The sequence below is a fragment of the Somniosus microcephalus genome, chromosome 23, assembly GCF_052327205.1.
Source record: "Somniosus microcephalus isolate GS21.2 chromosome 23, FLI_Smic_1.0, whole genome shotgun sequence".
NCBI lineage: Eukaryota > Metazoa > Chordata > Chondrichthyes > Squaliformes > Somniosidae > Somniosus > Somniosus microcephalus.
In genome coordinates, this window is record NC_141009.1 from 65588296 (window position 1) to 65649243 (window position 60948).

The 60948-nt window shown below is 49.0% G+C and overlaps 1 protein-coding gene across 1 annotated transcript; it reads right to left on the minus strand.

Moving 5' to 3' along the window:
* Positions 1 to 28335: 28335 nt before the first annotated feature.
* Positions 28336 to 38641, minus strand: LOC147101926 (uncharacterized). The gene is made up of 2 exons (XM_085965951.1): positions 38519 to 38641; positions 28336 to 32347 (listed from the first exon to the last, which is right to left on the minus strand). The coding sequence occupies exon 2, from the start codon at positions 32296 to 32298 to the stop codon at positions 31114 to 31116; it is 1185 nt and encodes a 394-aa protein (XP_085822077.1). The 5' UTR covers positions 32299 to 32347; positions 38519 to 38641; the 3' UTR covers positions 28336 to 31113.
* Between the last annotated feature and the right edge of the window lie 22307 nt (positions 38642 to 60948).

Genomic DNA, 60948 nt, shown 5'->3' on the forward strand with positions numbered 1-60948 from the left:
TTAATTAATTACCTATTGAGCAGAGGGGAGATGGCCCCTCTCCCAATTTCAATCAATAAGTGGAGAGGTATGCCTTCAATCTAAACAGCTCCCTCTGCACAAATAGAAGACATACAAATAACTGAGGTCATTAACACCTTCAGGCCTGTGACTTGGGGTGAGTGTAGCCCTTTTTAGAAAACACCCCAAAATGGCGACTGCATCTTCACCGGTGGCGGGGCCAGCCAGGACGTATGCGGGAGTGGCAGCCACAGTCACAGCTGCTCCCGCTGCTTCTGCTGCCCCGTCACCATTCAGACTGATAACAAAAAAGCTTGGGGTGAAGAGCTACACTCACCCCACTATGACTATTGAGGCCTGTGTTAAAGCCATGGCTGGGGTTGTCGGCCCCTCAGCCATCGTAGCGGCCTCAAAAATGTACGGGAAGGCTGTGTTCTTCCTGGGGTCGGAGCGGGCGGTGTCCCTGGCCATCGCCAAGGGGCTCACCGTGGGCGGGACCTTCCTGCCGGTGGATCCTCTCGAGGCCACCGTGCAGAGAATTGTCATCTAGAACGTCCCGCGCTAAGTTCCTGGTGAGCTCCTCCTCCCACATTTGCGCCAACTTGGGGAGGTGAGGTCGGGGATCACGTCCATCCCGCTCGGCTTCTGGGAGGCCAGCCTTCGCCACGTCTTCTCCTTCCAGCGCCAGCTGTTTATCCAGCTGGCGCGGGAGGAGGACACCGACGGGGCATTCGTCGTCCTCCACGAGGGGACCACCTATCACGTCTTTTGGACGTTGGACGGTGTGTGGTGCCACGCCTGCAAGGAGGTGGGGCACATCAGGAAAAGCTGCCCCGCCTCCAAGGCCACCAGTTCAACTCGTGCGGCCGAGGCTAGCGCTGCTGCCGCGCCTCCCACCGGATCTGCCCGCGCGTCATGAACATCTGATGCGTGGTCGACGTCGGGGGCCGATGCCACCAAGGCCTCCGGCGGGGGGAAGGGAGCGCGTCCGGCCGGAAAGAAGGCGCGGCAAAAAAACTAAACACCTTAGGGCGGGTCCCCCCATGGAGGGCCAGCCCTTGCCCCTTGTGCCCCTTACACCCGTGCTCCTCGTGGAGTTGATCGGGGCAGACGAGGGCGGGAGGGGCCTCGTGCCCGAGCCTGTGGTCACAACCGCCGTAGCGGAAACACCAATACCTGCGGCCGGGATCAGGCCCGAGGAACCCGACAAACCTGCTCCGCCGGAGGGAGCAGAGGAGGAGGCCTCTGCAGACATGGAGGTCTCCCTCGCTCCCTCCGTGCTAAAAAGAAGGCGCGACCCCCTGGAAGAGGAGGAGGACCGGGAAGAGGAAGGTCCCTCTGAGCAGGGGGAGTCTTCACCCACCGCAGGTACTGCGCCCCCCCCCGCCCGCTGTCGTCATCACCGACGATCGGCAGGGGTCGCCTGTCCCTCGGGAGGCTGAGGCAGATGTGTCTGTCCGGCACGTGCCTCCCGGGGATGGGGACGAGACCCTGCCCATGGGGGGTGTCGCGGAACATCCCGCGGCGGTTACTGATATTTTATCTGTACTATTACGCCTCGCCGGGTCGGGCGGCCTGGGGTCTGGGTCGGGCGAGCTCGAGGAAAATGAGCTCGCCCAATGTGACCCGGACATCTCCCAGGGGCTGCTCGACCTGGTAGAGGTTTTAATTCAAAACGCCCCATCCGCTGGGTCGGAGGTTGGAGGCGGGGAGGACGATGGCCCCCTGGCTGCGTCTCTGGTGCCGGATGTACTGGAGGAGCAGAGAATTGTTTTCTTCCCGGTTTCTTCAATCGTTCTTGTTAGATCCATGGTTCAGTGGATAAATAATTACACAAATGCTGTACATAAACAAATAACAGGTCTTTACTGGAGGAGGGTAATCTCTAGACTGGGGTACAGAGGCATGCGCACAGCTTATATACCGGTGTGGTCACTGTATTGATTTCTTTGTGGGTTCAATGATGAGACATTTATGAAAGAGAATGTCTTTTAATCTAAAGTCTGTTCAACTCTTTATACAGCATTTTAGGAGACACCCTGCTAGTGATGCCTCTAAAGCAAAACTGAAACTAAACTCCTTTCTGCCTCTGTCACATGCCCTCTGCTGGTCAGGCATAAGTAATCAATCAAACAAACATGCTGGTAAGGCATGATAATCAAACAGGCAAATAACATCACTATTTGCTGATATCATTACATCTCCCTTTCTTAAAACAAAAGTATTTTACTTTTAACTAACAACATGTTTTCTTTGTATTAATCTGCATTTTAACTGTAACACTTAATGAACTTACATTAACATTATAATTATCAAGGTTTTTTAATCTTGCTTTGTGTGTTCACATGAAATATGTAAATACATTAGAACTTTAAGAAAGAATAAGATAACATTACTTCCTTCTATAACAAGAGTCCTTAAATTTGCTCAATGAGTCTCTCAGGAGGCTTCACATGTCTTGAGGATTTTCTGATTGATTGTCCTTGAATCTGAGTTGTTGCCTCAGATGATGGTTTCTCAGCTGTGTGATCAGGTTGTTCAACAGTATCAGTCTCTTGACCTGCTGTGTGATCAGGTTGTTCAACAGTATCAGTCATTTGACTTGCTGTGGCTGGTCCCATGAGAAGATCCTTACGATTTCTTCTCAGAACAGCACCCTCATCTGTCTGAATGGTGTATGATCTTGGTTGAACTTCACTCAGGACAGTACCCTTCTGAGTCCATGTGTTTGTTTTGTCATTGAACCTTACCTGATCACCAGTGTGGAGTTCAGGTAGGTTTTGTGTTCCTCTGTCATAGCAGTACTTTTGCTTTTCTTTCTGTTGTTCTTTGAACATCCTCACTTTCTCCCCCTCTTTTGTTTTCAGGAGGTTCACCGGGATGGGTAGGTTTGACCTTAGCCGACGTCCCATAAGGAGTTGGGCTGGTGACATACCACACTCGAGCGGCGTTGTGCGGTGTACAAGCATGCTCTGGTAGAAGTCAGTTCCACTGTCTTTTGCCTTGTAAATCAGTCTTTTCACTGTGTTTGCGGGCTCTCCTGGGTCAACAGCTCTGGACAACGTGTCTGCTGTATACATCAGCTTACCCGGTGTGTACGCAACATTCAGTTCATCATAGACTGTCTCTCCTTCGCTTTCCACAACGAGGACTCTCTTTACCAGGTTCAGTCTCTCACAGGCTTTTAAACCTAGTATGGCTTGCACATCCTTTGGCACCACGATTAATGCTAGCGTGTGCTCGCTGTCCTTGTGTGTTACTTTGACAATGCATCTTCCTTTCACTGGTATATCAGTACCTGAGTATCCTGTCACTTTCACTTTTATTCCATGTATCTTTGGTCTGGGTCTAATTTTCTTAAAATCAGTCTCTGATATCACATTAACTTGTGCTCCAGTATCCAATTTAAATGGAATGTGTATGTCATTCACTTTTAGTGTCAACATCCAGTCTCTTTCTTCTTTTTTGTTTTCAGACACAACATCTACATTGAACTCCTCTATCTCGCTTTCATCTACTGCATGGACCTTGCTTTGTGTAAGGAATGACTCTGCCTCACCTCGCCACCAGGGGGCTCCATGAACTCTCTTAATTGTGTTCTGCTTTATTCATTATTGTATTCACCTGTGCATTGTTAGATGCTTACTATTTAAGTGGTGTTCACCTTATGTTCTTTGCTCAGTCTTGAGTTGCACTGCCTGGAGATATCGCTTGCTGGTTTGCTTGCCTGTACTCTGTACTGTTTGTTATTTTGTTTATGTCAAGTAAAGTCTACCTTTATTGTGCAACCTTACCTCTGTCTCAGTTTGCCTTACTGCAGTTGGGTCCACCGAGTTCCGATCCTTACAGCAAGACTGAGCCAAAACATGGACCCAGCAGTGAAGGACCAATGGCCAAGACAAGTTTCTGAACAGCTACAACTTATTTTGAACGAACTGCAGTGTCTCGTCACGGCAGTATCCCGAAACCAGAATCTGCTGGAGGGCCTCGTCATCACTTTCCATCAGAGCCAGAGACAGAGTTAGGTGATCCAAGCCGCTCCTGCACCGTTACCCGCTCCTACGGTTTTGCCCTCTCCTCTGAGAGAACCTCGATTACCTGCACCTGAGCGCTACGACGGTAACCCAGGAGGATGTCGAGGTTTCCTAATCCAGTGTTCCCTGGTTTTCCAACTGCAGGGTTCATTATTTCCCAGTGACTGTTCCCGAGTGGCCTACATCATTTTGCTACTTACCGGCAAGGCGCTTACCTGGGCTACAGCCGTCTGGGAACAGCAAACGCCGGTATGTTCAAACTACCAACTTTTCTCGGAAGAAATGAGAAGGGTTTTTGATCACCCTGTCAGTGGGAGAGAGGCATCTAACAGACTACTTTGGCTTCGCCAGGGGGTTCGTAGCGTTGCGGACTACGCTATTGAGTTTCGCACTCTCGCTGTTGAAAGCCAATGGAATTCGGAGGCGCTCATCGCCACCTTTCGCCATGGTCTCACGGATGAGATTAAGGACGAACTGGCTTCCAGGGATCCGGTGAGTGATTTGGAGTCTCTTTTTGATATCTCCGTTCGTGTGGATAATCGTCTCCGGGAGAGGCGAAGAGAACGCCACTCCTTTTGCACTCCGTTTCCAAAGACCAGAGCTTTTCCTGCTTTGAAGCCATCTGAGAACCTCTGAGTCATCCCGAGTCCATCTTCGACCGATCCAGAGAAGCCCATGCGAGTGGGAGTAACCCGCCTCTCACAGCCCGACACCACTGTTTCTAGGGTTTTGCTGGCATCCTCCCTTTTCTGGGACAATCAACAATATGACCTTAAGGCCATGGTGGATTCGGGGTCTGATGGTAACTTCCTTAATCTGGGGTTAGCTAAACAGCTCAAGATTCCCCTGACTCATCCTGATCACCCCCTCACTGTTGTTGCCCTGGATGGAAGACCCCTGGGCTCTGGAACTGTTCATCATTATACTGCCCCTCTGTGTTTGGGCGTGGAAGGACAACATTTTGAGACCATCCAATTCTCCCTTATCCACTCTTCCCAGTTTCCATTAATTCTGGGTTACCCTTGGTTGGCCTGCCATAATCCTCGCTTAGATTGGGCCACCGGCCGGCTTACAGAATGGGGCTCCGCCTGCCATACTACCTGTCTTCGCGCAAAGTCTCCTTCCCAGCCCCAGGAGTTCCCATCACATTCTGAACTGTTCCGAGTGCCACCCGAGTATGAGGATCTAAAAGAGGTCTTCAGTAAGTTTCGAGCCACATCACTTCCCCCTCATAGGCCATATGACTGTGCCGTTGACCTCCTGCCTGGGACATGCCCACCTAGGGGTAGGATTTTTTCCCTTTCTGCTCCTGAGACCGCCGCCGTGGAGGAGTGCATCCATGATGCCCTCGCCGCTGGCTTCATCCGTCCGTCCACCTCTCCTGCTGGTGCCGGTTTTTTCTTCGTGAGTAAGAAAGATGGAGGTCTCCGTCCCTGCATCGACTACCGTGGCCTTAACCGGATTACCATAAAGAACCGTTATCCTCTTCCACTCATGTCTACGGCCTTCGAGCTACTTCAGGGAGCCATGATCTTCACTAAATTGGACCTCCGCAATGCCTACAACCTCATCCGCATCCGCGAAGGGGACGAGTGGAAGACGGCATTCAACACACCCACCGGGCACTATGAGTACCTGGTCATGCCTTTTGGATTGACCAACGCCCCTGCTGTGTTCCAGGCGCTCATCAACGACGTTCTCCGAGACATGCTGAATCGCTTTGTTTTTGTCTACCTGGATGACATTCTCATATTCTCCAAAACTCGTCGCGATCATGTCCAGCATGTAAGACAAGTCCTGCAACTTTTGTTTAACAACCTCTTGTTTGTCAAGGCGGAGAAGTGTGAATTTCACGTTTCCACAGTTTCATTTCTGGGCTTCATCATCTCCAGCGGCAACATCCAAATGGACCCTGGCAAGACCCAAGCCGTCCGAGATTGGCCACCACCCACCTCTCTCAAACAGGTGCAACGTTTCTTGGGGTTTGCTAACTTCTATCGAAGATTCATCAGAAACTTCGGCACCATTGCTGCCCCTCTTAACGCCCTCACCAGGATCGCCTCTACCCGGTTCACCTGGTCCGCTGAGGCTGCGCAGGCTTTCGAGGATCTCAAGCGGCGCTTCACGTCTGCTCCTGTCCTCGTTATTCCGGATCCCTCACTCCCCTTCATTGTTGAGGTGGATGCCTCGGATATAGGAGTGGGCGCCGTTTTATCCCAATGGTCTAACGACAACAAACTGCACCCTTGCGCCTTTTTCTCTCGCCGACTCACTCCCGCTGAACGAAACTACGATATTGGGAATAGGGAGTTACTGGCAGTCAAGTTGGCACTCGAGGAATGGAGACATTGGTTGGAGGGGTCTAAACACCCGTTCATTGTCTGGACTGACCATAAGAATCTGGCCTATATCCAGGGGGCCAAACGACTTAACTCTCGTCAAGCTCGCTGGGCACTGGTTTTTAATCGGTTTGACTTTGTCCTGTCATATCGTCCAGGTTCCAAGAATCTCAAGCCTGATGCTCTCTCCAGGCAATTTGATCCACCCGAGCGGGAGGGACAACCAGAACCTATTATTTCTACTTCCCAAATTGTAGCACCGGTTTGCTGGGGAATCGAGACGCTAGTCAGAAAGGCGCAACAGAGGGAGGCAGACCCTGGCAACGGCCCACCCGGTCGCCTTTTTGTCCCCAACACGACTCGCTCACAAGTCCTGCAGTGGGGGCATTCGTCGCGACTCACCGGTCATCCAGGCACATCCAGGACACTGGAGTTCCTTCGCAGAAGGTTCTGGTGGCCCACCATGGAGAAGGACGTAAAGGCGTTTGTGGCAGCTTGTGCCATTTGTGCTCGAAACAAGAACCCTCGATCTCGCCCCCAGGGTTTGCTGCATCCTCTCCCCATTCCCACTCGCCCCTGGTCCCACCTCTCGGTGGATTTCATCACAGGCCTTCCACCATCTCAAGGCAACACTGTCATCCTGGTCATCATAGATCGCTTCTCCAAAGCCTGTCGTTTTCTGCCCTTGCCCAAGCTTCCCTCAGCCCAAGAGACAGCCGAGCTCATGGTCCAGCATGTTTTCAGGTTATTCGGTTTGCCCCTTGATATCGTTTCTGACCATGGTCCACAATTCGCCTCCCGGTTTTGGAAAGCCTTCTACAAACTCATTGGAGCTACTGTCAGTCTTTCCTCGGGTTTCCACCCTCAGTCGAACGGTCAAACAGAAAGGATCAACCATGACCTGGAGACAACCCTGAAGTGTCTCGTGTCCGCTAACCCTGCAACCTGGAGTCGTCACATTGTCTGGGCGGAGTACGCTCACAACACGTTGCGCTGCTCCCCCACAGGACTGTCGCCGTTCGAGTGCCAGTTCGGGTTTCAACCTCCTCTATTCCAGGAGCAGGAACTCGAGGTGGGGGTTCCGTCCGTGGAGAAGTTTGTCCAACGTTGTCGGCGGACCTGGAGGAGAGCGCGTCAGGCCTTGCAACGAGCTTCTCGACAACGGCAGATCCAGGCCAACAAGCGGCGCAGACCGGCTCCTTCATTCCGTCCTGGTCAGAGGGTCTGGCTTTCTACGCAGGATCTTCCGCTGCGAGTGGAGTCCCGCAAGCTGGCACCCCGTTTCATCGGTCCCTTCATGGTGTTGAGGAAGGTCAACCCGGTGTCCTACCGTCTACAGCTACCCCGCTCCATGCGGATTCATCCTACCTTCCATGTCTCCCGGCTTCGACCAGTGGCCAGCAGTTCCCTGGTTCCCGCTACGAGGCCTCCTCCTGCTCCCCGCATCATCGACGGCCAGCCTGCTTACACGGTCCGTCGCCTGATGGACTCTCGCCGGGTTCGCGGGGGCCTCCAGTTCCTGGTGGACTGGGAGGGATATGGTCCGGAGGAACGCTCTTGGGTCCCGGACCGGGACATCCTAGATCGCGATTTAGTACGGAACATTTTTCGTCGTCACCATGGACCTTCTGGGGGAACGTCAGGGGCCGTTCCTAGCGGGGGGGGGGGGTCCTGTAAGGAATGACTCTGCCTCGCCTCGCCACCAGGGGGCTCCATGAACTCTCTTAATTGTGTTCTGCTTTATTCATTATTGTATTCACCTGTGCATTGTTAGATGCTTACTATTTAAGTGGTGTTCACCTTATGTTCTTTGCTCAGTCTTGAGTTGCACTGCCTGGAGATACCTCTTGCTGGTTTGCTTGCCTGTACTCTGTACTGTTTGTTATTTTGTTTATGTCAAGTAAAGTCTACCTTTATTGTGCAACCTTACCTCTGTCTCAGTTTGCCTTACTGCAGTTGGGTCCACCGAGTTCCGATCCTTACACTTTGTTGCACTTGGTTCTTACAGCAACGGGCATAATGGTTGTTTTTGTTGCAACTATTGCATGTTTTACCATATGCTGGACACTTTGTTGGTGGATGCTGTGTACCGCATCGACTACATGGCTTTCGATTGCCCCTTTCATTTTTGTTCGCTGGCCACGCCTCTTCCTTCACATTGGCGCTCTTTTTGTTAAATGGTTTGTGTCCGTTCTTTCTCACTGCATCCACGTTGCAGATATTGTCACTGAACAGCTCCTTTACCTGCAACTTCACAGTCTCTGTAGCCCTACACAGTGCTATGGCTTTTCCCAGGTCTAGATCTTGCTCTCTTAGCAGTCTTTCCCTTAGACCATTATCTGGAATACCACACACCAGTCTGTCTTTTATCAGCGAGTCTGTCAGTCCCCCAAATTCACATGTTTTGCTTCGGTTTCTCAGTTCAGTCACATACTGATCAATAGTCTCACCCATTTTCTGTACACATGTGAAAAATCTGTGCCTCTCAAATGTTACGTTTAGGTATGCAGTAGGCCTCAAACTGTTCCATTATTTTATCTAACTTCATTTTGTCTCCATCAGCAGCGAATGTGAAGTTATTATGCACCTCCAGCGCTTCATCACCCACGACATGTATGAACAGTGACGATTTCTTTTTATTACTTTTCTCGTCAGCTCCGATTGCTGATAAATACAACCCCAAACGTTGTTTGAACCTCCTCCAATTTTCAGCCACATTACCTGTCAACTGAAGCGTCGCCGGTGGGTGTAAACCTTCCATTTTTTCACTTCGTTAGCTATTCTCTAATGGTAAGTAACGATGTTCTCTTTTGGCTTGCTAATTTGTGGAGAGCTGATTTAACTTCAGATTTTTTCTCTTCATCTCTTTCAATCACTTCTGACACCATGTATTGATTTCTTTGTGGGTTCAATGACGAGACATTTATGAAAGAGAATGTCTTTTAATCTAAAGTCTGTTCAACTCTTTATACAGCATTTTAGGAGACACCGTGCTAGTGATGCCTCTAAAGCGAAACTGAAACTAAACTCCTTTCTGCCTCTGTCACATGCCCTCTGCTGGTCAGGCATAAGTAATCAATCAAACAAACATGCTGGTAAGGCATGATAATCAAACAGGCAAATAACATCACTATTTGCTGATATCATTACAGTCACTGCCGGCACTACAGTATACAGGAGCTGTAAAAAGTAATTCTGACTTAACGCACATACACTACAATTCCTCCCTTTTTAGATTAATAATACCCACTTAATATTCAAATAACAATTACATTTTTACATGTATATTCAATATCAAAAGTCCATTTATAGATTCAGTCTTTGGGGCGGCTTCCTGACCCTTTCGGGATAGTGCCTTTCCGGAGGTTCTTGTTCTTGGTGCAGAGGCAATTCTGACCCCCTTTCATCAGGTAGTTCATCGGGTTCCACTGCTACTGGGTCTGAAGTAGATGCTAACGGTATGTCTGGTTCATCCCCAGGTACTCGAGACATGGGGTTGATGCATTCCTGTGATGCTAAGATCTGATCGACGTGGCATCTCACAATGTTCTCCCCGACATCCACTGTGTACATTAATGGCCCCTGCCTTGTACATATCATTCCGGGTTGCCACGTCTCTGTTCGATAGTCCCGGGCCAAGACTGGTTGCCCTACATTGAAGCTCCTTGTCGGCTTCTCGTTGATGTGCTGGAATTGTTTGTCCTCAACATTTCTTCGCACATTTGGTCTGAGCAAGTGCAGACGAGATCTCAACCTTCGGTTAAAGAACATCATGGCCGGGGTCTGGTTGGTAACTGCATGTGTCGCATTTCAGTAGGCTAATAAGAAATTGTCCATCTTATGCTGTAGTGGAATTTCCTCGTCGCATATGGCCTTTATCACCTTCTTAAAGGTTTGTACGAACCTCTCAGCCAATCCATTGGTGGCTGGATGATACGGGGCGGATGTGTAATGCCTTACCCCATTCCTTTTCATGAATTTTTGGAACTCATCGGACACAAACTTTGGTCCATTATCAGAGCAGATCTGCTCTGGCAAACCGTTTCTGGCAAATATGGTCCGTAGGACTGCAATCATTTTCTCTGTAGTGGTTGAAGACATTTTTATCACCTCAGGCCACTTTGAATGAGCATCCACTGCTCTTAAGAACATTGAATCCATGAATGGACCAGCGAATTCAATGTGCACCCATTGCCATGGAGAGGAGGGCCACTCCCATAGGTGTAGAGGGGCATGTGGTGGTGCATTTTGGACCTTCTGGCATCCTAAGCAGCTCTTAGTTAGGTCTTCGATTTGTTGATCGATTCCCGGCCACCACACATAAGCCCTAGCTAGGCTTTTCATTTTCACTCCACCCAGATGACCTTCATGTAGCTCATTTAGCAATCTCTCCCTTAACTTGGGTGGAATCACCACTCTGGATCCACACATCACTGTCCCCTGGCATACTGACAGCTGTTCTCTTCTAGATGAGAATGCTGGCAACAGTGAGTCGCCATGTGTTGGCCATCCCCTCACCGTCAATTCATATACCCGTGACAGTGTCGGATCATTGCGGGTCTCCTTCTCTATATAAGAACATAAGAACATAAGAAATAGGAGCAGGAGTAGGCCAATCGGCCCCTCGAGCCTGCTCCACCATTCAATAAGATCATGGCTGATCTGATCCTAACCTCAAATCTTCTATCACTCTGCATCCACCCGAACCCATGTGATCTCCCGGGAGAGGCGAAAAACCAGATAAAGACCCAATGGCCAATTTGGGAGAAACAAATCTGGGAAATTCCTCTCCGACCCATCTAGGCGATCGAAATTCTTCCAGGAGATCACTCTGTCCCTATATTTTCTACAGTACTTACCTTCTGCAAAGGCGATCTCCACCCCAGCCAGGAACAGGAATAAAACCATCTGCTGAAATCTAACACAGAATTAGAACACAGTAGGAGCAGAACAAGGCTACACGGTTCCTGGGCCCACTCCGCTACCCACAGGGCCATGACCATTCCGAACCTAGACTCATGTCCAATTTCCTGCCCGCTCCCCATAACCCTTAATTCCCTTTACTTCTAGGAAACTATCTATTTCTGTTTTAAATTTATTTAATGATGTAGCTTCCACAGCTTTCTGGGGCAGCAAATTCCACAAACCTACCACCCTCTGAGTGAAGAAGTTTCTCCTCATCTCAGTTTTGAATGAGCAGCCCCTTATTTTAAGATTATGCCCCCTAGTTCTAGTTTCACCCATCATTGGGAACATCCTCACCGCATCCACCCGATCAAGCCCCTTCACAATCTTATATGTTTCAATAAGATCGCCTCTCATTCTTCTGAACTCCAATGAGTAGAGTCCCAATCTACTCAACCTCTCCTCATATGTCCATCCCCTCATCCCCGGGATTAACCGAGTGAACCTTCTTTGTACTGACTCGAGAGCAAGTATGTCTTTTCTTAAGTATGGACACCAAAACTGTATGCAGTATTCCAGGTGCGGTCTCACCAATACCTTGTACAACTGCAGCAATACCTCCCTGTTTTTATATTCCATCCCCCTAGCAATAAAAGCCAACATTCCATTGGCCTTCTTAATCACTTGCTGCACCTGCATACTAACTTTTTGGGTTTCGTGCACCAGGACCCCCAGATCCCTTTGTACTACAGTACTTTCCAGTTTCTTGCCATTAAGATAATAACTTGCTCTATGATTTTTCCTGCCAAAGTGCATAACCTCACACTTTCCAGTATTGTATTCCATCTGCCAAATCTCTGCCCACTTACTTAGCCTGTCTATATCCCTTTGCAGGTTTTTTATGTCCTCCTCACTCACTACTTTCCGTCCCATCTTTGTATCATCTGCAAACTTTGATATGTTAGACTCGGTCCCCTCCTCCAAATCGTTAATATAGATTGTAAAGAGTTGGGGACCCAGCACTGACCCCTGTGGAACACCACTAGTTACTGGTTGCCAATCTGAGAACGAACCATTTATCCCAACTCTCTGCTTTCTGTTAGAGAGCCAATCCTCCACCCACGCCAGAATATTACCCCCAATCCCGTGATTTTTTATCTTGAGCAATAATCTTTTGTGTGGCACCTTGTCAAATGCCTTCTGGAAGTCTAAATACACTACGTCCACTGGTTCCCCTTTATCCACCCTGTATGTTACTTCCTCAAAAAACTCAAGCAAATTTGTCAAACATGACTTCCCCTTCATGAAACCATGCTGAGTTTGTCCTATTAAATTATGTTTATCCAAATGTCCCGTTACTGTCTCCTTAATAATGGACTCTAACATTTTACCAACCACAGATGTTAGGCTAACAGGTCTATAGTTTCCAGCCTTCTGCCTACTACCCTTTTTAAATAAGGGTGTTACATTAGCAGTTTTCCAATCTGCTGGGACCTTTGCTGAGTCCAGTGAGTTTTGGAAAATTATTACCAATGCATCCACAATCCCTACTGCTACTTCCCTCAAGACCCTAGGATGCAAGCCATCAGGTCCAGGGGATTTATCCGGCTTAAGTCCCATTATTTTACCAAGTACCACTTCCTTAGTGATTTTAATCGTATTTAGTTCCTCCCCCCCTAGAACCCCCTGTTTGTCCAGTGTAAAGACTGATACAAAATAATTGTTCAGTGTTTTTGCCATCTCCATGTTTCCCACCATTAATTTCCCAGTCTCATCCTCTAAGGGACCAACATTTACTTTAGCCACCCTTTTTCTTTTTATATAACTATAGAAACTTTTACTGTCTGTTTTTATATTTTTTGCTAATTTACTTTCATAATCTATCTTCCCTTTCTTAATCAATCTTTTAGTTATTTTTTGCTGTCTTTTAAAGACTTCCCAATCTTCCATCCTCCCACTAGATTTGGCTACCTTATATGCCCTTGTTTTTAGTCGGATACTATCCTTAATTACTTTACTTAGCCACGGATAGCTATCTTTTCTTTTACACCCTTTTTTCCTCAGTGGAATATATTTTTTTTGGAAGTTGTAAAATAACTCCTTAAATGTACACCACTGGTCATGTACCGTCTTACCCTTTAATCTATTTTCCCAGTCCACTCTAATTAAATCCGCTCTCAGACCTTCATAGTCTCCTTTATTCAAGCTTAGCACGCTTGTTTGAGATCCAACCTTCTCACCCTCCAATTGAATATGGAATTCAACCATGTTATGGTCACTCATTCCAAGGGGATCCTTTACTAGGACATTTTTAATTAATCCTGTCTCATTACACAGGACCAAATCTAAGGTTGCTTGCCCCCTGGTCGGTTCAGTTACATACTGCTCAAGAAACCCATCCCTAATACACTCAATGAACTCATCCTCAAGGCTGCTCTGCCCAATATGATTTGTCCAGTTAATATGATAATTAAAATCCCCCATAATTATAGCTGTTCCCTTATTACAAGCCTCAACTATTTCCTGATTAATACTCCGTCCAACAGAGTTGCAACTGTTCGGAGGCCTATAGACTACACCCACTAGTGTTTTTTTCCCCTTATTATTCCTTATCTCCACCCAAACTGTTTCACTATCCTGCTCCTTTGACCCAATATCATTTCTCTGTATTATAGTGATTCCTTCCTTTATTAACATAGCCACCCCACCACCTCTCCCTTCCTGCCTGTCCTTCCTGATTGTTAAATAACCTGGTATGTTTAATTCCCAGTCATGGTCACCCTGCAGCCATGTTTCTGTAATGGCCACAAGATCATACCCATATGTCATTATTTGTGCCGTTAACTCATTCATTTTGTTACGAATGCTACGTGCATTCAGATAAAGAACTTTGAAATATGTTTTGTAACACTTAGTTCCTGTTTTTTCCCTTTTTAGTACTTTACTTTTTACTCCATACTTTCTGTCCCTTCCTGACACGTTCTGTTTTTTAATTCCCCCACTGCTACCTAAGTCTATGACCTTCTCTGTTGTCATTTCTATTATTTGCTCTCTTGAAACCTCCCCCCCACTGATAAGTTTAAAGCCCTCTCTACAGCCCTAGTTATATGATTCGCCAGGACTCTAGTCCCAGCACTGGCCAAGTGGAGTCCATCCCAACAGAACAGCTCCCTCCTGTCCCAGTACTGGTGCCAGTGTCCTAAGAAGCAAAACCCATTTCTCCCACACCAGTCTTTGAGCCACGCATTTAACTCTTTAATTTTATTTATCCTAGCCAAATTCGCTCGTGGCTCAGGTAATAACCCAGAGATTATTACCCTTGAGGTTCTGTTTTTTAATTTGACCCCTAGCTGCTCATACTCCTTTAACAGAACCGTCTTCCTTGTCCTATCTACGTCGTTTGTACCAACATGGACCACGACAACTGGAACCTCCCCCTCCCACTCCAATTTCTTTCCAGCCCAGAAGAGATGTCCTTAACCCTGGCACCAGGCAGGCAACACAGCCTTCGGGACTCCCGCTCTTGACTGCAGAGAACCCTATCTATCCCCCTAATGATACTATACCCTACCACTGCAACATTTCGTTTTACTCCCTCCACTTGAATGGCCCCCTGTACCACGGTGCTGTGGCCAGGTTGCTCATCCTCCCTGCAGTCCCCACTCCCGCCCTCACAGGGAGTAAGAACCTCGATCCTGCTGGACAAGAACAAGGGCTGCGTCTCCTTCAACACTACATCCTGGATCCCTGTACCTTCCTCACTCGTAGTCACACCGTCCTGTCCCTGACCACGGACTACATCTGCAGTAATTAACTTCATAGGTGTGACCATCTCCTGAAACATAGAGTCCAGGAACTTCTCCCCCTCCCTGATGTGTCGCAGTGTCTGAAGCTCGGTCTCAAGCTCCATAACATGGACCTTGAGTTCCTCTAGCAGCAAACACTTGTCGCAGATGTAATCACCGTGAGCCTCAATGGGGTTCAGCGGCTCCCACATCTCGCAACAGTAACACATCACCTGCCCCATTCTATATAATTAATTAAATTTCTTATTGCTAGTTATGAAGACCCTACCCAGATATATATGATAATATCACACCACTATTCAATAGGACTTACCAATTTAAAGGTATAAAAGAGAAGAGAAGGAAGAAAACCAACCAACCAGCTGATCACCAACCTCCTCCTTGAATACTGTCTGTGGGGCTTGTTGGTTGACTCGTCTCGCTGCTCTGCCTCCGCAGTGCTGTCTAAGCCTGGGAGTGGGGAACAAAACAGAGCAAAAAACACACCCTCACCTCCCACTTATCCGAACTCTCCCACTTAACAAAACTCCAACAGCACTCAATGCACAAATCACTCCGTGCACTGCACTAGCCCCTCCCCTTTTATACCCGGATTCTACTTCCTGTTTAAACTGCCCAAGAGTTTAAAAAACCCTTAAAAAATTAAACTTACTTCAAATAATTGACTTCTTAACACACTAAAATTCACAAAATACACTTAAATGATTTTTCTCCCACTTAGCAAAACTCCAACAGCACACAAATCACTCCGTGCACTGCACTAGCCCCTCCCCTTTTATACCCGGATTCTACTTCCTGTTTAAACTGCCCAAGAGTTTAAAAAACCCTTAAAAAATTAAACTTACTTCAAATAATTGACTTCTTAACACACTAAAATTCACAAAATACACTGAAATGATTTTTCTCCCACTTAGCAAAACTCCAACAGCACACAAATCTGCGCTTGTTACTGGCAATCGTTCAATTATCGACGAATAAAATATCTCGATAGGGTCCACTGCTGGTGCTTCCTCCACAGTAGGCAGTGGCAGGCGCGATAGCCCATCAGCATTCCCATGCTGTCTCATGCCTTTATATTCTATTTCATATTGATTCGCCCCTAGAAGCAGGGATCATCTTTGTAACCGCTGTGCAGTCATTAATGGCACGCCCTTCTTAGGATTAAAGATGGAGACATGTGGTTGGTGGTCAGTCAGCAAGGTGAACTTCTGTCCATGCAGATAGTGGTTGAATTTTTTACTCCCCATACTAGGCTCAGGGCCTCCCTGTCAATCTGGGCATAGTTGCGCTCGGCTGAGGTTAGTGACCGAGACGCAAAGGCTTCTGGCCTCTCCAACCCATCTGGGAATTTGTGCGACATCACCGCTCCAATGCCGTAGGGTGATGTATCACATGCCAAATGAATTGCTAGTGCTGGGTTGAAATGGGCCAACACCTCTTTTGATGTGATCAATTCTTTACACTTCTGGAAAGCTCATCTACGTTCGTCATCCCACTTCCAAGGTACCCCTGTTTGCAGTAGGAAGGTCAGTGGGTGTAATACCGTAGACAAATTTGGTAAGAACTTGTGGTAATAGTTTACCAGCCCGAGGAACGACCTCAGTTGTGATACATTTTCCGGTGCTGGAGCCTTGACTACTGCCTCAATCTTGTCAGGGTACTTATGTAACCCCTCTTCATCGATGACGTGGTCGCAATACGAGATCTATTTCTGGAAAAACTCGCACGTGTGGCGATTAGCTCGTAGCCCATATTCCTTTAATCTGGCGAGCACCTTCTCCAAGTTAGCGAGGTGATCACCGTCATTTTCGCCCGTGACCAAGATGTCGTCCAAATAACACTGGGTCCCTGGAATCCCTTGCAGGACCTGATCCATCGCACTTTGCCAGATAGCCGGAGCCGAGGCTACTCCAAATACCAGCCGGTTGTATTGATAGAGACCTTTACGGGTGTTGATCATAAGGTAATTTTTCGAAGCTTCTTCTACCTCCATTTGCAAGTACGCCTGGGCTAGATCAATTTTGGTGAAGCGTTTACCACCAGATAGCGAGGTGAAAATATCCTCAATTCGTGGAAGCGGATATTGCACCGTGTGAAGGACTGGGTTCACTGTCACCTTAAAATCCCCACAGATGCGGACCTTCTTTAGTTCCCCAGGCGTATTACTCAACGACCTCTTCATTACAGGAACGATGGGTGTAGCCCACTCACTCCAGTCCACTTTGGACAGTACTCCTGAACGTTCCAACCCTTCCAGCTCTGCTTCAACCGCTGGTCTGATCGCATAAGGCACTGGTCTGGCCTTCAGAAACTTTGGGCTTGCATTATCCTCTATTTTAATTGTTGCTGTTATTCCTTTTAGTGTTCCTAGTCCCTCCTGGAACACTTCTTTTGCTTCAGTTAACATTTTTGATGGTCATCCAGGTGTGACGTCGTCATCCTTTTTGGCCTCCACCTTCAGTGCCTGTATGGAATGCCAATCTAAATGTATCTTCCGGATCCATTCACATCCTAGCAGTGGTGGTCCTCCATTTGGCAATACATATATATCCATTTTAGGTATTTCCTGACCTTGATATGTCACCTTCGCCCTTATTTTCCCTTTGGGGTAGACTTTTTGCCCCGTATACGTCTTCAAGACAATCTCTGTAGCTTTCAAGGGTATGTGTGAAAATAGCCGCTTGTAGTGTCTTTGATTTATGACTGTTAGAGCTGACCCTGTGTCCAATTCCATTTCCACTTGGACTCCGTCTATCTTGAGTTTAACCCAGATAGTCTGGTGATCCTCCATTTCAGTTACATTATGTAGTTTCAGACAACCCAGCTCCTTGCTTTCGGAGTCTGTGTCACTTTTCTGTTCGTCTGAACCACTGTCCATCACCTGGTGTACCTTTTTGTACTTCTCCTGTGGAGATTTCTTACTGTTGGTTTTCTTCCCAGACCTGCAGACTCTTGCTATGTGTCCTGCTTTCCCACACTGTCTGCACACTTGGTCCTTGAACCAACAATCTTTCTGGTCATGTGTTGTTCTGCCGCAGCGATAGCACTTCCCTGTTCCATAGGTCATTTCGTTGGTGCCATATTCTTGCGGTCTCCGTTGTATCTCTGCAGCGCCCCTTGCGGTTGCTTCGTGTGATACTGCCATACTGAAAGCTTTGTCCAGCGTAAGGTCCTTTTCTGACAGAAGCTGTTTCTGGGTTCCTTCACTTTGTAGCCCATACACAATCTTGTCCCTTAACGTGTCTGCTAGTCCCGCTCCAAACTGACAGTATTTCGATAGCTTGTGCAGTTCCGTTAGGTACTCAGCATTGCTTTCGTCTTTGTGTTGGTTCCTTTTATAGAACTTAAATCGTTCTGCTATCAGCAGCGGTATGGGGTTTAAGTGGTCCTGTAGGATTTCTACTATGCTTTCAAAATTCTTGTTTACCGGCTTCTCTGGGGTTATTAGAATTTGCAGTAACCCATAAGTTTTTGCACCCATGGAATTTAACAGAACCAGTGCTTTATTAGCATCTGGCACTTCATTCGCCCTGCAGTACACCTCAATACGTTCCACATATGTCGCTAAATCTTCGACGTCATTGTCGAACGTAGAGATACTGCCACTCTTCTGCATCCTTGGTTGTGCATTAACTATCACCAATGGCGCCTCCCGCGCTTCCCCTTCTTCTCCGCTGGCACAAAATGGCGTCTCCCGCGCTTTCCTTCCTTCCCGCGCTAACCCGTCTTCTCCGCTGCGGCTTCGCAAAATGGCGTCTCCCGCGCTCTTCCTTCTTCTCCGTGGCTCAATGGCACCTCCCGCGCTCTCCCTGCTTCTCTGCGGCTCAATCGCATCTCACGTACTCTCCCTGCTTCTCCGCGGCTCAATGGCATCTCCCCTTGCTTCGCCCCACGGACCCTGATCAGCCCGTGATCCCTGCCTGTGCTCTGCGCATTCCTCTCTTGATATTTGTGGACGCCGCTCAGTCTAGAACCCGGCTGTTTCTTACCCTCTCTCTCTCCGGTTTGCAGTATTTTTCCTCGATGCCGCTCGGTGATCAACCCCCGGCTGCGCCCTGCGCTCTTCACCCTCTTTCTTACCCCATCGACGCTGCTCGGCTCTCTCTCTCTGCCGTCGGTCGGCTCCAGCCGCCGCTGCTCGGGAAGGGTCTACTCTGGACCTGTCGTCGGTCTCTTACTGCTCGTTGTGGCTGGGGAACCAAGCCTGGCTCTCCACAGCCTCCCCAGCGAAGTTGGATCTCTGCCTGACTGCTGGGTGGTTGCTCGCGGTCGACGCCCATGTTCCTGGACTCGACTTTTTTTTTATGTTGCAGGTAGATTTGCATCGACACTCGTCGCCACTGTCAGATCCGTGGTTCAGTGGATAAATAATTACACGGATGCTGTACATAAACAAATAACAGGTCTTTACTGGAGGAGGGTAATCTCTAGACTGGGGTACAGAGGCATGCGCACAGCTTATATACCGGTGTGGTCACTGCCGGTACTACAGTATACAGGAGCTGAAAAAGTAGTTCTGACTTAAAGCACATACACTACAGTTCTGGTGTCTGGGGCGGGTGGGGACTCCGAACCGCCGCCGTCTTCTGGCCCGGCGCCCCTAGCAGAGCCCAGGGAGGAATCCTCTGCCGCCGATCCTGGGGGTGGGATCTGGGCGGAGGCGGGGCCGGCTGGTGTGGCCGAGCCATTCGCTGCGCACTGCACGACGGACGGGTCGGTTGATGGTGACAACCCCCTGGAGGAGGATGGGGACTCGGTGATGGGCACGGAGGGCGATTTGGACTCCACCACCGATGAGGCACTGGATGACCTTGCGCCCCTCGCCGAGTCTCCCCTCATTCCCGTAAGGGAACTCCGGGACTTTATAGCCACGTGCCTGGGTCGGCACAATAAGATCCGGCTGGCCCTCGACAGGTGGTCGGAGCAGGCGCTGCTCGTCGTATCCGTCCGCGCCACCATTAAAATCATGGGCGCGGACGAGGGCGTGGACCCGTTCGAGCTGCGTCGGCTCAGAGCGTTCCTCACTGAGCTGCTGAGGGAGTGGCGGCTGACCAGCGGCTGCGCTCCCTCCCCCCGTTAGGTGTAGGTAGAGGTTGCACTATGCTTCTGACATGAAGATAACCATAGCCAGCCTCAACATCAACGGCAGCAGGGAGGCACGCCGCAGATTCAATGACTTCTCGGTCCGTCAGGACGGGAAGTATACGGTGTGCTTCCTGCAAGAAACCCACACCGTTCCGGGAGACAAAGCCACATGGCTCCTGGAGTGGCAAGGAGGGGTCAGCATGAGTCACCTCTCCAACAATTACAGCGGGGTGGCTATCTTGGTGGCCGCGCATTTTCAGCCGGAGTTCTTGGGGGTCAAGGAGCACGTGCCGGGCTGCTTGCTCCAGGTCACTGTTCGCCTGGGGGGTGTGCCGCTCCATCTAGTGAACGTGTACGCCCCTCAGACCGGTGCGCAGCAAGTGCGCTTCTTCGAAGAAGTGTCCGCTCTTTTTGGCTCCGTCGACGCGGGCGAGTGCGTCATCATCGGGGGGGATTTTAACTGCACCCTCGAGGTGAGGGAATGTTCAGGTCCCCCGCGAAGCCCGGCGGCGTTGGAGAAGTTGAGGGACCTGGTCGGGTCCTTCGACTTGGTTGGACGTCTGGCGAAATCTCCACCTCGACTCCAGCGCCTTCACTAGCGTGAGGTCTGGGGGAGGAAGGTCCAGAATTGACCGCCTCTCCATTTCCCGGGCGTACGTCTCCTGCATTCCGGCGGCTTCCATACGGCCGGTGCCGTGCACGGACCACCACCTGGTGTGGGCGGAGCTTGCTCCGCTGCGCGCGCGGGGGTGGTCCGCATACTGGCATTTTAACAACCTGCTGCTGGAGGATGCGTGGTACCGGGAGTCATTTCGTCGGTTCTGGGCCGACTGGAGTAGGAAGCGGGGGGGCTTCCCCTCCTTGAGGCTATGGTGGGATGTGGGCAAGGCTCACGTCCGTCTCTTCTGTCAGGAGTACGTGAAGGGGTCGACCAAGAGGCGGGAGGCCCGGGTCGGGCGGTTGGAGAAGGAGGTGTTCGACCAGGAGTCCCGTCTCGGTCAGGTCGTCGAGGTCCCGGCCCTGTGGAAGGTGTACGAAGAGAAGAAGGGTGCGCTGAAGGACCTGCAGCTCATCGGGTCCTGAGACGTGCACATGAGGTCGCGGATCCAGCTCCTGCGGGACCTGGACCGCGGCTCCCCCTTCTTCTACTCGCTGGAAAAAAGACGGGGGTCCGCAAGCAGCTCTTCTGGCTGTTGGCCGATGACGGATCTCTGGTCTCAGGTCCGGAGGGAATCAGCGCGGAGAACCGTGCCTATTACGGGGCTCTGTTCTCTCCGGATCCGTCCAGCGAGGATGCACGCAGAGTTTTGTGGGAGGGCCTGCCGAAGGTCAGCCCGGAGGGCACTGAAAAATTGGACGCTCCGCTAAGCCTGGCGGAGCTGACCGGCGCCCTCCGCCAGCTCTCCGGGGGATAGTCCCCGGGGCTGGACGGGCTGACCGTGGAGTTCCACAGGGCATTCTGGGATGTCTTGGGGGGCGACTATGCGCGGGTCGTGGGGGAATGTTTGGCGACCGGGGAGATGCCCCTCTCTTGGCGCAGGGCGGTCATTGTCCTGCTGCCTAAGAAGGGCGATCTCCGCCTCCTTAAGAACTGGCGCCCGGTCTCCCTCCTCAGCACGGACTACAAAATCTTTGCCAGGGCCATGGCTGCTCGCCTTGGCACCGTGCTGGCCCACATGATCCACCCCGACCAGTCCTACACGGTCCCGGGCCGGACAATCCACGATAACATCCATCTGGTCCGGGACCTTGTCCACCACTCCCAGAGGGCTGGTCTGTCGGTCGCCTTCCTTTCCCTGGATCGGGAGAAGGCGTTCGACAGGGTGGATCACGAGTATCTCTTCGGGACTCTGCGCGCATTCGGGTTCGGGACGCATTTCGTCGCCCGGATCCGACTTCTGTACACCGCCGCGGAGTGTCTGATTAAAGTTAACTGGTCCCTGACAGCACCCCTTCGCTTCGGGAGGGGGGTGCATCAGGGATGCCCCATATCCGGTCAGTTATACGCCGTTTGCGTGGAGCCTTTCCTGCGCCTCCTGCAGAAGAGGTTGACGGGACTGGCTCTGCAAGGGCCGGGCATGGAGGTGGTCCTCTCGGCTTACGCTGATGATGTGCTCCTCACGGTCATGGATCCCGCTGACTTGCGGACGATGCGGGAATGCCAGCAGATTTACTCGGACGCATCCTCCGCCAAGATCAACTGGGAGAAATGTTCCGGACTCCTGGTGGGTCAGTGGCGGGTGGACTCCCTGCCGGAGGAGTTCAGGGCCTTCGCCTGGAGCACCACGCACCTCCTCTATTTGGGAGTCTACCTTAGCCCTGCCGAGTCACCGCTCACCTAGGACGCTGGACAGGACTGCTCCGAGTGTTGTCCTACAGGGGTCGAGCGCTGGTCTTAAACCAGCTGGTGGCCGCCATGTTGTGGTACTGGTTGGTCACTTTGATCCCTCCCCCTGCGTTTGTCACCAAGATGCAGAAGAAGCTCATCGACTTCTTCTGGGTCAAAAGGAAGCACTGGGTCTCTGCCGCGTTTCTGAGTCTCCCGCTTAGGGAGGGCGGTCAGGCGCTGGTGTGCCTTCGCACACAGGCTGCGACTTTCCATCTTCAGACGCTGCAGAGATACCTGTACGTCGAGAATCCTCCGAGATGGTGTGCGCTGGCGACGTATTTCTTCCGCCAGCTGCACGGCCTCAATTACGACACGCAGCTCCTGTTTGTGAAAGTGAGTGGCAGGCATGCCGGCCTGCGGGAGCTGCCTGTCTTCTACCAGGAACTGCTATGGGTTTGGAACTACATCGCTTCCAGGCGGAGCTCTCCCCAGTCAGGAGCGGTGGCTCTCCTTCGGGAGCCGCTGCTCAGGAATCTGCACCTCTACGACCGCGGGTTTGGGCGGCTGGCGGAGGGCAGGGCCGTGCCTGGCAAGGTGACCAGAGTCGGGGACCTGCTTGATGGCGGAGGAGCGGGCTGGATGGCGCCGGAGGAGCTGGCGCGGCGCATGTCTAGGTCCAACGTCCAGCTCGCGGTCAATGCCATCGAGTCGATGAAAGCGACACTGGGCCCCGGCTCCACTCGGTGTATCGAGGTGACTCAAGCGCGTGGGGCGATCCCACCCGAGCTTTCCCCCGTTTGGAAGGAATTCCTCATAGACGCCTTGCCCCGAAACTCCCCTCGCAAGCTGGCACCTCACAACTTGAGCCGTCTCGGGGAAATACCCTCCGTGCCTTTTCATTCCGCACGGAGGTGTTTCCTGTACGGGCTGCTCCTGCACACTCTCCACTTTGCCATCTTCACCTGCCGTCCGGACACGCCTTGGCGTGCCGTCTTGCCTTCCGGCGGAGGTGGAGGTCCCCAATGGAGGGCTCTCTATGCGGAAGTCTTCCCTTGTTCTATTGGGGACTTGGCCTGGTGGGTGTTGCACGGAGCAGTCCCGTGCAATATATTTTTAAGTAGGTTCACGGACTCCCAGGCCACCTGTCTTTTCTGCGGCCTGGAGGAGTCCGTGGTTCATATATATACGGAGTGTGAGAGGTTGCAGCACCTCTTCCATTATTTGAAGGGGCTGCTCCTCGATTTTTGGTTGCACTTCAGTCCCACGCTCTTGATCTACAGTCACCCGGTGCGGAGGGGAGCGGGCAGGTTGGAGGACCTCCTTGTGTGTCTGCTCCTGGGCCTGGTTAAAAAAGCCATCAATTGGTCGAGGCAGCGGGCGGTCGAGGGGGTCGTCCAGCCAGATTGCCTCCCTCTCTTCCGCGGCCATGTCGCGCCCGGGTGGCCCTGGAGATGGAGCATGCAGTGTCCGCCGGCTCGCTCGAGTACTTCCGCGACCGGTGGGCGCCGCGGGGACTGGAGTGCATAATTGATTTGGACAACCAAATTTTAATTTGATTTGTTAAGGTTTACTTAATGTTTAATTAGTTACAGTCTATTTGTTTACGTTTGGTTGGTTCAACCAAAAGAGTGCCGTTGGAGAGGAGCTCCCTTAGTGTGTTAGGGACTTGTCTTGTTTCTTTACTCTACAGGTGCTGCTGGAGAGGAGAGAGAGAGAGAGAGTGAGAGCGAACATGCTCCTCATGGTCACGGATCCCGTCGACCTGCGGAGGATGCGAGAATGCCAGCAGATTTACTCGGACGCATCCTCCGCCAACTGGGAGAAAAGTTCTGGACTCCTGGTGGGCCAGTGGCAGGTGGACTCCCTGCCGGATGAGTTCAGGCCCTTCGCCTGGAGCACCACGCGCCTCCTCTACTTGGGAATCTGCCTCTGCCCCGCCGAGGATGCCTGGCCGGCGAACTGGCAAGAGCTGGAGGCCAAAGTCACCGCTCGCCTAGGATGCTGGACAGGATTGCTCCGAGTGTTGTCCTACAGGGGTCGAGCGCTGGTCATAAACCAGCTGGTGGCCGCCATGTTGTGGTACCGGTTGGTCACTTTGATCGCTCCCCCTGCGTTTGTCGCCAAGATGCAGAAGAAGCTCATCGACTTCTTCTGGGACAAAAGGAAGCACTGGGTCTCTGCCACGGTTCTGTGTCTCCCGCTTAGGGAGGGCGGTCAGGCGCTGGTGTGCCTTCGCACCCAGGCTGCAACTTTCCGTCTTCAGACGCTGCAGAGATACCTGTATGTTGAGAATCCTCCGAGATGGTGTGCGCTGGCGACGTATTTCTTCCGTCAGCTGCACGGCCTCAATTATGACATGCAGCTCCTGTTTGTGAAAGTGCGCGGCATGCATGCCAGCCTGCGGGAGCTGCCTGTCTTCTACCAGGAACTGCTATGGGTTTGGAACTATGTCGCTTCCAGGCGGAGCTCTCCCCCGTCAGGAGCGGTGGCTGTCCTTCGGGAGCCGCTGCTCAGGAATCCGCACTCCACGACCGCGGGATCGGGTGGCTGGCGGAGCGCAGGGCTGTGCCTGGCAAGGTGTCTAGAGTTGGGGACCTGCTCGATGGCGGAGGAGCGGGCTAGATGGCGCCGGAGGAGCTGGCACGGCGCCTGTCCTGGGCCAACGTCCGGCTCGCGGTCAAAGCCATCGAGTCGGTGAAAGTGGCACTGGGCCCCGGCTCCACTAGGTGTATCGAGGCGGCTCAAGCACGTGGGGAAATCCCGTCCGAGCTTACCCCTGTTCCGACGGAATTCCTCATCGGCGCCCGGCCCCAAAACTCCCGTTGGTCACAACTTGAGCCGTCTCGAGGAAATACCCTCCATGCCTTTTCATTCCGCGCGGAGGGGTTTCCTGTACGGGCTGCTCCTGCACACCCTCCACTTTGCCATCTTCGTCTGCTGTCTGGACACGCCTTGGCATGGCGTCTTGCCGACCGGCGGAGGCGGAGGTCCCCAATGGAGAGCTCTCTATGTGGGAGTCCTCCCTTGTTCTATCGGGGACTTGGCCTGGAGGGTGTTGCATAGAGCGGTCCCGTGCAATATGGTTTTAAATAGGTTCACGGACTCCCAGGCTGCCTGTATTTTCTGCAGCCTGGAGGACTCCGTGTTTCACGTATATATGGAGTGTGAGAGGTTGCAGCCCCTCTTTCATTACTTGAAGGGGCTGCTCCTCGATTTTTGGTTGCACTTCAGTCCCACGCTCTTTTGCTCTACGGTCACCCGGTGCGGAGGGGAGCAGGCAGGCTGGAGGACCTCCTTATAGGCCTGCTCCTGGGCCTGGCTAAAAAAGCCATCAATTGGTCCAGGCAGCGGGCGGTCGAGGGGGTCGTTCAGCCGGATTGCCTGCCTCTCTTCCGCGGCCATGTTCGCGCCCGGGTGGCCCTGGAGTTGGAGCACGCAGTGTCCACCGGCACGCTTGAGTATTTCCGCGACCAGTGGGCGCTGCGCGGACTGGAGTGCGTCATCAATTCGGAAAACACAATTTTAATTTGATTTGTTAAGGTTTATTTAAAATTTGATTAATTTACAGACAATTTGTTTTTGGTCCAATCAGAAGAGTACACGGAGATATTGGGGCCTGGAGGAGGCCGTGTTGGCTGTCCATCTCCTGGCTGCAGAGCTCTGGAGCAGTTGCCCTTGGAGAGGAGCTCCCTTAGTGTGTTAGGGACTTGTCTTGTTTCTTTACTCTACAGGTGCTGCTGGAGAGGAGAGAGAGAGAGAGAGTGAGAGCGAACATGCTCCTCATGGTCACGGATCCCATCGACCTGCGGAGGATGCGAGAATGCCAGCAGATTTACTCGGACGCATCCTCCGCCAACTGGGAGAAAAGTTCTGGACTCCTGGTGGGCCAGTGGTGGGTGGACTCCCTGCGGAGGAGTTCAGGCCCTTCGCCTGGACCACCACGCACCTCCTATACTTGGGATTCTACCTCAGCCCTGCCGAGGATGCCTGGCCGGCGAACTGGCAAGAGTTGGAGGCCAAAGTCACCGCTCGCCTCGGACGCTGGACAGGACTGCTCCGAGTGTTGTCCTACAGGGGTCGAGCGCTGGTCATAAACCAGCTGGTGGCCGCCATGTTGTGGTACCGGTTGGTCACTTTGATCCCACCCCCTGCGTTTGTCGCCAAGATGCAGAAGAAGTTCATCGACTTCTTCTGGGCCAAAGGGAAACACTGGGTCTCTGCCGCGGTTCTGAGTCTACCGCTTAGGGAGGGCGGTCAGGCGCTGGTGTGCCAATGCACCCGGGCAGCAACTTTCCATTTTCAGACCCTGCAGAGATACCTGTACGTGGAGAATCCTCCTCGATGGTGTGCGCTGGCGACGTATTTCTTCCGCCAGCTGCACGGCCTCAACTACGACGCGCAGCTCCCGTTTGTGAAATTGGGCCGTACGCATGCCTCCCTGCGGGAGCTGCCTGTCATCTACCACGAACTGCTATGGGTTTGGAACGACGTCGCTTCCAGGCAGAGCTCTCCTCCGTCAGGAGTGGTGGCTGTCCTTTGGGAGTCGCTGCTCAGGAATCCGTACCTCCGCGACCGCGGGTTCGGGTGGCTGACGGAGCACGGGGCTGTGCCTGGCAAGGTAACTAGAGTCGGGGACCTGCTCGATGGCGGAGGAGCGGGCTGGATGGTGCCTGTGGAGCTGGTGCGGCGCCTGTCTTGGGCCAACGTCCGGCTCGCAGTCAAAGCCATCGTGACGCTGAAAGCGGCACTGGGCCCCAACTCCACTAGGTGTATCGAGGAGGCTCAGTCACGTGGGGCGATCCCATCCGAACTGACCCCTGTTCGGACGGAAATCCTCATCAGCGCGCAGCCCCGAAACCCCTCTCGGGAACAGGCACCTCACAACTTGAGCCTTCTCGGGGAAATACCCTCCCTGCCTTTTCATTCCGCATGGAGGCGTTTCCTGTACGGGCTGCTCCTGCACACTCTCCACTTTGCCATCTTCGTCTGCCATCCGGACACGCCTTGGCGTGGCGTCTTTGCGACCGGCGGAGGCGGAGGTTCCCAATGGAGGGCTCTCTATGCGGGAGTCCTCCCTTGTTCCATCGGGGACTTGGCCTGGAGGGTGTTGCATGGAGCAGTCCCGTGCAATATGATTTTAAACAGGTTCACGGACTCCCAGGCCGCCTGCATTTTCTGCGGCCTGGAGGAGTCCGTTTTTCACATTTATACAGAGTGTGAGAGGTTGCAGCCCCTCTTTCATTACTTGAAGTGGCTGCTCCTCGATTTTTGGTTGCACTTCAGTCCCACGCTCTTGATCTATGGTCACCCGGTGCGGAGGGGAGCGGGCAGGTAGGAGGACCTCCTCGTAGGACTGCTCCTGGGTCTGGTAAAAAAAGCCATTAATTGGTCCAGGCAGCGGGTGGTCGAGGGGGTCGTCCAGCCAGATTGCCTGCCTCTATTCTGCGGCCATGTTCGCGCCCGGGTGGCCCTGGAGATGGAGCACGCGGTGTCCGCTGGCACGCTTGAGTATTTCCGCGACCGGTGGGCGCTGCGGGGACTGCAGTGCATCATCAATCCGGACAATATAATTTTAATTTGGTTTGTTTAAGTTCCATTTGAAGTTTGTTTAATTTACAGATAAATTGTTTTTGGTCCAATCAAAAGAGTACACTGGCTGCCATGTGACCGGGGTTACATTGACTGCCATGTGATTGGGGTTACATTGACTGCCATGTGACTCTGGATTTGTTGTGTCATGTGTTACCTACAGTGCCTCACCCTCAGTGTGTGAGTGAAGAGATGACTGCGGCAATGTAGACAATGGAGTTTAGTAATTAATCCATAGACAGGAGAAGTGTGTTATCTGACTGAGTTTATTCAGCACATTGCAGTGTACAGTCAGGACAAGCTTTGTTTCAACAATTCAAATCACACACTTTAAGCAAAAGCCAGTAATTATAATAATTAGACTCAAAGAGTGCAAGATATCAGAGTGGAATCAGTGAGTGTTCCTGTTACAGAGGGACCTTCAACATTACACACTGAGTGACAGAGATCAGATTATTACAGGTCTATTGATCAGAAATGAAAGCTCCATCATTGTATTAGTGAGTTATTGCAATACATGCTCATTGCTTACACAACCATGAGACACTGTATTGTATAATGTTCAGTTTTATCTGCAGTTAGGACAATCTCCTTTGTCCATTTTAATATCTTTATATCTTCCCTCAGCCACTCCACTCGTCATAAATTTCAGCAGGTTTGGAAAGTCTTTGAGATTGATGGGGTTAAAACACGTCAACTGGAGCAGTGCAAACGTGACCTGATCCAATTACTGTATCTAGTTATCTGGCAGAACACCATCCCGGAGAAGGAATCATCCAGGTTTAGAACAAACCCTGCAGCTCCAGACTAACCCAGACCGTGCTCCGAGCTTTATAAATCACCCGCAGACACGTTCTCCATCAGACTGTCCCACTGTGGGGTCAGACTAACCCAGACCGTGCTCCGAGCTTTATAACTCACCCGCAGACACGTTCTCCATCAAACTGTCCCACTGTGTGTCAGACCATCCCAGACTGTGCTCCGAGCTTTATAAACCACCCACAGACACATTCTCCATCAGACTGTCCCACTGTGGGGTCAGACTAACCCAGACTGTGCTCCGAGCTTTATAAACCACCCACAGATGTTATCCATCATCTATCTGTATCTCTTACTGTCTTTCTTAGAGTTTTTTGAGGTTGTAACTAGCAGGGTAGATAATGGAGAACCAGTGGATGTAGTATATTTGGATTTCAGAAGGCTTCCCAAAAGATGCCACACAGGAGGTTGTTACACAAGATTAGTGCTCAGGAAATTAGGGGTAATGGAGAGAGGATTGGTTAATGGACAGAAAACAGAATATGAATAAATGGGCCATTTGCGGGATGGCAGGCTGTAACTAATGGAGTGCCGCAAGGATCAGTGCTTGGGCCTCGGCTATTTACAATCTACATCAATGACTTTGATGAGGGGATCAAGTATAAAATATCCACGTTTGCTGACAATAAAAAATAGATGGGACAGTGAGCTGTGAGGAGGACACAAAGAGGCTGCAAAGGGATCTAGACCGGTTAAGTGATTGGGCAAGAAGGTAGCAGAGGGAGTATAATGTGGGGAAGTGTGAAATTATCCACTTTGGTAGGAAGAATGGAAGAGCAGAATATTTTTTAAAGGTGAGAGACTAGTAAATGGTGGTATTCAGAGGGACCTGGGTGACCTTGTACACAAATCACAGGAAGTCAGCCTGCAGGTACAGCAAGAAATTAGGAAGGCAAATGGCATGTTAGCTTTTATTGTCAGTGGGTTGCAGTATAAGAGTTAGGAAGTCTTGCTGCAATTATACAGGGCCCTGGTGAGACCACACCTGGAGTACTGGGCACAGTTTTGGTCTCCTTACCTAAGGAAGGATTTACTTGCCACAGAGGAGGTGCAACCAAGGTTCACTGGATTGATTCCTGGGATGAGAGGGATGATGTATAAGGGGAGATTGGGCCTATACTCTCTGGAGTTTAGAAGAATGAGAGGTGATCTCATTTAAACATATAAAATTCTTACAGGGCTTGAGAGGGTGGATGCTGAGAGGCTGTTTCCCCCGCTGGAGAGTCTAGAACGAGGGGCCTAGTCTCAGGATAAGGGGTGGGCCATTTTAAACCTGAGATGAGGAGGAATTCCTTCATTGAGTTGTGAATTTTTGGAATTCTCTGCCCCAGAGGGCTGTGGGGACTCAGTCATTGAGTATATTCAAGACTGAGATCGATGGAGTTCAGGGCACGAAGAGAATCAAGGGATGTGGGGATTGGGCGGGAAGGTGGAGTTGAGGTGAATGATCAGCCATGATCTTATTGAATAGCGGAGCAGGCTCGAGGGGCCGTATGACCTACTCCTGCTCCTATTTCGCATCTTATATTTTTATTTCAGTCCAATATTTAACAGGGAGGGAAGGTGCTGGGAAGGGATTGTGGATGAAATGTAAGATAGTGTGGGGCTTTCTAGTGGAGCTTTGTCATTTAGCAGTGATGGGCTCTCTGAGCTCTGTCTGTTGTCTATATTCTCTACACTGGCTGATGGTTCCACTAAATGAGAACCGGGACTGGTTCATGACAAACGGACCCAACTGAAGGCCCAATCCCCGAGTGTGTGAGCAGCACATCTGTCACTGAGAATCATTGCCCAATCTGTCCCCTTGCTCCCTGCTGAATGAGGCGGCTCACGTGGGGCGGCCTGCAGTAGGCTCCGTGTGCCCATTCATTCCGTGTGATCCCTGACAGGTCTCCTTGCTCTGTACCTCAGCTCGGGCTGTTCACACACTGGACCCAGCTGGCCCAACACACTGGAGCCGCCTGCCGCCCCTCACAGTTCCAGACCATGGCTTCTGGAGGGAGAGACTGAGCTGGTTTCTGATTGGATTTCATTGGCTGCTCCGTTTTCAGTACAGGTGGGTTCAGTATCAGAATCAGGTTAATTTGTATTAATTCATTAGAAGTAGAACAGATGGTGTATTGTATCCAAAAATCAAAAGCACACATTCCCCCGCGAACAGCAGCATGGACTCGAGGGAAGAGGGACTGGGAAGACCAGCAGGAGGGTCATGTAGAGTGGACACACAGGGTGACTCCACTATAGTTTTCCCAGAAATGGCAACTGCTGGGTAAGTTCCAGAATCCCCACAGCCCCTTTAAGCGTCTCACCGTGTGTACAACATGGCCAGAGGGGAGGTTATGGTACACGTGTTTAGCAACTTCCCTTGCATCACGCCAGCCATCCTTTCCATCCATTAACTGCCGAATGAGCCCTTCATTAATTGGGGCTGGATCAATGGCATAGGAGACAACAGCATTAACACCATTGTGTCGGAAAAAGCTAAACCAATGATAACCAATTACACAGTGATTGTCGAACCCACCGACAGGATCATAGACCCGCACAGACCATTTAACCCAGTCATATTTCTCCTTTAAAAAGTCTCCTATGTAAGATACACATTCCTGGTTATCTCTCCCACCCTTTTCACTTATCATTCTTTTAACATCTATTTCTGCCTGCTCTGCAAACTCCTTTATGCACCGATCTATCATGGATGTCATTTTACTCTCAACATTGGCCATTTTCTCATTCCATTCTCTCGTTAACGCCTCTACATCAGTCCCGGTGATGGCAGCGTGACCCATCAGGGCGATCAGGCCAATACAGAAGAGCTCCTTCAGACAGCAGCAGAGACCTTCCATGAGGCGCCGATTCTTGTGGTCATAATCCATGGCGGTTTCCAGGATGGGTTTACCAAAGATGGCAGAATATCCCATCACAGCACCAAAGAGAGTGTGAAGATTCTGGTCACCTTTAGTCACGTCGAAGTGAGTCAGGAACTCTTCTTTCTCCTTCTCCCGGAACTCTGGCGCTGCATTGAGGATCTCCATGTACTTCCTGAACTGGTTTTTCAGGTTCTCTTCAATGTTGAAATATTGAATTTTAGTCGTGCTATTCGCTATCTCGGTAATCACATCCTTAATCTGATCTGAAATGATATCTAGCTGGTTCCTGACTATCTGGAACTGCTCCTTCATATATGTCATCTCCTCACTGTCCACATTGCCTAAAGCAAGTTTAAGAATTGCTGCGGCCACTCCAATAACAGCACCCACTGCTCCAGCTGCAGCACCCACTGTTCCTAAACCGCTAACTGCTGACAAGGCAGCTTGCACAGCAGCCGCGGCCTCGACAAGCTCGGCGGTGCATTGTGCCAGTTCCAAAGCATCTTCAGCAGTGTCAGCCATATTGGGGATCCCAGCACCGTGTGTGGTTGATTGATTCCTTCAGTAGTCCCTGAAAAGAAAGCAACAACATTTGATTTATGAATCTACATGTTATTAGGGGGAGTTCTGTGCTCACAGCCCACATCCATGTGTTTCTAGGGAAGTTGGTAAGATGACCCAGCGAGTGTAGTCGGGGATTTTGTACTTGGTGTCTCTCCACAGTGAATACATTCCGGCTCTTGTCTCCCTTCCTTATAGCAGAGATGTGCATCGGAGCTTTTAGTATCGAGCACTTTTCCTTTATACGGCGCATGGCAAAGTCAGCCGTTTAACAGACAGGTTCCTGTTTGAGATCCGCTGACTCGCCACAGACCCAGACTAAACCTTGTGACTAACCCAAGGCTGTACAGATGTCTTGATAGCAAAATACTGCAGATGCTGGAAATCCAAAATAACAACAGAAAATGCTGGAAAAAACCAGCAGGCCAGGCAACATCCGTGGAGAGAAAATAGAGTCAATGTTTCGAGTCAAACCCTTTGTCGAGACTGGAGAGGCACAGGAAATGAAATAGATTAAAAGGCCAGGCTGGGTGAGAGCAAAAGAGAAGTGAAGAGACATTAAGAGGTATTCAAAACGAGACAAGATGGTGATAGGACTAGTGGAGACAAAAGATGGCTCCAGATTAGGTGTGGAATGTGCTGGCAGAATGGGAGACAGCTGCCATGTGGGAGAGAGAAAAAAAGGAAAGGTGGGGTGGGGGGGAGGGCCAAGACAAAGGTGTGGATAAAAAATAAGCAAAAATGTAATGGGGGGGCTGAGGTTATGATCTGAAATTGCTGAACTCGATATTGAGTCCGGAAGGCTGTAAAGTGCCTAATTGGAAGATGAGGTGCTGTTCCTCGAGTTTAAGTTGAGCTTCTGTGGAACAACGCAAGAGCCTGAGTACAGTGAGGTTTGAGTGGGAATGGAGCGGTGAATTAAAATGACAGGCGACTGGAAGCTCGGGGTCATCCTTACGGACTGAACGGAGGTGTTCCGCAAAGCGATCACCCAATCTGCGTTTGGTCTCCCCAATGTAGAGGAGACCACATCGTGAGCAGCGAATACAGTATACTAAATTGCAAGAAGTACAAGTAAATCGCTGTTTCACCTGGAAGGGGTGTTTGTGGCCCTGGACAGTGGGAAGGGGAGAGGTGTAAGGGCATGTGTTGCATCTCCTGTGCTTGCACGGGAAGGTGTCAGGGGAAGGGATGCTGGGGGTGATAGAGGAGTGGACTAGGGTTTCTCAGAGGGAGCAGTCCCTACAGAATGTTGGGAGGGGAGGGGAGGGGAAGATGCATTTGGTGGTGGGATCACGTTGGAAGTGGTGGAAATGGCGGTGGATGATCCGTTGAATGTGGAGGCTGGTGGGGTGAAAGGTGAGGAAAGGAGGGGCATGGGTGAGGGCAGAAGTGCGGGAGATAGAATGGACACAGTCGAGGGCCGTGTCAACACGGTGGAGGGGAATCCTCGGTTGTGGAAAAAGGAAGACATGTCGGAAGCACTGGTGTGGAACGTGGCATCATCGGAGCAGATGCGGCGGAGACTTCTCCGTCTCCATCTCTGGGGATTGGTTATTGACCAACATTCCCTACAAGCCCACTGACTCCCACACTGGACTACACTTCCTCCCACCCCGCTTCCTGTAAGGACTCTATTTCATTCTCCCAGATTCTCCATCTCCGCCGCATCTGTACAGATGTCTTTATCTGTCACCCTCAGCCCTGGCCAACTAGCCTGAATCTCGTCACCCTCTGGTGTTCATCTAATTTGTCAAATGTTTATTTGGGAGGAGGCCGCGGCCCTGGGCGAGACCGGAGCGTAACAGAGCGAGAGAGGCAGCAACCCTGGGCGAGACCAGAGCAGAACAGAGCGAGAGAGGCAGCAGCCCTGGGCGAGACCAGAGCAGAACAGAGCGAGAGAGGCAGCGGCCCTGGGCGAGACCAGAGTAGAACAGAGCGACAGAGGCAGCGGCCCTGGGCGAGACCAGAGTGGAACAGAGTGAGAGAGGCAGCGGCCCTGGGTGAGACCAGAGCGCAACAGAGCGAGAGAGGCAGCGGGCCTGGGCGAGACCAGAGCAGAACTGAGCGAGAGAGGCCGCGGCCCTGGGCGAGACCAGTGCGGAACAGAGCGAGAGAGGCAGCGGCCCTGGGCGAGACCAGAGTGGAACAGAGCGAGAGAGGCAGCAGCCCTGGGTGAGACCAGAGCGGAACAGAGTGAGAGAGGCAGCAGCCCTGGGTGAGACCAGAGCGTAGCAGAGCGAGAGAGGCAGCAGCCCTGGGTGAGACCAGAGCAGAGCGAGAGAGCAAGCGGCCCTGGGCGAGACCAGAGTGGAACAGAGCGAGAGAGGCAGCGGCCCTGGGCGAGACCAGAGCAAGAGAGGCAGCAACTCAACAGAGGCAGAATCCGAAAGAGTGACGTCAGTAGAAAAAGTGACGTCAGCACAAGGGAAGGAGGTGATTGGCGAGTAGCTGCTGAGTGTGTTTTGTTAATTTTTAAGTTTATTTCTGCTATGTTAGTTCTCAGTCTATTAAATAGAGGCATGGCAGGGCACCTCCGTCCCATGGAGTGCACATCCTGTGCCATGTGGGATGACCTGGATGCTTCGCGTAGCCTGGGCAACCACATGCAGGAAGTGTCGCCAGCTGCAGGAAAGAGTGGAAGAGCAATAGTGATAGGGGATTCAATAGGGGAGCAGACAGGCATTTCTGCAGCTGTAGACATGACTCCAGGATGATCTGTTGTCTCCCTGGTGCCAGGGTCAAGGATGTCACTGAACGGCTGCAGGACACTATTGAGGGGCCAGTGGTTGTTGTCCATATCGGTGCCAATGACATAGGCAGAAATAGGGATGAGCTCCTGCAGGCAGAGTTTAAGGAGCTAGGAGAGAGATTAAAGAGCAGGACCTCAAAGGTAGTAATCTCCGGATTACTCCCGGTGCCACGTGCTAGTGAGTACAGGAATAGAAGGATAGAACAGATGAATGCGTGGCTGGGGAGATGGTGCAGGAGGGAGGTTCTTTACATTCCTGAGGCATTGGGATAATTTCTGGGGAAGGTGGGACCTGTGCAAGCCAGACAGGTTAAATTTCAACAGAGTTGGTATCAATATTCTCGTGGGAGGTTTGTTCGTGCTGTTGGGGAGGATTTAAATTAGCTTGGCAGAGGGATAGGCACCAGCATATTGGAGTAGAAAAGAAGAATAAGGTGCATAAAAGAGTGAGTGTGTTGGATAGTACTAGGGAAGATAGTACTAGAGGCGGAGGAAGTACCAGATTAGTTAGGTACAGACTAAGAAAAACTACAAAAAATTAAATAATGGGTTTAGAATGCATGTACGTAAACAAACAGTTTGGTGACTAAGGTTGGTGAGCTACAAGCACAATTAGCCATGTGGCAATATGATGTTGTGGCAATAACAGAAACGTGCCTTAAAAACGGTGAGGACTGGGCACTTAATATTCAAGGGTACAAGGTGTTCAGAAAAGATAGGGAAGGAAAAAAGGGAGGTGGGGTGGCAGTGCTGATTAAGGAAGACATTGTAGTGTTGGAAACGGAGGATGTTCTTGCAGGGACAATGACAGAATCCATTTGGTTAGAGTTGAGGAGCAAAAAGGGTATGATCACGCTATTGGGGGTATTCTATTGGCCTCCAAATAGTGAGAGGGAGGTAGAGGAGAAAATCTGCTGGAAAATCGCAGCGATATGCAAGATCTATAGAGTGGTGATATTGGGGGACTTTAATTACCCAAATATTGATTGGGATAATGCTAAGGTAAAGGGAAAGGAGGAGGAGGAATTTCTGAAATGTGTTCAGGAGAATTTCCTTGACCAATATGTTCTTGGCCCAACTAGGAAGAAGGCATTGCTGGATCTGGTGTTGGGGAATGAGGTGAGCCAGGTTGACCAAGTGTCTGTGGGAGAACACTTTGGTACGAGTGATCATTGTATCATAAGATTTAGATTAGCAATGGAGAGGAGCAAGGAACAATCTAGAGTGGAACTTTTAAACTGGAATAGGGCTAACTTCAATGGGATGTGAAAGGATCTAGCCAGGGTAAAATGGAACCAAAGACTGATACGGAACAATGGGTGATTTTTTTAGGAGGAGATATTTCAAGTACAGCTTAGGTACATTCCAACAATAGGGAAGGGTAAGGAAACCAAAGCGAGGGCTCCTTGGATGATGAGGGAGATAGAGAAGATGATGAAACAAAAAATGAGGATGTATGATGCATGTCAGGTCAATTCTTCAAGGGAGAACCAGACCAAATACAATAAATTGAGAGTGGATGTGAAGATGAAAATAAGATTGGCAAAGTGAGAATATGAGAGTAGAATGGCGGTTAACATATAAGGGAACCCAAAAATCTTCCACTGGCATGTAAACAGTAAGTGGGTAGTAAGAGGCAGGGTGGGGCCTATTAGGGACAAAGAAGGTGATATATGCTTAGAGGCGCAGGGCAAAGCTAGAATACTCAATGAGTACATTGTATCAGAGTTTACTCCAGAGATGGATGTGGACAAAATATCGTTAGAAGTGGAAAAGGTAGAAGCAATGGAAGGGGTGAAAATTGATAGGCAGGATATACTAGAAAGGCTGGGTATGATTAGAGTGGATAAGTCGCCTGGTCCAGATGGCTTGCATCCCAGGTTGCTAAGGGAATTGGGGGAGGAGATAGCAGAAGGGCTTGCCATAATTTTCCAATCTTCCCTAGATGTGGGGGAGGTACCTGAGGATTGGGAAGTGGCAAATGTGACACCATTGTTCAAGAAAGGGTGTAAGGACAATTCTAGTAACTACAGACCGGTCAGTTTAACATCAGTGATGGGTAAAGTTTTAGAAACAATAATCAAGGAAAAAATTAACGGGCACTTGGAGAGGTTTAAACTAATTAAGGAGAACCAACATGGATTTGTAAAAGGCAGATTGTGTCAACTAATCTAATTGAATTTTTTGATAAAATAACAGAGGATTGATGAAGGGAATGCAATGGATGTTGGCTACATGGATTTTCGGAAGGCATTTGACAATGTACCACATAGAAGGCTGGTTTACAAAATTGAGGCTCATGGAATAGGTGGGTCAGTGGCAGCTTGGATATGGAATTGGCTTAAGGACGCAGCGAATGGTGATGACCTGGAATTCGCTGCCGACGGAAGTGGTGGAAGCGGAGACGCAATGTTTTCAATGGGAGCCTGGATAGGCACTTGGGCAAAATTAACTTGCAGGGCTCCGGGGATAGAGCGGGGGAACGGGACTGACTGGTTTGCTCCACAGAGAGCCGGCACGGACTCTTCTGTGACATAATGGACTCTTTCTGAGCCGTATGACTCGATGCCTCTTCAAGACAACCACTTACAGCTGACTGAGGGTTAACTGCCACTGACAGGCAGCTTCTGTTAACCAGTTTTTAAAGTTCTAAAACAAAAACTTAAACTAAATTTCACTTTTTACAGCTTCTACTTGCCCAATACTTCACAGAATCACAGAAACCCCACAGTGCAAATAGAGGCCATTTCGGCCCATCGAGCCTGCACCGACACATATCCCACCCGATCCCCGTAACCCCCACACCAACACATATCCCACCCTATCCCCGTAACCCCACATATTTAATCCCCCTAACACTAAGGGTCAATTTTCATAGCCAATCATCCTTTCCAGAAATTCCCACTCTATCCAAATTTCCAAACAAAACACTCTGTCTAATCTAACTCTGGGCTCTGCAGCAATGTTTATCTAATACACTAGGCACCTTGCCCAATTTACAAGTGATGACTCAGCTCCCTGCTCCTGGAGATTAGTGCCTAATCAAGACCAGCACTTACAGCTGACCGTTAACTGCCACTGACAGGCAGCTTCTGTTAACCACAGTTTTTAAAGTTTTAGGTTAAAAACAGGATCTTAAACTAACTTTCACTTTTTACAGCTTCTACTGCCCCAATACTGTGAGCCTCGCTGTCCTATTCTCAGGCTTGTATTTTGTTTTGACCCATGAATTACAAGGGAAATAATTAATGAATCACCCAAAAACTCTTAAATTAAACAAGGTCGTTTGTTAAAGGAAAAGAGAAAAGAAAACAAAAACACTTCGAGATTTAAATGGCAATTCAATGCCCTTCTTACTCTACTAATGTGCACAATTAAAGATGCTCTAGCAATACAATGCCCAAATATGTTGTAAGTAAATGTTCATACAATCACCCCGGAGTGGCCAGCTCCTGTTGATTGCAGCTCTCTCCTTCTGACGCTCGGTCGGGATTGTTTCTTATTGACGTACTAATCAGCAGTCTCCGAGCTCAGAGGGAGGGAGAGAGGTATAAAGTCATCGAAGTGTGATGTCACCAGAAAGCAAGTAAGTGATTGGTGAGTTTTTCTCTCTTTTTAAACTTTAACTCTGTAGTTTATAGTTGCTAAGGTCTCTGTGGTGTAGCAGGGACTGTTGGTAAACCATTTAACTGTAGTGTAATTGGTGGGATTGATTTGATTTAACTTAATTTCAATTAATTAAAGGGTAAGTAATGGCAGGAGAGCCCGGCTGCGTGGTATGCTCCTCCTGCGATATGTGAGAACTCAGGGACACTTCCTGTGTACCTGACAACTATATGTGCAGGAAGTGTATCCAGCTGAAGCTACTGACAGACCGCATTGTGGTGCTGGAGCCGCGATTGGATGCATACTGGAGTGTTTGCGATGCTGAGGACATCGTGAATAGCATTTTTAGGGAGTTGGATACACCACAGGTAGAGCTTGGACAGGCAGAAAGGGAAGGGGTGACCAACAGGCAGAGTACTAGGCGCAGGCAGGTAGTGCAGGGGTCCCCTGTGGATATCCCCCTCTCAAACAGATACACCACTTTGAGTAATGTTGGGGGGGATGGGTTATCAGAGGAAGGCAGCAGCAGCCAACTTCCTGGCACCAGGGGTGACTCTGCTGCACAGGACGGGAGGAAAAAGAGGGGTAGAGCTATAGTAATAGGGGATTCTATTGTAAGGGGAATAGATAGGCATTTCTGCGGCCGCAAACGAGACTCCAAGATGGTGTGTTGCCTCCCTGGTGCAAGGGTCAAGGATGTCTCAGAGCGGCTGCAGAACGTTTTGGAAGGGGAGGGTGAACAGCCAGTTGTCATGGTGCATATAGGTACCAACGATATAGGTAAAAAATGGGATGAGGTCCTAAAAGCTGAATATAGGGAGTTAGGAGGTAAATTAAAAGATAGGATCACGAAGGTAGTAATCTCAGGATTACTACCAGTGCCACGTGCTAATCAGTAGAAATAGGATATTTCAGATGAATACATGGCTAGAGGAATGGTGCGAGGGGGAGGGATTGAAATTCCTGGGATATTGGAACCAGTTCTGGGGGAGGTGGGACCAGTTCAAACTGGACGGTTTGCACCTGGGCAGGGCCGGGACCGATGTCCTAGGGTGAATGTTTGCTAGTGCGCTGGGGGAGGGTTTAAACTAAAATGGCAGGGGGACAGAGCAAAGGGAAACAAGGATTAAAGCAAAAGATAGGAAGGAGAAAAACAAAAGTGGCAGTTAGAGAAATCAGGGCCCAGAAATTCAGTTTGGGCCCGCCAGCTGGTTTGCGCCCAAAAGTTAGCGCTGAGCGCGGAGCCAGTTGCGCCCGTCAGATATTCAGCTTTTGCGCCCCAAGTCAGAACCGGGCGCTATTCCAGGCTGTGCCCGCCCCCGCTTGGGGCGCTGAAACTGAATTTCAGCGCTGTCGGCGCCGCTGCGCCACCCGATGCGGTGCGGCAGGCTGCGGTACTGCAGGCCTCCTCCTTCTCTTAAGGTGGAGGTGCCTGCAACGGGGAGATCACCGCTGGATTGTGCCGGCAAATGAGCCCGGCACCACGGAGAAGTGCCGGGCTCGCAGAAAGCAGCTGGCAATGCCGCGGGGGGGGTGGTGGAGGAGGCCGGGGAAGGAGGTGCGGGCAGGCGGCCGCCGAAAAAGCGGCCGGCCGCACCTCCACCTTTATGCGCCCCACTAAGGCTGCAGTAAGGCCCTGGTTTCCGGGTGTAAGTAGCGGCCGCCACGGAGGAGGCGGCGGCAACTGAATATGGGATTCGGGCCGGCATCGGGGCGGAACCGGGGCACTGCGCACACCGATGATGTCATCGGTGCCGGCGCAGCGCTACCGGCTACCGCCGCCATTACCGCAGCGCTGAATATCAGCGCGAACTCCTCTATTGGCGCAAAAGCCCTCTTTGGGCGAAAACTGGGCGCAAAGCCAACCGAATTTCTAGGTCCAAGGGTTTAAATCAAACATGGCCACACTAAATAATAATTCTAATAGTTCTAAGAGCGTTTAAAAAACAAGCCTGAAGACTTTGGGGGAGAAATTCGGTTGGTAGTGTTGTGTCGGTGTATAATAAGACACAGACTGCGGAGAACGGTACTACAGGTGTTTACTCAACGTGGCTCACACTGCAACTGAACTTTACAGATTACTACTCAGTGTTATATACAGGTGTGGTCACTGCCGGTACTGCAGTATACATGAGCTGTAAAACATAGTTCCCCCACTTAAAGGTATATACATTACAATTCCACCCCTTTTAGATTAACAGTACCACTCATTTAACAATTAAATAGCAAACTAATTACAATTAACACTTGTAACATGCAACATTAGCTTAAAATAGTCTATTTATATATTCAGTCTTTGGGGAGGCTTCCTGATCCTTTCTGGATAGCGCCTTTCCCGAGTGTCTTGCTCTTGCTGCGGAGGCGATTCTGGCGCCCTGTCGTCGGATGGTTCATCAGCTTCCGATGCTACTGTTTCTGGGGTAGATGCGACCTGTATGCCGGGTTCATCAACAGGTACGTATGGGCAAGTCATGGGGTTGACTTATTCCTATGACTCTAGGATCTGGTCAGCATGGTGCCTCACGACGCTCTCCCCAACGTCCACTGTGTACATTAGTGGGCCCTGCCGTGTGCATATCGTTCCGGGCTGCCATTTTTCTGTTCAGTAGTCGCGGGCCAAGACTGGTTGCCCTACATTGAAGCTCCTTGTTGGCTTCTCATGGATGTGCTGGAATTGCTTACTCTCAACATCTCTTCGTACGTTTGGTCTGAGCAAATCCAGGCGAGATCTTAACCTTCGGTTAAAGAACATCATGGCTGGGGCCTGGTTGGTGACTGCATGTGTCACATTCCGGTAGGCTAACAGGAAATTGTCCACCTTGTGCTGCAGTGGAATGTTGTCATTGTACATAGCCTTTATTGCCTTCTTAAAGGTTTGTACGAACCTCTCAGCCAATCCATTTGTGGCTGGATGATACGGGGCGGATATGTAATGCCTTACCCCATTCTTTTTCAAGAACCTCCGGAACACTTCGGACACAAACTGTGGTCCGTTGTCGGAGCAAATCTGTTCTGGCAAGCCATTCTTGGCAAAAATGGTCCGTAGGACTGCAATAGTTTTCTCCGTGGTGGTGGAGGACATTTTGATGACCTCAGGCCATTTCGAGTGCGCATCCACGGCTATTAAAAACATTGAGTCCATGAATGGACCAGCAAAATCAATATGCACCCGTTGCCATGGAGATGAGGGCCACTCCCATGGGTGTAGAGGGGCCTGTGGTGGTGCATTTTGGACTTTCTGGCATCCTGAGCAGCTCTTGGTCAGGTCCTCAATTTGTTTATCGATTCCCGGCCACCACACATAAGCCCTGGCTAGGCTTTTCATTTTTACCCCTCCCAGATGACGCTCATGAAGCTCATTGAGCACTCTATCCCTTAACTTGGGTGGAATTACCACTCGGGATCCACACATCAAGGTCCCCCGGCACACTGACAGCTGTTCTCTCCTTGTCGAGAATGCTGGCAACAGTGAGTCACCATGTGCTGGCAGTCCCTTCACCGTCAAATCATATACCCGAGACAGTGTCGGGTCATTTCGGGTTTCCTTTTCGATACAAGCGTTAGTTACCGGTAGGTATTCAACTATAGTCGAATGGAATATTTCGACAGGATCCACTGCTGGTGCTTCCTCCACAGTAGGCAGTGGCAGGCGTGATAGCCCATCAGCATTTCCATGCTGTTTCGTGCCCTTATATTCAATCTCATAGTGGTGCGCCCCTAGAAAAAGTGACCATCTTTGTAGTCGTTGTGCAGTCATCACCGGAACGCCCTTCTTCGGATTAAAAATGGAGACAAGAGGCTGGTGATCAGTCAGCAAGGTGAATTTCTGCCCGTGCAGATAGTGATTGAACTTTTTCACTCCCCAAACTAGGCTGAGGGCCTCCCTGTCAATCTGGGCGTAGTTACGCTCGGCTGAGGTTAGTGATCGTGATGCAAAGGCTATTGGCCTCTCTGAGCCGTCCGAGAATTTGTGCGACAGCACCGCTCCAATGCCGTGGGGCGACGCATCACATGCCAACTGAATTGGTAATGCCTGGTTGTAATGGGCCAATACCTCTTTCGATGTGATTAGTGTTTTGCTCTCCTGGAAAGCTCGTCTACATTCGTCACTCCACTTCCATGGCACCCCAGTTTGCAGTCGGGTGTTCAGTGGGTGTAGTATTAACATACATAAGAACATAAGAAATAGGAGCAGGAGTAGGCCAATCGGCCCCTCGAGCCTGCTCCACCATTCAATAAGATCTTGGCTGATCTGATCCTAACCTCAAATCTTCTATCACTCTGCATCCACCCGAACCCATGTGATCTCCCGGGAGAGGCGAAAAACCAGATAAAGACCCAATGGCCAATTTGGGAGAAAAAAATCTGGGAAATTCCTCTCCGACCCATCTAGGCGATCGAAATTCTTCCAGGAGATCACTCTGTCCCTATATTTTCTACAGTACTTACCTTCTGTAAAGGCGATCTCCACCCCAGCCAGGAACAGGAATAAAACCATCCCTGAAATCTAACACAGAATTAGAACACAGTAGGAGTAGGAGCAGAACAAGGCTACACGGCCCCTGGGCCCACTCCGCTACCCACAGGGCCATGACCATTCCGAACCTAGACTCATGTCCAATTTCCTGCCCGCTCCCCGTAACCCTTAATTCCCTTTACTTCTAGGAAACTATCTATTTCTGTTTTAAATTTATTTAATGATGTAGCTTCCACAGCTTTCTGGGGCAGCAAATTCCACAAACCTACCACCCTCTGAGTGAAGAAGTTTCTCCTCATCTCAGTTTTGAATGAGCAGCCCCTTATTTTAAGATTATGCCCCCTAGTTCTAGTTTCACCCATCATTGGGAACATCCTCACCGCATCCACCCGATCAAGCCCCTTCACAATCTTATATGTTTCAATAAGATCGCCTCTCATTCTTCTGAACTCCAATGAGTAGAGTCCCAATCTACTCAACCTCTCCTCATATGTCCATCCCCTCATCCCCGGGATTAACCGAGTGAACCTTCTTTGTACTGACTCGAGAGCAAGTATGTCTTTTCTTAAGTATGGACACCAAAACTGTATGCAGTATTCCAGGTGCGGTCTCACCAATACCTTGTACAACTGCAGCAATACCTCCCTGTTTTTATATTCCATCCCCCTAGCAATAAAAGCCAACATTCCATTGGCCTTCTTAATCACTTGCTGCACCTGCATACTAACTTTTTGGGTTTCGTGCACCAGGACCCCCAGATCCCTTTGTACTACAGTACTTTCCAGTTTCTTGCCATTAAGATAATAACTTGCTCTATGATTTTTCCTGCCAAAGTGCATAACCTCACACTTTCCAGTATTGTATTCCATCTGCCAAATCTCTGCCCACTTACTTAGCCTGTCTATATCCCTTTGCAGGTTTTTTATGTCCTCCTCACTCACTACTTTCCGTCCCATCTTTGTATCATCTGCAAACTTTGATATGTTACACTCGGTCCCCTCCTCCAAATCGTTCATATAGATTGTAAAGAGTTGGGGACCCAGCACTGACCCCTGCGGAACACCACTAGTTACTGGTTGCCAATCTGAGAAAGAACCATTTATCCCAACTCTCTGCTTTCTGTTAGAGAGCCAATCCTCCACCCACGCCAGAATATTACCCCCAATCCCGTGATTTTTTATCTTGAGCAATAATCTTTTGTGTGGCACCTTGTCAAATGCCTTCTGGAAGTCTAAATACACTACGTCCACTGGTTCCCCTTTATCCACCCTATATGTTACTTCCTCAAAAAACTCAAGCAAATTTGTCAAACATGACTTCCCCTTCATGAAACCATGCTGAGTTTGTCCTATTAAATTATGTTTATCCAAATGTCCCGTTACTGTCTCCTTAACAATGGACTCTAACATTTTACCAACCACAGATGTTAGGCTAACAGGTCTATAGTTTCCAGCCTTCTGCCTACTACCCTTTTTAAATAAGGGTGTTACATTAGCAGTTTTCCAATCTGCCGGGACCTTTGCTGAGTCCAGTGAGTTTTGGAAAATTATTACCAATGCATCCACAATCCCTACTGCTACTTCCCTCAAGACCCTAGGATGCAAGCCATCAGGTCCAGGGGATTTATCCGGCTTAAGTCCCATTATTTTACCAATTACCACTTCCTTAGTGATTTTAATCGTATTTAGTTCCTCCCCCCCTAGAACCCCCTGTTTGTCCAGTGTTGGGATATTCTTAGTGTCCTCTACTGTAAAGACTGATACAAAATAATTGTTCAGTGTTTTTGCCATCTCCATGTTTCCCACCATTAATTTCCCAGTCTCATCCTCTAAGGGACCAACATTTACTTTAGCCACCCTTTTTCTTTTTATATAACTATAGAAACTTTTACTGTCTGTTTTTATATTTTTTGCTAATTTACTTTCATAATCTATCTTCCCTTTCTTAATCAATCTTTTAGCTATTTTTTGCTGTCTTTTAAAGACTTCCCAATCTTCCATCCTCCCACTAGATTTGGCAACCTTATATGCCCTTGTTTTTAGTCGGATACTATCCTTAATTACTTTACTTAGCCACGGATGGCTATCTTTTCTTTTACACCCTTTTTTCCTCAGTGGAATATATTTTTTTTGGAAGTTGTAAAATAACTCCTTAAATGTACACCACTGGTCATGTACCGTCTTACCCTTTAATCTATTTTCCCAGTCCACTCTAATTAATTCCGCTCTCATACCTTCATAGTCTCCTTTATTCAAGCTCAGCACGCTTGTTTGAGATCCAACCTTCTCACCCTCTAATTGAATATGGAACTCAACCATGTTACGGTCACTCATTCCAAGGGGATCCTTTACTAGGACATTTTTAATTAATCCTGTCTCATTACACAGGACCAAATCTAAGGTTGCTTGCCCCCTGGTCGGTTCAGTTACATACTGCTCAAGAAACCCATCCCTAATACACTCAATGAACTCATCCTTAAGGCTGCTCTGCCCAATATGATTTGTCCAGTTAATATGATCATTAAAATCCCCCATAATTATAGCTGTTCCCTTATTACAAGCCTCAACTATTTCCTGATTAATACTCCGTCCAACAGAGTTGCAACTGTTCGGAGGCCTATAGACTACACCCACTAGTGTTTTTTTCCCCTTATTATTCCTTATCTCCACCCAAACTGTTTCACTATCCTGCTCCTTTGACCCAATATCATTTCTCTGTATTATAGTGATTCCTTCCTTTATTAACATAGCCACCCCACCTCCTCTCCCTTCCTGCCTGTCCTTCCTGATTGTCAAATAACCTGGTATGTTTAATTCCCAGTCATGGTCACCCTGCAGCCATGTTTCTGTAATGGCCACAAGATCATACCCATATGTCATTATTTGTGCCGTTAACTCATTCATTTTGTTACGAATGCTACGTGCATTCAGATAAAGAACTTTCAAATATGTTTTGTAACACTTAGTTCCTGTTTCTTCCCCTTTTAGTACTTTACCTTTTACTCCATACCTTCTGTCCCTTCCTGACACATTCTGTTTTTTAATTCCCCCACTGCTACCTAAGTCTATGACCTTCTATGTTTTCATTTCTATTATTTGCTCTCTAGAAACCTCCCCCCCACTAATTAGTTTAAAGCCCTCTCTACAGCCCTAGTTATATGATTCGCCAGGACTCCAGTCCCAGCACTGGCCAAGTGGAGTCCGTCCCAACAGAACAGCTCCCTCCTGTCCCAGTACTGGTGCCAGTGTCCTAAGAAGCAAAACCCATTTCTCCCACACCAGTCTTTGAGCCACGCATTTAACTCTTTAATTTTATTTATCCTAGCCAAATTCGGTCGTGGCTCAGGTAATAACCCAGAGATTATTACCCGTGAGGTTCTGTTTTTTGACAAATTTGACAAGAACTTATGGTAGTAGTTTACCAGCCCGAGGAACGACCTCAGTTGTGACACATTTCCCGGTGCTGGAGCCTTGACTACTGCCTCAATCTTCTCTGGGGACTTATGTAACCCCTCTTTATCGATAACGTGGCCACAATACTATTACGTCCGTGAATGATTGAGACACGGACAGCAGGTGTTGAACAAAACAGGTCTTTACTGATGGAAGTCAATAGTGAAACTGAAAACGACAGAGGCTCACTAGCGCCTTTTATACAGGGGTGGTCACTACCGGTATTGCAGTCTGAGACCAGTTATTCTCTTAAAGGTACATACACAACAATTCCTCCCCTTTTAGATAAACAGTACATAACATTCATTTAACAACTAAATGATAACTAATTACAATCACAATTACTGTTGCTAGATACATTGGTTAAGTTTAAGCAATTATAAGTTCAGTCTTTGAGGAGACTTCCTGATTCTGTCTGGATAACGCCTCTTTGGGGTATCAGGTTCTTCTGGCAATGTTGAGTCGGGATCAATGTCGTTGTTTGGTTCATCTGCTTCCAATATTATCGGTTCTGCAGTAGCTGCAATTGGAACGTCGATTTCATTACCAGGTGTATCAGATCATGGTGTGGAGTTGACGTTTTCCAGTGACTCTAGAATCTGGTCAGCATGGCGTCTTACAATGCTCTCCCCAACGTCGACGGTATACATGAGAGGTCGTTGTCGTGTACAAATCGTTCCTGGCTGCCATTTCTCAGTGCGGTAGTCCCGGGCCAAAACTGGTTGACCTATCTTAAAACTCCTGGTCGGCCTTTTATTCATATTCTGAAACTACCTGTTCTCCACATCTCTTCGGACGTTTGGCTTAACCAAATCCAAGCGGCATCATAGTCTTCGATTGAAGAACATCATGGCTGGAGTTTGGTTGGTAACCGCATGTGTCGCATTCCGGTAGGCAAACAAGAAGTTGTCCACCTTGTGTTGTAGGGGTATATCTTCATTACACATTGACTTGATAGCCTTCTTGAATGTTTGGACAAACCTCTCGGCCAATCCATTAGTGGCTGGATGATATGGGGCAGATGTGTAATGCTTAACGCCATTGTTCTTTAAGTACCTCCGGAACTCTTCAGACACAAACTGTGGTCCATTGTCAGAACAAATCTGTTCAGGCAGCCCATTCCTGGCGAATATGGTTCCTAAAACTGTGATAGTTTTTTCCGTGGTGGTTGAGGACATTTTTATTACCTCTGGCCACTTTGAATGTGCATCCACCGCAATTAAAAACATCGAGTCCATAAATGGACCAGCAAAATCAATGGGCACCCTTTGCCATGGAGATGAGGGCCACTCCCATGGATGCAGAGGAGTTTGTGGTGGGCCGTTTTGGACCTTCTGGCATCCTGCACAGCTCTTGGTCATCTCTTCGATTTCTCTATCGATTCCCGGCCACCACACAAATGCTCTGGCTAAGTTCTTCATTTTTACCCCACCCAGATGACCCTCATGAAGCTCATTGAGCACTCTATCTGTCAACTTAGGTGGAATTACTACTCTGGATCCACACATCAAGGTTCCTCTGCACACTGACAGCTGTTCTCTTCTCGGCGAGATTGCTGGCAGCAGTGGTTCGCCATGTGCTGGCCATCCCTTCACCGTTAAATCATAGACCCGTGATAGTGTCGGGTCATTCCGTGTTTCCTTTTCTATGTTTGCATTCGTCACAGGGAGACATTCGACTATGGTCGAGTGGAATAACTCCATTGGATCCACTGCAAGGTCGTCTTCTTCCATCATCGGCAACGGTAGGCGTGACAATCCATCAGCATTTCCATGCTGTTTAGTTCCTTTGTACTCGATGTCATATTGGTGTGCCCCTAGGAAAAGGGACCATCTCTGCAGCCGTTGTGCTGTCATTATCGGTACGCTCTTCTGAGGGTTGAAAATGGAGACAAGAGGTTGATGATCGGTTATTAGAGTAAATTTTTGACCGTGCAGGTAGTGATTGAACTTCTTCACCCCCCACACTAGGCTGAGGGCCTCTCTGTCAATCTGGGCGTAGTTACGCTCGGCAGAAGTTAACGAGCGTGACGCAAAAGCTATCGGCCTCTCTAAACCATCAAGGAATTTATGTGACAGTACCGCCCCAATGCCGTAGGGAGACGCATCACACGCCAGTCTGATCGGCAGTGCTGGGTTGTAGTGAGCCAATACTTCCCTTGAAGTGATTAAGTCCTTACTCTTCTGAAAGGCCCGCTTACAATCATCGCTCCATTTCCATGCTACCCCCGTTTGTAGCAGGGCGTTCAGTGGGTGCAGAATTGTCGACAAATTCGGCAAAAACTTATGGTAGTAATTCACCAATCCGAGGAATGACCTCAGTTGCGACACATTTTCAGGCACTGGGGCCTTAACAACCGCTTCAATTTTGTCAGGGGACTTATGTAACCCCTCTTCATCAATCACGCAGCCACAATACGATATCTGTTTCTTTAAAAATTCGCACTTGGGGCGGTTGTCTCGCAGCCCATGTTCCCGTAGTCTAGTGAGCACCTGTTCTAGATTGTTAAGGTGTTCACTGTCATCTTCACCTGTCACAAGGATGTCGTCCAAGTAACACTGAACCCCCGGAATCCCTTGCAGGACTTGTTCCCTCGCTCTTTGCCATATCGCCGGAGCCGATGCTATTCCGAATACAAATCGATGATACTGGTAAAGACCTTTGTGAGTGTTTATCGTGAGATACTTCCTAGAGGACTCTTCAACCTCCATCTGCAAATATGCTTGTGCTAGGTCAATTTTTGTAAAACGCTTCCCTCCAGACAGTGAGGCGAAGATGTCTTCTATCCTTGGAAGAGGATATTGTACTGTGTGAAGGAATGGGTTCACCGTCACCTTGAAATCCCCACAGATGCGAATCTTCTTTGGCTCCCCGGACTTATTGCTTAACATTTTCTTCATGACAGGAATGATGGGTGTCGCCCACTCGCTCCAGTCGACCTTAGACAACACGCCTGCCTTCTCCAGATTCTCCAGCTCTGCCTCGACGGCTGGGTGAATTGCATATGGTACCGGTCTTGCTTTGAAAAACTTGGGAACTGCATTTTCTTCTATTTTTATCGAGGCGGTTACACCTTTAAGCGTGCCCAGTTCTTGTTGAAATACCTCTTTGGCGTTAGCTAAGATTGTTGACAATTGTCCAGGAGTGACGTCTTCATCTTTTTACCGTCCACCGTCATTGCATGAATGGAGTGCCAATCTAAGTTTATCTTCCTGATCCATTCCCGTCCCAATAACGGTGGTCCACCATTTGGCAGTATGTAGAGATACAATTTCCGTATTTTCTTGACGTTGTATTCAACAGGCACCCTTATTTTTCCTCTGGGGTATACTTTTTACCCCGTATACGTCGTCAAGACGATGGATGTCTCTCTCAAGGGTATGTGTGAAAATAGCCACTCGTAGTCTCATCGATTCATGATGGTTAGCGCTGATCCTGTATCCAATTCCATTTTAACTTGGGACCCTGCTATCATGAGGGTGACCCAAATGGTTCGGTGATCCTCTTTTGCGATTACATTGTGAAGTTTGAGACAGCTTAGTCTCCTGTTCCCGGATTCACTATCGCTCATCTGGTCTTCAGAACTACTGTCCGTCATCTTTTGTACTTTCTTGTACGGTTCCTTAGTAGCCTTTTTGTTGTCGCTGGTCTTCTTCCCAGACCTGCAAACTCGTGCAATGTGTCCCATCTTCCCGCATAGCCTGCATATTTTGTCTTTGGACCAGCAGTCCTTCTGGTCATGGTTAGTTCTGCCGCAGCGACAACATTTTGCAAATCCCCGTGTCATTTCGTGGGTGCCGTATTCCTGTGGTTTTTGTTGAATTTCTGCAGCTCCCCTGGCTGCTGCTTCATCTGATACTGCCACGCTGAAAGCCTTATCTAGCGTCAGCTCTTTCTGAGAGTAACTTCTTCTGTGTTCCTTCACTCAGGAGTCCACAGACAAATTTGTCCCGTAGGGTATCTGCCAGTCCTGCTCCGAACTGGCAGTGCTTTGATAGCTTGCGTAGTTCCGCAACGTACTCAGCATTGCTTTCATTTTTATGCTGAGTTCTCCTGTGGAATTTAAATCTTTCTGCTATCAACAGCGGTGCAGGGTTTAGGTGTTACTGTAGGACAGCAACAATTGCGTTAAAACTCTTCACCTTCGGTTTGGCTGGAGTAATCAGGTCCCGCAATAAGCCGTACGTTCTAGCACCCATTAAGTTTAGCAATATCGATGCCTTTTTCTCCTCCGCTATTTCATTTGCCTCGAAATATACCTCGACTCTTTCCACATATGTGGTCCAGTCCTCTATTGTATTATCAAAAGCAGTGATATAGCCAGTCTTCGGCATCTTGCAAACCTAAAATGGCGCCTCGCGCGCTTTGCCTTCTTCCCCGATTTAACAAAATGGTGCCTCCCACGCTTTGCCTTCTTCCCCGCTGCTTAAGATGGCGCCTCCCGCGCTTTGCCTTCTTCCCCGCTGTTGTTAGCGCTGCTTTCCGCGGTTCCCGTTGCAACCTGCAGCTCCTCGTGGTTTCTTGCGCGTTTAATATTTCTTTTTTTATTATTTTTCCATTGTGGAACAACCCTGTTGGACTCTTGCCTCCCTCTTCGCGGGTCTATACGCAGCCCGGCTTCATAGCACCGGCCGCGCCCTGTGTGCTCCACCCTCTCTCTCTCTTCTTCCCGACAACGCTGCTCGGCCCCGTTGCAAACCACCCGCTCGAGTTCGCGACCGCCGCAGCCCAGGAAGGATCAGTGTACTACCTGCCACCAGCCCGATTAGCTGAAGCACCATCGACAGGAACCAGGCCCCGCTTCCGACAGCTTCTCCAGCAATCTTCAACTCCGCTAACACAGGGGCGGATGCCCACGGTCGACGCCCGTTTCTACTGCCTCTTACTTTCTATTCTTTCTGGCCTCGACCTCTGCTCACTTCGCTGTAGGAATGGATCCCAGGAGGTGGTGCAGACTGTAGGTAGGTTCGTATCTGCTCATCGCCAGTATTACGTCCGTGAATGATTGAGACACGGACAGCAGGAGTTGAACAAAACAGGTCTTTACTGATGGAAGTCAATAGTGAAACTGAAAACAACAGAGGCTCACTAGTGCCTTTTATACAGGGGTGGTCACTGCCGGTACCGCAGTCTGAGACCAGTTATTCTCTTAAAGGTACATACACAACAAATACGAGATCTGTTTTCTAAAAAACTCACATTTGGGGCAGTTAGCTCGGAGCACATATTCCTGCAATCTAGTGAGCACCTGCTCCAGGTTGGCAAGGTGATCACTGTCATTTTCGCCCGTGACCAGGATGTCGTCCAAATAACACTTGTTCCCTGGGATCCCTTGCAGGACTTGTTCCATTGCCCTCTGCCAAATAGCCGGAGCTGATGCTACCCCGAATACCAGCCGGTTGTATTGGTAGAGACCTTTATGGGTGTTGATTGTCAGGTGTTTTGTTGATGCTTCTTCTACCTCCATTTGCAGATACGCCTGGGCCAGATCAATCTTAGTGAAGCGTTTCCCTCCAGATAGCTAGGCAAAAATGTCTTCAATCTGCAGATGTGGATATTGTACTGTGTGAAGGACCAGGTTCACTGTTACCTTAAAGTCCCCACAGATGCGAACCTTCCTTGGTTCCCCAGGCGTGCGGCTCAATGACTTTTTCATCACAGGGACGATGGGTGTAGCCCACTCGCTCCAGTCTACCTTGGACAGTACACCTGAATGTTCCAGACTCTCCAGCTCTGCTTTGATGGCTGGGCGGATCGCATAAGGTCTGGCCTTAAAAAATTTTGGGCTTGCGTTTTCTTCAATTTTAATCATCGCTGTCATGCCTTTTAGTGTTCCGAGTCCTTGCTGGAACACTTATTTCGCGTCAGTTAGGATTATTGACAGTCGCCCAGGTGTGACGTCGTCATCCTTTTTGTCAGCCACAGTCACTTCCTGTATGGAATGCCAATCCAGTTGTATTTTCTGGATCCATTCACATCCCAGTAATGGTGGTCCTCCATCTTGCAATACATACAGGGCTAGTTTTGGTGTTTCCTTACCGTTATATATAACGGTCACCCTTATTTTTCCTTTGGGGTAGACTTTTTGCTCTGTGTACGTCTTCAAAATAATTTTTGTGTCTCTTAAGGGTATGTGTGAGAATAGCCGCTCATAGTCCCGTCGGTTTATGACTGTTAGGGCTGATCCTTTGTCCAATTCCATCTTTATCTAGACTCCTGCTAACTTGAGAGTGACCAAAATGGTTCGGTGATCCTCCGTTGTGATCACATTATGTAGTTTCAGACAACTCAGTTCCCTGCTTTCGGAGTCGTTATCACTCTTTTGTTCACCTGAACTATTCTCCGTCATCTTATGTACCTTCTTGTACTTTCCTTTGGTAGGTTTCTTATTGCTGGTTTTCTTTCCCGACCTGCAGACTCATGCTATGTGCCCTACTTTTCCACACTGTCTGCACACTTTGTCTTTGAACCAGCAATCATTCTGGTCGTGTGTTGTTCTGCCGCAGCGATAGCACTTCTCTGTTCCATATGACATTTCGTTTGTGCCATATTCTTGCGGTCTCTGTTGTATCTCTGCAGAGCCCCGTGCTGCTGCTTCATATGATACCGCAATGCTGAAAGCCTTTTCCAGCGTAAGGTCCTTTTCAGATAAAAGCCGTTTCTGAGTTCCTTCACTTTGAAGCCCACACACAAACTTGTCCCTTAAGTTATCTGCCAGTCCCACTCCAAACTGGCAGTGTTTCGATAGTTTGCGCAGTTCTGTTAAATAATCAGCATTGCTTTCATCCTTATGCTGGTTCCGTTTGTGAAACTTGAATCTTTCTGCTATCAGCAGCGGTGTGGGGTTTAAATGTTCCTTTAGTATCGTTACTATGTCTTCAAAACTCTTTTCCATTGGCTTCGTTGGGGTTACTAGATTTCGTAATATACCATACGTCTTTGCACCCATTAAATTTAAAAATACCGACGCTTTCTTGTCATCTGACACCTCATTTGCCTTGCAGTACACCTCTATTCATTCGACATATGTAGTCCAATCTTCGACTTCATTGTCAAATGCGGTGATACAAATAACTACACATGGGTATGATCTGGTGGCCATTACGGAAACATGGCTGCAAGATAATCATGACTGGGAACTAAACATACAAGGGTATTTGATAATTAGGAAGGACAGACAGGAAGGAAAGGGAGGTGGGGTTGCTATGTTAATCAAGGATGGAATCACTGCAATAGTCAGAAATGATATTGGGTCAAAGGATCAGGATAGTGAAATAGTTTGGGTGGAGATGAGGAAAAAGAAGGGGAAAAAGTCACTAGTGGGCATAGTCTATAGGCCTCCTAACATTTGCAAATCTGTTGGTCGGAGTATAAATCAGGAAATAGTTGGGGCTTGTAATAAGGGAACAGCTATAATCATGGGGGATTTTAACTTTCATATTGACTGGAATAATCAAATTGGGCATGGCAGCCTTGAGGAAGAGTTCATAGAGTGTATTAGGGCCGGGTTCCTTGAGCAGTATGTAACTGAACCAAACAGGGGGCAGGCAATCTTAGATCTGGTCCTGTGTAATGAAACAGGATTAATAAAAAATGTCCTAGTAAAGGATCCCCTTGGAATGAGTGACCATAATATGGTTGAATTCCAAATTCAGTTTGAGGGTGAGATAGTTGGATCTCAAACCAGCATACTGAGCTTAAATAAAGGAGACTATGAAGGTATGAGAGTAGAATTGACTAAAGTGGACTGGGAAAACAGATTAAAGTGTAAGACGGTACAAGAGCAGTGGTATACATTCAAGGAGATATTTCACATCTTTCAAGATAAATATATTCCACTGAGGAAAAAGGGGAGTAAAAGAAAAGACAGCCATCCGTGGCTTAGTAAAGTAATAAAGGATAGTATCCAACTGAAAACAAGGGCATATAAAGTAGCCAAATCTAGTGGGAGGATAGAAGATTGGGAGGCATTTAAAAGCCAGCAAACAATAATTAAAAGATGAATTAAGAAAGGGAAGATAGATTATGAAAGTAAACTAGCAAAAGATATCAAAACAGATAGCAAGAGTTTCTACAGCTATATAAAAAGAAAAAGGTTGGCTAAAGTGAGCGTTGGTCCCTTAGAGGATGGGATCAGGAATCTAGTGGTGGGGAACATGGAGGTGGCAAAGACGCTGAACAAATATTTTGTATCAGTCTTTACAGTAGAGGACACTAAAAATATCCCAACACTGGACAAACAGGGGGCAGTGGGGAGGCGGGGGGGGGGAAGAGCTAAAGACGATTAAAATCACTAAGGAGATGGTATTCAGTAAAATAATGGGACTTAAGGTGGATAAATCCCCCGGACCTGATGGCCTACATCCTAGGGTCTTGATAGAAGTGGTGGTAGGGATTGTGGATGCATTGGTGATTATTTTCCAGAACTCCCTGGACTCAGGAAAGGTCCCGGCAGATTGGAAAACTGTGAATGTAAAACCCTTATTTAAGAAGGGAAGTAGACAAAAAGCTGGAAACTATAGACCAGTTAGCCTAACATCTGTGGTTGGCAAAATGTTGGAGTCCATTATTGAGGAAACAGTAACAGAGCATTTGGATAAACATAATTTAATAGGACAGAGTCAGCATGGTTTTATGAAGGGGAAGTCATGTTTGACAAATTTGTTCGAATTCTTTGAGGATGTAACATACAGGGTGGATAAAGGGGAACCAGTGGATGTAGTGTATTTGGACTTCCAAAAGGCATTTGACAAGGTTCCACACAAAAGATTACTGATCAAGATAAGAAATCACGGGATTGGTGGTAATATACTGGCATGGGTGGAAGATTGGCTATCTAACAGAAAACAAAGAGTTGGGATAAATGGTTCATTCTCGGGCTGGCAATCAGTAACTAGTGGTGTTCCAAAGGGGTCAGTGCAGGGACCCCAACTCTTTATAGTAATTAGTGGGATTGATTGATTTAATTTAAACTCAATTAATTAAAGGGTAAGTCATGGCAGGAAACCCGGGCCCCTTGATCTGCTCCTCCTGCGAGATGTGGGAACTCAGGGACACTTCCTGTGTCCCTGAAAACTACATGTGCAGGAAGTGCACCCAGCTGCAGCTACTGACAGACCGCATTGCGGCGCTTGAGCTGCGATTGGATGCACACTGGAGCATTCACGATGCTCGGGACATCTTGAATAGCACATTTAGGGAGTTGGACACACCACAGTTGAGGTTGGACAGGAAGAAAGGGAACGGGTGACCAATAGGCAGAGTACTAGGCGCAGTCAGGTAGTGCAGGGTTCCCCTGTGGCCATCCCCCTCTCCAACAGATATACCACTTTGAGTACTGTTGGGGGGGATGGCTTATCAGAGGAAGGCAGCAGCAGCCAACTTCCTGGCACCAGGGGTGGCTCTGCTGCACAGAATGGAAGGAAAAAGTGTGGTTGAGCTATAGTAATAGGGGATTCAATTGTAAGGGGACTAGATAGGCATTTCTGCGGCCGCAAACGAGACTCCAGGATGGTGTGTTGCCTCCCTGGTGCAAGGGTCAAGGATGTCTCCGAGCGGCTGCAGAACAGCTTGGAAGGGGAGGGTGAACAGCCAGTTGTCGTGGTGCATATAGGTACCAACGATATAGGTAAAAAGCGGGATGAGGTCCTAAAAGCGGAATATAGGGAGTTAGGAGGTAAATATAAAAAAAAGGACCTCAAAGGTAGTAATCTCAGGATTGCTACCAGTGCCACTTGCTAGTCAGAGTACAAATAGATGGATACTTCAGATGAATACGTGGCTAGAGGAATGGAGCCAGGGGGAGGGATTCAAGTTCCTGGGACATTGGAACCGGTTCTGGGGGAGGTGGGACCAGTTCAAACCGGACGGTCTGCACCTGGGCAGGGCTGGAACCGATGTCCTAGGGGGAGTGTTTGCTAGTGCTGTGGGGGAGGGTTTAAACTAAAATGGAAGGGGGTTGGGAACCTGAACAGGGAGACAGAGGAAAGGAAAACAAGGATAAAAGCAAAAGATAGGAAGGAGAAAAACAAAAGTGGCAGTCAGAGAAATCAATGGTTTAAATCAAATGTGGCCACAGTAAATAATAATTATAATGGGTCTAAGAGCATTAAAAAAACAAGCCTGAAGGCTTTGTGTCTTAATGCGAGGAGCATTTGCAATAAGGTGGATGAATTGGCTGCGCAAATAGAGGTAAACGAATATGATTTGATTGGGATTACGGAAACGTGGCTCAAGGACGGCCAAGACTGGGAACTCAACATCCAGGGGTATTCGATATTCAGGAAAGATAGGCAAAAAGGAAAGGGAGATGGAGTAGCATTACTGGTTAAAGAAGGGATTAACACAATTGTAATGAAGGAGATTAGCTCTGATGAGGTGGAATCTGTATGGGTAGAATTGAGAAATACTAAGGGGAAAAAAACATTAGTGGGAGTGGTATATAGACCTCCAAACAGTAAGGCGGAGGTTGGGGATGGCATTAAAAGGGAAATTAAAGAAGCGTGCAATAAGGGCACAGCAGTCATCATGGGTGACTTTAATCTACATATAGATTGGGCTAACCAAATTAGTAACAATACTGTGGAGGAGGAATTCCTGGGGTGTTTACGGGATGGTTTCCTGGACTAATATGTCGAGGAACCAACCAGAGATCAGGCCATCTTAGACTGGGTATTATGTAATGAGAAAGGATTAATTAGCAATCTTGTTGTACGAGGCCCCTTGGGTCAGTGCGATCATAATATGACCGCATTCTTAATTAAGATGGAGAATGAAGTAGTTGACTCAGAAACTAGGGTCCTCAATTTAAATAAAGGAAACTACGATGGTCTGAGGAGCGAGTTGGGTAGGATTGATTGGGGAATGGCACTCAAAGGGTTGACGGAGGATAGGCAATGGCAAACATTCAAAGGCCGAATGGAAGAACTACAGAAGTTGTTCATTCCAGTATGGCATAAAAATAAAACAAAAAAGGTGACTTAACCATGGCTAACAAGGGAAATTAGGGATAGCATAAGATCTAAGGAGAGGACATACAAATTGGCCAGAAAAAGCAATAATGCTGAGGATTGGGAGCAGTTTAGGATTCAACAAAGGAGGACAAAGGGATTAATTAAGAAAGGGAAAATAGAATATGAGAGTAAGCTTTCAGGGAACATAAAAACTGACTGTAAAAGCTTTTATAGATATGTAAAGAGGAAAAGATTGGTGAAGTCAAGCATAGGTCCCTTGCAGTCAGAATCGGGGGAATTTATAATGGGGAGCAAAGAAATGGCAGACCAACTAAATACATATTTTGGTTCTGTCTTCACAAAGGAGGACATAAATAAACTCCCAGAAATACCGCGGAACATAGGGTCTGATGAAAGGGTGGAACTGAAAGATATCAGTATTTGTAGGGAAATGGTGTTAGGAAAATTGATGGGACTGAAGGCCGATAAATCCCCAGGGCCTGATAACCTACATCCCAGGGTAATTAAGGAAGTGGCCCTAGAAATAGTAGATGCATTGCTGGTCATCTTCCAGAACTCAATGGACTCTGGAACAGTACCCATGGATTGGAGGGTAGCTAATGTTACCCCACTATTCAAAAATGGTTGCAGAGAAAAAGCGGGGAATTATAGACCGGTAAGCCTGACATCGGTAGTGGGGAAAATGCTAGAGTCCATTATAAAAGAAGTAATAGCAGAGCACTTGGAAAGCAGTGAGAGGATCGGACAAAGTCAACATAGATTTACAAAAGGTAAATCATGCTTGACTAATCTACGAGAATTTTTTGAGGATGTAACTGGTAAAATAGATAAGGGAGAACCAGTGGATGTGGTGTACTTCGAATTTCAGAAGGCTTTCGATAAGGTCCCTCATAAGAGGTTAGCGTGCAAAATTAAGGCACATGGGATTGGGGGCAAGGTATTGACTTGGATAGAGAACTGGTTGGCGGACAGAAAGCAAAGAGTTGGAATAAATGGGTCGTTTTCTGAGTGGCAGGCAGTGACTAGTGGGGCACCGCAAGGATCGGTCCTAGGACCCCAGCTGTTCACAATATATATTAATGATCTGGACGAGGGAATTGGATGTAATATCTCCAAATTTGCAGATGACACAAAGCTGGGTGGGAGGGTATGCTGTGAGGAGGATGTCGTGAAACTCCAGTATGATTTGGACAGATTGGGTGATTGGGCAGAAACATGGCAAATGCACTATAATATGGATAAATGTGAGGTTATCCACTTTGGTGGCAAAAACAGGAAGGCAGATTATTATTTGAATGGCAATAGATTGGGAGAAGGGGAAGTGCAAAGAGACCTGGGTGTTCTTGTGCACCAGTCGCTGAAGGTAAGCATGCAGGTGCAGCAGGCGGTTAAGAAGGCAAATGGTATGTTGGCCTTCGTAGCAAGAGGGTTCGAGACCAGTTCGGGGGAGGAGCAGCAGAGGCGAGGTGGTGAGAAGCCCGGCTTAAAAACCGGCGCAAGCAGCGAGGCCCGACCAGTTCGGGGGAGGAGCAGCAGAGGCGAGGTGGTGAGAAGCCCGGCTTAAAAACCGGCGCAAGCAGCGAGGCCCGACCAGTTCGGGGGAGGAGCAGCAGAGGCGAGGTGGTGAGAAGCCCGGCTTAAAAACCGGCGCAAGCAGCGAGGCCCGACCAGTTCGGGGGAGGAGCAGCAGAGGCGAGTTGGTGAGAAGCCCGGCTTAAAAACCGGCGCAAGCAGCGAGGCCCGACCAGTTCGGGGGAGGAGCAGCAGAGGCCCGAGACCAAATCAACAGCAGAGGAGGGAGGTAAAAAGAAATCAGAGTGTGACGTCACCAGGGAGCAGGTAAGTGATTGGTTGGTGAGTATTTCTCTTTTTTAAACTCGAACTCTGTAGTTTATAGTTACCGGGGTCTTTTCTGGTGTAGCAGGTACTGTTGGTAGACTATACAAGCGCCTTAGAGATATCTTTAATTGGTGATAGTAAATTAATTTAAATTAATTAAGGGGTAAGTCATGCCAGGAGAGCCCAGCCCCGTGATGTGCTCCGCCTGCTCTATGTGGGAATTCAGGGACACTGCCCCTGGTGACTACGTGTGCAGGAAATGCATCCATCTGCAGCTATTAGCAGACCGCATTGAGGAGCTGGAGCTGCGGGTGGATGGGTTGTGGAGCATTCACGAGTCTGAGAAAGTCGTGGATAGCACGTTTAGTGAGTTGGTCACACCGCAGGGAAGGGCTACACAGGAAGAAAGGAAAGGGGTGACCATCAGGCGGAGCAATAGAAGTAGGCAGGTAGTGCAGAAAACCCCTGTGACCATTCGCTTTTCATGACAGTCCCATAGCTGCTGGATGAGGGCTGGCCATTAGAGCTTTCAGACTCGTTTGGCCATAAAGTGAGGTGCACATGCAGGGATGAGGAGGATTCTGGAAAGGGTACTCACCCTGACAACCCGAGTGAGGACGTTGAATTTTTTCCGGCACTGGGTTGGTGTCCTGCCAACCACGCTGTTGGACATGACCTTGTTTGCCACATCCCTCCATGCTTTCCGATATTCGGTGGGCAGCGGCTTCCTGCCACCCTCAGGGAAGAGGATATGGCGCCTGCGGTCCACTGCACCAACCAGCAGCCTCAGGTCACCCTCGCCAAAGCGCTGCACTCTCTCCCTGGCCTTCTCCATTCTCCTGGGCATGGAGCTGTTCCAGAAGCAGTGTTCAGGCCTTGCCTTAGGGCTGCAGCGTGCAGGGCGTGGCAGCCAAGCAATTCCACCCTCCCCCTTTAAGTGCTGACCGGCGCCTGACTGTCTGCCCTCAATGAGCAACTCGCCGCACCTGCGCTGCACCCGCCCTCGGTGTTTGCGCCCTGGATCGCCGGCTTAGCGCCTAATGATAGTCGTGCATCGCCTGCTTTAGCGCAGCAGCAACCTCTTGGGGCAATGCAACTGAATATCGGCGAAGGTGGTGCTAAGTTGCGCCGGGCACAAAAGTTAGCGAACGCCATGCTGTAGCGCCCCAAATGTGGCTATACTGAATTTCTAGGTCTTGGTGTCTAAATTCTATTAGTGCTGCCTCCTTAAGAGGGACACTTGTGGAGCTGACTCTTCTTATTACTGGCAATTGTCAATTTAAAGTCAACTACAATTTCCACACTTTTGTACTCTATACCTCTATTTATGAAGCCCAGAATCCCGTAAGCCTTTTTAACTGCTTTCTCAACCTGTCCTTCCACCTTCAACGATTTGTGCACACATACCCCCACGTCTCTCTGTTCCTGCACCCCCTTCAGGATTGTACCAGTTAGTTTATATGTCCTCTCCTCATTCTTTCTAACAAAATGTATCACTTCACACTCTTCTGC

Excerpts from the sequence above, each read along its gene's own strand:
- LOC147101926 (XM_085965951.1), bottom strand. The coding sequence starts at position 32,298 with ATGGCTGACACTGCTGAAGATGCTTTGGAACTGGCACAATGCACCGCC.